This window comes from Aedes aegypti, chromosome 3, assembly GCF_002204515.2.
Source record: "Aedes aegypti strain LVP_AGWG chromosome 3, AaegL5.0 Primary Assembly, whole genome shotgun sequence".
Lineage (NCBI taxonomy): Eukaryota > Metazoa > Arthropoda > Insecta > Diptera > Culicidae > Aedes > Aedes aegypti.
In genome coordinates, this window is record NC_035109.1 from 375,261,851 (window position 1) to 375,333,939 (window position 72,089).

The following is a 72,089-nucleotide window of genomic DNA, read 5'->3' on the forward strand; positions in this document are numbered from 1 at the left end:
ATGTGATTCTTACTAAAAATGGCATCATCGAAAACGATTCCGTTGTCAAAACTTTTATAAGTTTGCTCAATTAGGCAACATTACCGAATTACTGTCAGAAATGTAAAATTCCCTTAGGCAATTGCCTACCTTTAGGCGTATTCCGTGGTTCGAGGTGTTTTTAATTTAAAATAACTCAAAAAGTAAATGACTTGTAAGCGTTTGGCCTCTATATTCGGCTTCAGGGGCCATGATTTAAGTAAGTAACGACATTTTCAGTATTACCGAACGTTGTTTACTTAGCTGATCAATGTTACCCCATATCAGCTGAATCAAAAAATCGCCTAAAACATTTTTTTAACATGCTTAAATCTTTCAATAAACAAAATATAGTATATAGTCTCGAACTATGGGTGGCAGTACTTGTTTTAAAAATATAAAATTTGCAACATTTGCATTTTCAAACGAAATATTAAAGAAATTTTCAGAAAAATGATCAATGTTACCCCGGATTACGGTACTGGGGAAACGATGTCCATTACAAAAAAAAAAAAAATCCGGTAAATTTCAGCAAAAAAATTGCAATTTCATGGAAATATTATTAATTTAAAAACCATTTTTTCTCATTTTCGAATACATTGGTAGTTGAAATTCGATTGGGAGAGCATTTTGAAAAGAAGTAATATTCATCTAATGAAACCAGGGAGCAATTTATAGTCGTACAGCACACTAGTAAAACCTAAATAAAATATGGGATTAAATTAATAAAATGACCAATTCTTAATAAAACTACAAATTTAAAGTCAGACGTTGTGTATTGAATGAAATCCGGCCATAGATATTGGAAAATAATTTAAATCTTTTTTTAATGTTTTAGACATTGAGAGATCATTCACTTTTAACGATTTTTTGTGATATGAAAATTTTAAAAGTGTGAATGAGCTAATCGAAATTTTCTGAACACATTCTAAGCACAGGGTCTGAAAACTACAAACCAAAACCATACAAATTATTATTGATTTTCAAACAACAAGTTGTGAAAATTTTTGCAAGAATTCTTAGAACTGAAAAAACTACTTGATTAAAAAAAAATCTGAAATTAACTAGCAACTGTAGAATAACACCACAAATGATCAAAAATTTTAGACCTTGCCGCCCAGTGTTAATGCTCGGTTTGGAGGATCGTTGTTTTTGCGGGCAAAAAAGAGCATGAGTTGGCAATCGCACCAGAATGATCTTATACCGAGAAGAGTTCAAAACATACATAATAATAAGCTGGTGGTGCTGCTGCTGCTGCGCACAAGAACAAGAAGACTCCAAGCCAGAGAGGTACCGAAAAGAAAAGCGACTTTTGCATTTAACGAAAACATCTCATCGAGAGTTTGACTTTTTCCCTGCGCGGTTTTTGTGCAGAAGGTATTGCCGAGCTGCAAGTGCCCTTGTGCTGGTGGCAACAGGAAGAAAAAGAAGCACATACGCCCGAAAAAAAAAACAACAAAGCGCAAAAAGGGCAAAAGGGAAGAAGTAGCACGTAAGTAACACGAGAAACGACTTTTTGAATCCAAGTTGGCGGCGGCGTGGTTGCTGTGTTGATTCAACTTTTGCGGCACTACTGACTTCTGGTGGATGATGATGATGAGAGATGAATTTGGGACTGTACTTCGAGGAAACGACCCGGTGCTTCGGCGCGTCCAGATCGAAGATTAGCACGGACTGTGAGCTGCGGTGCCAAATGCTGGTCGAGTGAAAGGGCAAAATTGAAGAAGGGGCTTCAAGTTTTATAACTCTCAGAGTTGAAAAACAAACATTCCTGAGCCATTAGTTATGAATTGGCATTCTTCGATGACGTTGAGATTATGGTCGAATATGGCTCGAGGTTTTACCGAATCTCAGCATTTTCTATTACGAGTGAACTACATTCGACTATTTTGCACATTTCAAATAGCATTGAGCAGTCGAGTAAGTTTGACTCAAAAATCGATGTTATCAAATGCAAACTGTTGAGAGGCATTCATTTTTTCGCTGAAGTTGGCCTTATTTATCGAGAAAACTAAGGGCGCAATGTACGTCATTATAATCACCCTATACCTTTGAAAAAGCAAATCTCAAGTATGTATTGCGCAACCCATTAAACTTTCATTTTTATTAGTTCACTAAAACTGAGATTTGCTTCTGCAAAGTTTTAAAATAAATTGTTATAGTTAGACAAAAGATAGGGAACATAACACGGTCTCTCGTGTTACATTTACAGTAATGGCCCGATTTGGTCAGCCCCTGATTTTGTCTACCCACGATTGTAGCATTTTTTTTGCCCGATTTTGTCAGCCTAAAATTAATATTTATTTTAATCAGAGTAAGCACATCTATAGTGGCAATATTGGATGCATAAAGCCAATTAGCTCTCCCGTTTTTGTTAACCCTAAATACAGCATGGGTATGACAAAATCGGGACATTACTGTATTTCCGAACAGATTGAAATTCCGAACACACGACTTTTTTGCGAAGATTAAGTTGAAATATTTCATTGAAACTTTTCAATATATTTCCAAGAAAAGCTGGTTATTTGAATATCAAGTTCAATGCTTTCAACGCTAATTTGAACTCTAAGAATTGTTACAGTTACCGTTATGTCTCAAATCCCGAACATGATAGTCGATTAATCGGAATGAAAACATCGATTCAATTTGCCCAAGACTATTTGAGGTATGGGACAGAATGAGTAAAATTTTCAGTGTTTGAAGCTAAATGCTGTTTCATACTTTTGGATAAAACTTGATAATAAAAAAACATTTAAACAGCACATTCAATACAAGACAGTTGGATTTTGCAGAGAGTTAAACATTTTTACAAATTTTGCTCGATTTCTGCATTGATCATATGCATTGAAAGTCCGTATAAGCATCAACTATTCGGAATATAATATACAGTCGCCTCTCCACATCTCGATATCGAAGGGACCATCGAGATAGGGAGAGATCGAGACGAAGAACAAAGTTTTGATTGAAAAACACTCCGTTACTAAGAAAATAATAAACAATCGGACGTCATTGCACGTTCCTAATATGTTTTGAACCACAAAAATTGGGTCTAGTAACCTTTAATATCGGTCATATCGACATGCAGAGAGAAAATTGGGAACGAAAAACAAAAAAGAACACATCGAGATACGGAGATATCGAGATAAGGAGGATATCAAGATGTGGATAGAGCAATTGTATGCAGAATGAAGGGACCTTAGGGGCGGTCCATTAATTACGTAAGGGATTATGGGGGGAGGGGGGGTTTGAGATTTCTTATGCGCTATTCAAAATATCTTTAATTGTCACACAAAAAATCTTACCATGGGGGGAGGGGGTCAATAAACCGTAAAAAATTGTCTTACGTAATTAATGGATAGCCCCTTAGAAACCATCGACATAGGAAGAGATATCGAGTTATAGAACATCGAGATGTGGAGAGTCGACTGTAAATATAATTATAAACAGTTCATTTCCATTGAAATAGCAGTAAAACATGATGAAATATGTTTATACCAATACACACTTAAGGCTAACAGTGACTTCAAATGCATCTGATATGCATGAATTAACTAATATTTGTGAAAATTTTAATCTTGTCGCTAACCTGAATAGACTGATAATAATGTGTTTTTAATTTATTTCAGTATTGTTTTTTAATTAATTCTTTTCATTTCATAGAGCGTACATGCAAACTCCAAACAGCAGGAATAAATCGTATTCAAATGAATTTACCAAGTAATTTTACCTGAGCTAATTTGATGGACCTCGAAATAGAGAAATAGGGAATTATACTAAAACAAGATATTCAACAACAACCTTAAATTGACAAAAGACCATAAGCCCTGAGTCTCCTACAACGTGGATTTCTTTGACGCCTCCAAGTCATGTGTTTTATAGAAGACCGGACTGTTTAAGGCCCAAGTAAATATGAAGCAAATGTACAGAATTAGTTGTCGACTTTAAAACTGAAAAATCGAAAGAAATAAAAACACACAGCTGTTTTATTTGCAAAATAAAATGGCTGTGTGTTTTTATTTCTTGGATTTGTTGACTTAAAATGCTTTATAATTTTTGACATTTGATCCATTTTTTCTGATTTGTTTCATTTTATCAGTGTTGCCAGCATAAAAAATCAGAGGGGGTTGTGTACAAGACATGATTGCATGACGTTAACTACGCCAAGTAATTTTCTGCACTTGAATTTTAGTCGATTGTCATAGTTGCAGCCTTCCTTTAGGTTGAAAATCTAAAATGTTAGACCGTCACGAAATTATGTTAGATTTTACATAATTTCGTGACGGTCGAACATTTTAGATTTTCAATTGACACCCAGTATATTGCCGTAAGACGTAGTTAACGTCAAAAGAAGAATGAGCGAAGAAGCAGAATTTGGCCTGCTTTTATAGTGTGCTTCCCAGCCCACGTGTTTGAACGTGTTTGGATGCGTAAGAAAGGAGTCGACATTTTCCCAATTTTCGACAGTCTATCATCAAATATCAAAAGTTTTCTCCATTTGAGTAAAATGTTGTATAAATTTCAGACCGATTGGTGGGAAAATATTGAAAATCTACCAATACATGGCTGAGCTATTAGTATTCAAAATCTTTCATAATTTCGTGACGGTCGCAACATTTTAGTCGCCATTATAGTGCCAAGATATAACCGTGCTTCTCTGCACCACTAATGCTGATATAAGACCACGTGAGAAACGTCAGTTGTTTTCGCTAGGATTTTAGGGCGAATATTTTGTGCTTTCGCGTACGCAGCCAGAGAGCTTTCGCGTATGCGGCCAAGCAACTGGAACACGAGGGAAATAAATGAATGAATGAAAACGGAAACCTCTAATAGTATGCAAAATATGTAATAAAATGATACAGATAGTACTTCTCCGTATTAGACATATTCGTTTTGGTAGTTTTCATCCTTTTGAGGACTTGCAATTGCCACATTTTGATCCTCGTTTTATGATGATGAAATTCCTCATTTTGCGTCTCGAACCTGCGACACCCGTATTGTTGAGTTGTTGTCCTGCTCCTTTGCTCCTACGGCCACATAAGATGGATAGTATTGGAAAGAAAAGTGACCAATTTAAACCATCACTTTTCCCCGTCATAAAACCTGCAATTGAAGTAGTGAGAAGATTTATGTTTGACTCCCTCTTACCACTATATGCAAACACAAAGCACGTGGTATATCTGTCAAAACACTGGATGGCATTTAAACATGCCCTGTATTCGAATATAAAGCCAATATAGTGCTTATTTAATGTTTGTATGCATCAGGCTTAGAAGCATTAATGATGCTGTAATAGGGTTTCTATGCAGCAGAAGTGCTGTTATAAGGTGTGTAAGCATTTGTGGTGCTATTATAATGCATGTAGGCATCTATGATGCTGGTTAAGGGCTTATTATTAGTGCTTATGGTTACTTGGGTATTGTCGTAAGACGTAGTTAACGTCAAAATGATTAAGTTTCGTTTTACTGAACACTATTGATAACACAAAATGCATACTTCGACTATGCTTAACATTCAGCTTTCTCGATTTTACCCTAGCAGAGTTGCCAGCTCTGATAATTTTGAAAAATTTACATTTACTTCAATTTTGATTGAATATTGGATCACTGTCTTCAATATTTAATGATAAACGCCTGCAAGGAATGTAACACCCCCATTCAATTAGATCTTCTGATAACAATAGAGCCACAATTGAAGCCCAGTTATAGAACATAAAATCAGTGCAAATGCGGTTCAAGGGACAACGAGGTAGCCATGAAAACCAACTTTTACTACACTATGGCGCATAAAGAAGAATGCGCAAATTGTTTAAACAAGAATTAAGCATACACAAGCGTTATTTTCATTGTTTTTGTGAGCTAATATTATTTATGATTACTGTAGTATATTCAAACCTAAATAATGTTCTAAAGCAAAAAAGTTCGGAAATCTCACTTATTTGTTGATAATATTAAATTGTCTGATTTCAAATGTTGGAGGAGGTCTTAGAAAACGTGGTTTTCATGTTCACAATAAAATATTTTTCTAGGGTCATGAATATGGGATCATTTGCATCTCTTGGATTTGATGTGCTTTTTTTTGTAAAAGTTTATTAACCCTCTAATACCCAACCCCGCCTTTAGACGGGGTACACTTTGGAATTTTGTGTATTTTTTCGCAGCTCGGAAATCAAAATGATTTTATTTTTGGCTTGAACCTTGACTCATAACACGCATATGAGAAAAGTTTTTTATGACTTTTGAAACTTTTTTGTATTTTTGAAAATTGTTTGAAAAATTGTATTCTTATATAACCTACAAATGCCTGGGATTTATTTAACGTGTAATATAAAAAATCGTACCTTTTATATTTTTCTACTAATAACCTATAACAGTGGTATTAAAATAATTCCAAACCTGTGTTTCCGTTAATTACACGGAAAATAAAAATATTTTCAGAAAAATATTTGAAATTTATTATTTTTAAAAGTACCTTGAAAACTTGAATTTTCATTGTTGCCAAAAATCAGTAACTAGAAGAGGCTTCAAGAAAAAATGAAAAAGGATAGGGATGTTCAAAAATAAAAATTATAAAAATCAAAAACCAAAACTCATAGATTGGCGAATAAAAATAAATCATTGCCCAAAACGTGTTTAGAACGATTTTAGATAACTAAAAATGATATTTAGATCGAAAATAAAAATTTGGGTATTAGAGGGTTAAAAAATAAATACTGTGGTCTATGTGTTTTTTTTTTAGCAAGAAGTTTGTTCCTTTAATTAGAAACGACTGAGATCAATACTAGCACATAGGTTTTAGCGAAACAGAGCTGCTTATCGCACTTATATGAAGGTTCAATATAGGCTCTCCAGAATGAACCGAATATTCTAAAGTATGTTCAAGTCTCCAGTACAGTATCCTATCCATTCTATCATTTGACATGGGCGAATGTTTGACAAGGCCTATAAAGATTTTCATCACATTGTTGAAGTTTTTAAAGCTTTCAACACATATATGTTGAACTCGATGACTGCCGGGGAAAAAATTTAAGGTATGCTTTCAACTCCTTTCTAGTACGGGGAAAGTAGCAGTTACAAATCATGTCGAAAACGAAAAGTACAAGCGGTAAACGCACAGCTGTTCAGCAAGATCAAGTTGAGGATCGTGAGTTCGAATCCGACAGGTCGAAGATATTTTCGGGTTGGAAATTTTCTAGACCTCCCACACACTTTGAAAAAGTCGTTGGAATTTACGTCATATATGCCCATATTTGGCATTTTTTTGATGAACATGGTTTAAAGTATGGCTATCATGAAAGTATCGATATTTTGTGTTTCGTTCAACGAACTTTTTTCCCACACTAGATTGAAACTCTTGCTACACCGCTGGGCAAAATTTTGTTACCGGTAGTATTAAAATTCAACATGTTGAGTATTAACCAGGTGAAAAACTCATTATACAGTGGGATTCCGTTTTTGGCAACAAAGTCGAAATTTTCAGTTGCCAAAAACGGAACCGTGCCAAAATCGGAACCCATTTTTTTATTTTCAAATATATCATTTTGACGTTGTTCCATCATAATTATGGAACCAAATGATGGCCAGACTTTCGAACGGTCCATTTCGAAGTAGATTTCCGTAGGATAGGACTATGTTATAAATCTGACGATCCGTCATATTTATTTTGATAGGCGTTCTACACACTTTTATAGCTAAAATATCTTCAATGATGTTTTGTAAACTTTATGTTTACCATTTGTATAGCTAGTTTATGTAAAAACACTAATCGCATAAGTGACCTTTGTTCAAGAACAGTACAATAGGGTCCTTAAGCCCTATCCCAATTTTAGTTGCAAACGCTTAAGACCAAAAACACATGTTTACTCAATTTTCTAATGTTTTCCGTTGGTTTAAGCTCAAAAAACATTTTTTTACATTTTGTCACATTCTTTGGCTAAAACTCAAATATTGGATGTATTTTGTTTTCCGTGTTCCTTACGAAATGTCAGATAGGAACAACCCCAGTGGTCGAACTAAAATCCCTGTGGTGTTTTTGTCGACTAAGCGAACGTCAAACATGATCAAAAGTGTCAAGGTTCATTAATGGACCAAATTTTAAAATTAAAGTTTAAACATGATATAGCCATTATTTGAGCGGGAAAAATTGCTAAAGTAGTTACAGTAACATGCTCTTTCGTGTTATTAAATAAAAACAAGATTTCATTTAAAATTTTAGGACCCAATTCCTCAAAGTAGTGTAAGAATACAGAAATTCCATTGGAAGCGTATTTACAAAAAAAGTTCTAGGTTTTACAAAACTGAATGATTCTAGTTAAATAAACTTAAAGAAAAAACGGTTTCTATTTTAATCCCAAGCGTAAAATATGACAATATTCGATAATTTGAATATGATTAAATTAAATTTCTTGCATAGCAAGGCATCTGATATCAAATGATAGACTACAGACAAAGAGCACATAAAAACAGCTGAAATCATTTGCTGTACCAATAAAAAACTATTATATTTTCTGGAACATAATATTGACTAAGCAAGGATTTCCCATAGAAATGTGGGCTTCGTAGCCGTGAGGTAGCGGCGTCAATCGTTTAGGCATATTGTGCTATGGAGTGTAGGTTCGATTCCGTGGAGGTTCGCCCCTGTCGGAGGAATCTTTTCGTCATACTAAAATTCTTCATGTTCAATGAATGGTTGTTCCGTATGTCCGTTGTATAATATAAGTGCAGCCTTTGGTTTTAGACGGTGTATATTGTCTTTTAAATATGGATGAAAAATTCCTCTGAAAGTTATTACAAAATGGTATAGAACCCGTTTGTATTCTAAACTAGCTTGCTAGGAATCCACATAATCTTGCTTAGAATTCCTTGGATCTTACCTAGGAAGCCAGATAGGAACTCACATCTACCCAAGAGCTTGCTAATAATTTTGAAGATAGCGCTTAAACTTTCAAGATTCCGCTGCGATATTACTGGAAATTCTCAAGTTTCCGATCTAAATTCTCAAAAGTTCATAGGACTTTCCAGAGTGTCACTAGCAATCCTCACATTCCGCTGGAAACCTATTCGAAATCCTCAAGATCTTACCAAAAATATTCAAAATACAATTAGGAATCCGCAGTATTCCTCTAAAAATTCACAGGCTGCCTTAGAAATCTAAGGAGTTTACAAGGAATCGACAGATTTTGCACTGCATCCACAATATACATTCTCAGGTTCCAGCAAGAAACGCCTAAGTAATATCCGATAGGCCTTTTATAGCCGAGTGGTTAGAGTCCGCGGCTACAAAGCAAAGCCATGCTGAAGGTGTCCGGGTTCGATTCCCGTTCGGTCCAGGATCTTTTCGTAATGGAAATTTCCTTGACTTCCCTGGGCATAGAGTATCATCGTACCTGCCACACGATATACGCGAAAATACGAAAATGGCAACTTTGGCAAAGAAAGCTCTTAGTTAATAACTGTAGAAGTGCTCATAAGAACACTAAGCTGAGAAGCAGGCTCTAACCCACTGAGGATATAATGCCAAGAAGAATAAGAAGAAGAAGAAATTCCCAAATTTTGCTCAGTATTTCTAAGACTTCGCTGAAAATTCTCAGAAGCTCATATTAAAAACATAGGAGTCAAAAAACGTAAAGATTCTCCAGAATACAGTTAGACAACCCCAGGGGTCACCAGGATCTCGTAAGGAACATTTTGATAATTTCATGCGGCAGGCATACTTGAATTAAATCTTGATATGGCACGTAGTATACTATAGCATGAGTAATACTGGAATACAATGTTGGATCGTTTCTTAAAAAAGTGATTTGCTTCTTTTGCTACGGTATGTTCTACATAAGCAATGCATGTAATTCTACAATAAAAAGAACAGTGAGCTGAAATGGCGAAACAAAATTGTAGATGAAAACTCTGTGTGTTTTTAGACTTTTTGTTCCTCTTATATCAATGTTGCTTTGTTAAGAAAAGCTGTTCCAAATCTGAAGAAAACTGACATTTACTAATTACAATTGTCACCCGGCATACTTAAGTGGACTGGTCATTAAGCGTGAATGCCTGAGAAAAGATGTTAGAACTCTAGTTGATACTCATAGAGATTAATGACTTCATGAAACGGTACGACTATACGGCCAGATAATTAAATTGGCTCATACGGTGCTCCAAGAAGTAGGTGACATTCTGAGATATATCGGCGAAAATTAAACTCTGGAATGCGGTAAGCGTGAAGCTGGATTGCTTTTTAAAATAACTAAAACAAACGACACAATAATATTTACAGAAAAATAAAAATTTTAATGATATTGAAAAATGTTGCCAAAAACGGATCCATTTTGTTGCCAAAATCGGGGGGTGCCAAAAACGGAGCATGACAAAAACGGAGCGTGTCAAAAACGGAATCCCACTGTACTACATAAAATCAAGATAGTGTCAAAATCCAAGATGGCCGCCAGATGTTTTCACTCAAAATAATACTCCTATTCTTTACTAGACTCGAAGAAAACAACAACGATTGAAAACTTGTTGTTTTTTGTACAAAGAATAATGTTTTCTTTTTTAACAATTAGTTTGTTTAGGGGTATGCAATTTCTCACATATTCTGAATCGACGTTAAAAATTGAACTTGAATCCAATATTTCAAAATTCTTCGTGACCTGAAACTATTTTTAAAATACGTTTGAAATTAGTAGAGAAATAACTTTTGAATCATCCCTCGGCAAATTTTATTCCGGGAAGAGCTGCCATTAAGTAAATTGAAATTTCATTGAGTCAGCGGATTTAAATCTTTTTAAATCATTTATGATATTAAAATAGAGACATTGAATCGCAATGAAAACGCTACCAAAACTGAGAATTTTTCATCACTAAACAACCCAATTACTGAACAAATAAAAGAGGGATCTCTAAAGGAACGCTTAAGAGTATCAAGAAGAACTCCCTGAGAAATCCCTGCAAAAAATTATATGCAAATTTATTGCAGCGATAAGAATAGAAGTATCTTGACGGACGAGCATGAGGTGACCAAAAGGTGGAAAGAGTACTTCGATGAACACCTGAATGGCGCTGATTGCGCAGGCAATGACGGTCATGACAACGGAGAAAAAATGTTCACGTCAGTACAACGGACGATGGAATCAAACCAGAATCCATTTTTAGGATGGTTAAGGATGTTATTCACCAGCTCAAGAACAATAAAGCTCCTGGTAAGGTAAGATAGCTCTTCAGAACAATCGTGAACTCCAACGCATCACCTTTCAATCGGTTTCAAGACCGTATATAAACCGTATCGCCCACGTAGAGCTATGGAAAATTATGAATGAGAACAGACCTGTATGAGATCGTGTACCTTAAATTTTTGCTGATGGCTGATTGTTGAATGAAATTGCATTCGGTTTTCTGTACATCATGTGGCTATTATTGTGCGATCTTGTGATAATAAAATATCCACCAAACTAATTGAATTTCACACGAATAAGGAACAACGTTTAGAAAGGTCGATTTTTGAAGGTTATCAAATTCATTGATATTAGAAATTGGCTAAAAAATTTCGGCAATCTTTTGTTTTTTTTTATAATCAAAAACGGCTTGTTCTTCAAAAGCATAATGAATAAAAAGCCTCTTAAAAAAAAAAAACAAATTATTTTGGAGCATTAATCTTACAGATAACATAAAAAACAATATACATCGATATTTTTAGAGATTTATTTTTAATATTTCAGAGGTACTGAAATAAATAGAATTTTTAGGTTTAAAGTATATAATTACGGTAGTACTTATATAGTTTTTACAGAACAAATTATTTGCACTATAAAGTTGCTTATTAAGTCAGCACAGCAGAGAAAAAATACTTTATTTTCCGAAGATATTTCAGAGCACAATTAACATCATCAAAATTGGCAACACTGATGTAATGAAATAAAACTTATTTCGCGAGTTTTATTTTCATAATTTGTTATTCTGAGACTACCGATCGAAAAATTAAGAAAAAAATATTCACAATTTGCCTTCGATCAGTAAAAATGCACACATGTTTTTAAAAGTAAGAGATTTTTCAATATTTACGACCATAAAGAGTTGAATTTACACTTTAGAATGCTGTTCAAACTCACGATTTAGCTCTTTGTTATACAAATATAGTTTCTTTAGTATACTAATCTAATTTTGACCTCGTTTTTCACTTTACTTTTTTCTGGGAGTTGAGTGATGTATTTTAAAATATTTGGCCATAAATGGATAAATCACTAGAGCGACCTAGTGTCAGAGATTGGGAATATTATTATTGGTTTCAAAGCTCTACTTTCAGCAGAATAGTAAAGGATATCAGTATACAGTTTGTTAATAAAAATGAGGTTTCTTTTTATCCGAAAATTAATGTTTAACTTTGAAGATCAGCTTTTCTTAGGAGTTATTGGAAATGATATTTGGTTCTTCAACCAAAAGCGTTTTGTAAGATCTTATATTTTCATAAAGTAGTAGAATAGTAGTTGAGCAATGCACAGAAAACAAATTAAAATTTCATTAATAAATAAAAAAACGATATAGCATTAACAAGTTGTCCACTTTATAAAATGAACAGTCCTTAATTCTATTGAAGAAGTAGAATGCATGTGAAATTGTTCTTGTAAATTTGCTGGCATCTCAGTAAAATTGACGTTTTATGTCAGCGGCACCGATGGCTATAAGCAAACCTGATTTTTTGCTGATATATTAGTTAAAATGCAGTTGCTGATCGCTCTGCTGTGCGAATCTCGGTAAAAGAATGACAGTTAGCCGAGATCAACTGAGTGTGTAACAAGACTGAAATAAAACCAAAACTCCTAATCATAGCTAATGCAATAAGTCTTCTACTTAATTGAGACTACTGAGATGATACAATTTTACCGTTTTTGCTAGTTGGTTGCACTCCAGGTTTGCTAGCTTGACCTATTTATTCGACTTTAAAAAAAAAGTTTCCATAAATTCAAACGTAGGCAGAATGGACACGTTATGATCAACAGCCACCACATCTTCAGTTCATCTTGATTGGAGATTCCGATTCCGTCTAATCATCTCCCAACATCGGAATAATTTCCTGTGTCACACAGCTCAATAGCGTCCATTCACGTCATCGCAGCCACAATCGAAACGCTTGTTCTCCACCAATGCTCTCGTCCATATCAATCAGTAACGATCTTAACTATGTAGCTGCTGCTGCTTCTCCTCATCCAACCGGGCATTCCTCATGGCCTCCGATTCCGATTCGATTCATCTCTTTCTCAGCCCATATCTAATCAGCGAGCTCGTGCAGCAAGAAATCAATTCAACAATTCAATTGCTCTTTCACTGAACTCGGTCTACGTGTGAAATCCCGCTCTTCCACCCGAGACCCAAGAAGCCCCCCCACCGCAATTATCACTCCCTCAATTAATAATATTCGATGTTTACGCGTATCTCGGCATCGTGAATGATGACCGTGGTGTAGCAGCCAAACCCTAACACCGACCATATGTCAGATGGCAGGCAGCCGGAACACGCATCAGCTACCAACTTTCATCAAACAAGCCAATATGAGGAGAGGCACACACTCCAATCGAAACGCAACGCGCAATTCAAGCGGGGAGAGCCGAGTTCGACAAACTGTACTCTTGATCGCGGTTTGAGCATACAGTGCAGTGAGTGAGCACACATTTACATTACACACGGTGTGGTGTGGTGTATTCCCCATATCTCTAGGTGGTTCCCTTCCCCTTCTGGTAGATTGGAGTCCACGCGCGCCTCTTGGCCAAACCGCCGCCGAATGGAATCATCCCGGGATGGAAACAAACGCTAGACTGGTTCAAAATTGTGTTTGGTGGATGATGATGACATTTTGAAAACGTGGGCGAAGTCTAAACTGCCCATACTCGCATAACAGTCCCATTTATATAGGAAATCCCATAGAATATGGGACTCTTATGTGAGTATGGGCAGTAAAGGAAATAGAAAAGATGGTATCGAAATTTGTGAAGGCTAATTTAAGACTAATTCAAGCCTATAAGGCACATTTATACAAAATTGGAATGAGTTGAGCATAAATCCTTCAACAAGGATTAAATGAAGGGCAAGTCTGGTACCAGCAGCTGCGGTAATTCCACCTTCACCAGCGTATATTATTTTTTTGCGGTTGAAACGTTCGAAATTTATTCTTGTCCAACAAGGGTGCTCAACACGACAAAACTTACCGGGTTCGAACTTATTGAGGTAAGACAGATTTAAAGCTCTTTCTCAAAATTAAGGGTAGTGGTGCATGGCCGTTCTTAGTTCGTGCTCTGATATGTCTGGTTAATTCCGATAACGAACGTGACTCAATCAAATTAAACAGAACGCTATCGGCAGTCAGATATTTGATACTGACGGTTCGGGCAATGATGCCTCTGCGGTGTTGTAGTGTGACTGATAATACGTCAACCCATCGTGGTTGACTTCTGCTCAATAGGACAATTTGTGTTCGGCAAAATGAGCTTCAGCGATAACAGGTCCGTGATGCCCTTAGATTTTCTGGACTGCAAGCACGCTACAATGTGCGCAGCAACGCGTATCCTTGCCCGAAAGGGTCGGAAAATCGCTCAAATGCGCTTGATCACCTCGGCGTAGACGCCCACGTCACGGGCCGCACATATGAGGTTGTGTTGGTTTCCAGCACTTCCTTGAAATTCAAGGCTTGAATTGACTCTTATGAGTTTTAAACAGCCTCCGTGTCGAAACAGGATGGGAGAGTCTTGAATGACACGTAAATGCGTTACTGACCTGACCTCAAATGTGCATTTTGTCGGGATTATGGATTGAAATGGTCCATATGAACCTGGAATTTCCAGTAAGAGCTGGTCATTAGCTAGCGTTGATTACGTTTCTGCCCTTTGGTCACACCGCCCTTCGCTACTACCGATGGATTGTTTAATGAGGTTTTTGAACGGAAACATTTGCTTGTCCCTCGGGATTACATTTAAATCGCTGAAGTTGACCGAACTTGATGATTTAGGAGAAAGTTAAAGTTGTAACAAGGTTTCCGTAGGTGAACCTGCGAAAGGATCATTACTGTATGAATCTCCCAAGTTTGATTGATAAAGGTATACAGGTCGAACGTGCGCCTGATGGCCTACCTGACAGATAGGACATGGTCTCCAAGGCACGTTACCCGTTTGTTTGTTATTCTGCTGAGGACACTGCTGCACCACATGCACCACTGGCTCTCGGTATACTCGGAGACATGGCGCTTGGATACTCGTACGTACCTCAACCCGTACGAACGTAACTGGCGCGTAACTGTCCTTGATGCTCGAAGCCGCCCGTGTGAGTTTGTGCCACGTGCACCGTAGGGCCTTGAACGGTGTCCATTATGCTATCGTTCCCAAATCAAACCCCCACCCTAACCAGTGTTTTGCTCAAGGGTCTATTCCCAAAGAATTACCCTACAATGTGGCCGGTCATACCATATGGAAATAAAGAGGTAGAAAATGCCGAAGCTCATTAGATCTCGGACGAGGAGCTTATAGCAGCTGTGAAAGCGTTGAAGCTGAACAAAGGCCCGGGTCCGAACGGAGTCCCCAAGCAGTGGTCCTTGCGTATCCAGGTATGGTAAGAAAGGTTATGCAGAAGTGCCTGGACAAGGGTCAATTTCTAAAAATAAGGAAAATTCAGAAACTGGTACTGTTGCCGAAGCCAGGAAAACCGTCCTACAGCGCTAGCTGGGAGAGCATTACCACAGCGCTGCACAAGTATGAAACTGACGCCGGCCCGAAGGAGTTAAGAATAACGGCTGGAGTCTAACAAGGTTCCATACTAGGCCCAACGCTGTGGAATGCAATGTACGACGGGGTCCTATTGCTGGAGCTACCCAAGGGGGTCGAGATCGTCAGTTCCTAACGGTAACAGGTGTGACGCAGGAGGAAGTAGAAATGCTGGCAACGGAGGCAATTGGTCTGGTCGAAGATTGAAGGAGTCAAGCTGAAGATAGCCCATTACAAAACGGAGTTGCTACTAGTTAGCAACTGCAAAGCAGTTATGCGAGGTGAGATCACTGTCGGGGGGCATGTCATAGCATCACAGCGAAAGCTGAAACACTTGTGCGTAATGCTAGACGATCGGCTGAGCTGCAAATGCCGCGTCGATTATGCATGCGAGAAGGTGGCGAAGGCGAACAATGCGCTCACAACAATTATGCCCAACATAGGTGGTCCTAAAAGCAGTAAGAGACGTCTTCTGACTGGCTTTTCAACATCGCTGTTAAGATACGGTGCGCCAGCCTGGGGCGCAGTGCTACAGACCAAGCGGGATCGGAATAAGTAAAACAGTGCGTTTCGATCGGAACTCATCACCATGCGAGTAGTGAGCACGTACAGGACGACTATATCATCGGAGGCGGCATGCGTAATCGCTGGGATGATCCCGATCTGCGGTTGGTAAATGGCTGGGCATGGCGTACCATTGGTGCCTTGCGTATCTGAAGGAATAAAATAGACCACTCTGTGCGGTCCTTAGCCTCAGGCCCAGCAACTCCTATCCCTACCTCCTCGTGGTACTGGCCGGGGTACGAGTAACCTTGGGGAAGATCGGGTAACCAACTCCCGGTGGGAACTTTGGTCGTATGCTGACAGGGAAGGGGGGGTTTGCTTTTGCTGTTGCTTCTGCAAACCTGGAGTGTCTGTACTCCATGTTAGGAGCGGCTCAGAACAGCGTCTGTTCCCCATGTCAGGGGCCAGAGAAGGACTCTAAGCTAAACTGCGCACTATGGCCCTCTGAACATTTAGGGGGAATGGTCCTCCGGAAATCTAGGGGGTTGGTGTCAGGCCCTGCAAGCCAGCCGTAAAAACATCAAGCAACGAATAATCAACGAGAGAATACGAACTGAGACAATCGGCGAAGACCACAGCGACGGAAAGGGACTAGCGATTGGAAGCTCGGTACGTTGCAGGAAGTGTGTTGGAAGGGATCAATGGTGCGAACGTTTAGAGGTAACCATACCATCTACCAGAGCTGCGGCAACACACACGAGCTGGGAACAGCTTTTATAGTGATGGGTGATATGCAGAGGCGAGTGATCGGGTGGTGGCCGATCAATGAAAGAATGTGCAAGTTGAGGCTCAAAGGCCGGTTCTTCAACTTCACAATAGTAAACGTGCACAGCCTACACTCCGGAAGCACTGATGATGATGATAAAGACGCTTTTTTACGCGCAGCCCGGTATGACCTAGAGCGGCTTAAGCAACTGGATGTCGCAGCTGCATACGCGCATCACCTCGAGGCTGCATTACCGGAAGAGGGTGAGCTCGATGGAGCCCCTGTTGAGGACTGCTGGAGAACAGTGAAAGCAGCCATCAACGATGTAGCTGAGAGCAACGTCTGGTACGTGGGCGGAGTCGACGGAACGATTGGTTCGACGAGGAATGTAGGCTGATTTTGGAGGAGAAGAATGCAGCGCGGGCGGTCATGCTGCAGCAAAGGACCCGGCAGAACGTGGAGCGTTATAGACGCAAACGGCAACAGCAGACCCACTTCTTTCGGGAGAAAAAACGCCACCTGGAGAAGACGGAGTGCGAGGAGATGAAACAGCTGTGCCGGTCTCAAGAAACACGCAAGTTCTATCAGAAGCTCAACACATCCCGCAACGGCTTCGTGCCGCGAGCCGAGATGTGCAGGGATAAGGATGGGAGCATTTTGACGGACGAGCGTGAGGTGATTGAAAGGTGGAAGCAGCACTTCGACGAACATCTGAATGGCGCTGAGAGCACAGTCAATGAAGATCGTGACAACGGAGGAAATGCCTTCGTCGGTACTGCGGAGGATGGAAACCAACCAGCCCCCACTTTGAGGGAGGTTAAGGATGCCATTCACCAGCTCAAGAACAATAAAGCTGCTGGTAAGGATGGTATCGGAGCTGAACTCATAAAGATGCGCCCGGAGAGGCTGGCCATTTGTCTGCACCGGCTGATAGGCACAATCTGGGAAACAGAACAACTATCGGAGGAGTGGAAGAAAGGGGTAATAAGTCCCATCTACAAGAAAGGCAACAAGTTAGATTGTGAGAACTTTCGAGCGATCACCATTCTAAATGCGGCCTACAAAGTATTATCCCAGATCATCTTGCGTCGTCTTTCATCTATAGTAAGTGAGTTCGTGAGAAGTTATCAAGCCGGCTTCGTTGACGGCCGATCGTGGCACAGGACGGCAGCGTGGTACAGGAAATGATAAGCGATCCCGATCTTTGGAATATGATGACCAACATGGTGGTGCAAATAATGTCTAGCTTACAGCGCAACTGGCGAGAAGAGCAGCGAAACGAGACGCAGAGAGCAGCGCTTGACGTCGGGTCGTCGGGGCGCTGATGATCCGGAAGCGAACCTCCCACTGGAATTGTCGGACCGATCTCGGCACTCGATAAGTCAGTCTGTTGATGAGAGTAGACCATCGGACGCGATCGGAGTAGGCTAGATCCTCCATTGTGGTCCAGCGATTCCGGTTGGAGGATGACTTCCGGTTCACTGGCGCCCAGACGACCCAAAACTGGTTTGTGACGATCGATGCTACTCGGCTTAGTCCCCGACGGTGGAGCTAGCCTACTCCGGCTACGCGCTTCTTCATGATTCGATACTGGCCGGTGGAGTGCCGAAGTCGGTCCAGAGATTCCGGTTGTAGGATGGCTTCCGGTGCACTGGCGCTCCGACGACTCAAGCCGGTGATACGCTACGTACTACTCAGAGTAGTCCCCGGCGGTGGATCTATCCTACTCCGACGAAGATTTCCCCGGCGGCGGAAGATCTCCCGAACCGATGCTATCCGGGCAGATGCCGAGGTCGGTCCTGCGATTCCGGTGGAGGGAAGCTTCCGGTTCACAGGCGCCCCGACGATCATTTGCCGGTGCAACAACGCGATCTACTCAACTAGTCCCCGGCGGTGGACTTAGCCTACTCCGAAGCTGGCCGGGCAGATGCCGAGGTCGGTCCTGCGATTCCGGTGGAAGGAAACTTCCGGTTCACAGGCGCCCCGACGACCATTTGCCGGTGCTATTTCGCGAATTACTCAGCTGGACCCCGGCGGTGGACTCAGCCTACTCCGACTCGACGTTGGTTGGCCAAGTGCCAGGGTCGGTTCTGCAATTCCGGTGAGTGTGCAGGATGTGACCCGAAAGATGGTGAACAATGCCTAATCAGGGTAAAGTCAGGGAAAACCCGGATGGAGGACCGAAGCAGTTGTGACGAGCAAATCGATTGACAGAATTGGGCATAGGGGCGAAAAGCCAATCAAACTATCTAGTAGTTGGTTCCCTCCGAAGTTTCCCTCGGGATAGCTGGAGTACGCAACGTTACGGAACCTATTCTTATCTGTTAAAGCGAATGGTTAGAGGACTTAGGTTCGAAATGATCATAACCTATTATCAAACTTTAAATAGGTAAGATTCGTGCATGATGCTGTTGCAACGTTGACACCGGGCTGCCCCTTGTCAGGGCGCGCCACGACAAGCGGCGTAGTAGATATCTGTGTGCTTAGGCGGCTCAGTTTTGGTAAGAAGAACTGGTGCTGTGGGATGGACCAAACGTAATGTTACGGCGCCTAAATTAAAGACACTTCATAGATGCCATGAAAGGTGTTGATTGCTACAGACATGAGGACGGTGGACATGGAAGTTGTCATCGGATAAGGAGTGTGTAACAACTCATCTCCCGAAGTAGTTAGCCCTTAAAATGGATGGCGCTTAAGCCGTTTGCCTATACATTACCGCTAGCGTACAAGCGGGGCAGCTTGCACACACGTCTGCCCTTTGAGACGCCTGCAAATATGAGAGTCTGTTGGTGTGTCCCTATCTACTATCTAGCACAGTGGTTCTCAACCTTTTTGCAGCTGCGACTCCCTTTGAATTTCTGCAAACATCTCGCGGACCCCGCGGTCTTGAAATAAAAGTTTAAGGCCTTCCAAAGATCTCATTATGAACCAGCAGATACCAGTCCGTGATTTGGTACTTACCCCTGACTCTCACACAAGATTAACATATCAACTGGCTACGTCCTTGCAAAAGCTGAGCAATTTTACTTAAGATATATGAAGAGAACGCTACAAATTTTTATATGTGTACAAACAGATAATGCAATTATTTAGCTAAAATTTTCTGGAGTCCATTAAACTTACTAAGAATCTTGCCAAGAGTTTACTAAACATCTTTCTTAGAGCCAGATAATAAGCTTCTGAGAAGGATCATGCCAAAATCTACAGAAAATCAGGTAGTTGAGATGATTCCAATCAAAGTTCTAGCTGGCTTTCACATTCACAATAATACAATGAATTTCTGTTCGATTCCAAAAGTTTTCATTAGATTTGAAAGATTTCTTCGTGTATTTTCAAGCTTTCCATCATTATCTTCGGAATTTTCGCCAAGAGATTTCTTAAGAATGTTACGTGCCCTCTTTGCAAGCTGCTTGGAATAATTTCATAAACTTCCGATAAACTTTCAAAAAACCAACTGAAGGTCGTTGCAGGAGTTCATTAAAACTATTCGAATACAAACGAGATGATTGGTCTGATTATAGATATATAAATAGACTAGCCATGATGAACTTTTTCGGGGATACGCTGTGATGATTATGTTGTAGGTTATGGCATTCAGTCTATTATGTTCAAAAACTGATTTAACCTTTTTTATCCGATGTTTCGGACACATTTATTGTGCCTTTTCCAAGGAATTAATTAACTGTGTTCCGTTTTCTCGTTAACATGCCCACAGCATAGGCAGCATACAGAATACGGGTCGCAGAACTTCGAAAGAAAACGGAACACAGTTAATTCCTTGAAAAAGGCACAATAAATGTGTCCGAAACGTCGGATGAAAACTTAAAACCGGTTTTTGAACATAATAGACTGAAGGCCATGATCGGGTGGCTTCGCGGCCACCCCAGTAGGGTCCCGCTCCACTTTCGTTCGCGTGTGGGTCACGGCTGCAGTTTTGCTCAACTTTCACACCGTATGCCGATGGAAGTAAGCCATCTGGATAGTCCAAGTCATGCCAGGTGCGGAGTTTGACTGAGGCGGTACATCTCCAAAACAATAGCGAAGGTGTCCAAAGGTCAGTTCAGAGTGTGGGCAGAAAGCACACGCTTTTTGATTCTTCGATGTCGGCTCTCCCTATCATTGTAAGACAAAATTCACAAAGCGTAGGATTGTTCACTGGACTGGCCCTTAAACAAAAAAGTTGTAAAACTCAACGGGGCACCCCCTAGATATGTGCCTTAGAGTAAGAAAAAAGCTCTCTCAAAATTTCAACTCAATTGGTTGCTCCACCGACTGGCGCATTCAGTTCGAAGTTTGTATGGAACATTCGTTTCAAATATATTGAAAATTGACCCTATGCCACTGTTTTGTTCCGTATACTAGTTGATCGCGTTCAATTGAGCCCAGAATGACAAATTCACTAGTTGATACCCTAATGAACATAGTTGCAGAGGATTGTATCTGGATTTGAGCTCATTTTAATTAACCTTTCAGTTGTTGAAAGTTAGTCTTATATCAGCACTCCCGTACAATCACATATATGCATATATGCACCTTATGCCGCAGCTCGCCCAGCGTCATAGGTGGCTATGATGCGCTTAGTAGCAACCACCAAGCTATGTTGAAGAAATATTGAGTAGTATTGCAAATCTACTTCAGATAGTTAAAACACCAACTTTCTCAATTTTAATCATGATACAACCTTCTACAATATTGTTCACTATGGTATCAAGTAGTGTTTTTGACATTCTGGGTTCAATTAAACGTTATCAACAATTTTCCTGAACCAAACAGGGGATGATGTGCTGTTTCCCATATGTTTGAGCTGAAAATCTCATATTAACTTCAATTCAATTGCGCCAGCTCATGAAACGACCAAATGAGCTGAAACTTTCACGAAGTCTTCCTTTAACCTTAAGGAATAATCCTGGGGGGTGCCCCGTGGAATCATACAACTTTATTTTTCTCTCATACTGAGCTGGGCCAGTCTAATTGTTCACCCTTTCAAGGGAACGTGAGCTGGGTTTGTCTTTGTTTAGACCAGACCTGCCCAACCTTTTTAGCTCTTTTTCGACATAAATGGTTGGTGCGTTCGCTAGAACAATCCGATATGAACAAAATTAGTCTCACATGAAAGCTTTGTAGTATATCTGTCTAATCCATGCAGAAATTTTAAATTTATGTCAAACTCTTTGTTAGCGATGCAATTAAAGGTAAAAATCAGTCCGGCCCGCGGGCCGGATCATTTTTTTGACTTGATTGCATCGGTAGCTAAAAGGTCGATATAAATTTTAAATTTCCAGCATGGATTAGACAAATATACTACCAAGCTTTCATATGAGACTTATTTTGTTCATATCGGTCTATTTTTATAAACGCACCAACCATTTATGTCGAAAAAGAACCAAGAAGGTTGGGCAGGCCTGGTTTAGACCGTCGTAAGGCAGCTTAGTTTAACCCTACTAGTGAGCGATCGAAACAGAACGCTATATTCACGGAAATGTTGTGCAGTACGAGAGCCAAACCGAGCTGATAGTGTCCCGTTATAAGTCGTCAGTGATCATGTGGTAAAAAAACCTAGAAGAACTAGAGACCTTTTTTAGTCTAGTGGTAATGTCCGCGGTTATCAAGCAAAGCATGGCTGGATTTGATTTCCAGTCGGTCCAGGATCGTTTCGTTATAGAAATTTCCTTGACATCCCTGAGTATAATCGTACCTACCACACAATACACTCGATATCAGAACAGAGGAGGCGAAGTATGCCGAGGTTCTGAGGGCGATGCGAAGCACGGAGAAGCTATTGCCATTGGGCGTAGATGTGCGGAGAATTTGTATGAAATCACCGATGCAGCGGAAGTCTCGACTCAAAGAGCAGTTTTATATCGACGTAGCCAGTAAGGCCATCCACCTTATCCGACTGCAAGCAAATCATTAAGTGCCTAATATGTGTCGACAGAGCAGACAACGGACACTTAATGGGCAGACCCAAATGTCCGGGCACAAGCAGAGTATCAAAGCAGCCAAAACGAAAGTAACACAGTCAAATTTGAACCACTGTGATGCAGCCCAGTAGCTGCTTTGGCAGTCAGTCTCGGAAACCAAGACTGGCGTGGCGTTACTATCGGACCCATACCTCATACCAGCCAACAACGGGAACTTGGCGGCGAATACATCTCAACAGCTAGCAGCTATAGGGACAACAGGACGATCTTCAATCCAAGAAGAAGTTGCAATCTCCAGGCTTGATAATTCTCCTCAACATCATCAGAGTTCGGTGACTTATTCTAGAGCAGCGTACTGCCTTTGCCTCTTTGCGAGGGAGCGAAAAAATGCTAAGCAGAGAGGCAACGAAAAATGAGCGAGGAAGATGCAGCACAAAAAAAAAAACCGAGTAAAATTCCATCAAAAAAGGGTGCTCTCACAACTCCCCGAGGACTGTCTGTTCGGGCGGCAGACTCGAGAGTTTGTTTGAAGTGTGAGTGATGGTGAGCATCGCAACGAGAGAGAGAGAGTGCCTGAAAAAATCCTCGCATTTTTCTGCACTCTCACTCGAATCGCTTGAGGATCTGTGTTGAAAATTTTGAGTTTATTTTTTTCTCCTCAGAAAAACGGCAAAATCGCCTCCTCTTAGCATCGCAGAGGAGTTTCTATCAAGCCTGGCTATCTCAAATGACGGTTTTGTAATAACAAATATTAACGACGTGTTCTACTGCAGTTGTTATGAGCCCTCTAGTTGGTCGATTGAGGAATTTTTCCTCATGGTCACCAGGATGATAGCCGAATTGGCTAATCGGCAGCCAGTAGTGATAGCTGGCGATCTTAATGTATAGCCGGGTGGCCGCTGCACCAACCAAAGAGGCCAGCTATTGTTGGAATCCCTGGCCGCATTAAATGTAGACCTGCAAATGTGGGTACAGTGAGTACTTTCCGCTGAAATGGTGCAGAATCGATTATCGACGCGACGTTTTGTAGTCTTAGGTACCATGAACTGGCGCGTTGATGACGGCTCATACTCATAGCGATCATCAATCGATTCGCTATAGTATAATACCAGGAGGGCGGAATGCATCGCGATGTAACTCGACCCAAGCCCGAGGATGGAAAACAGCGTGCTTCGACTGCGAAGTATTTCAGGGCTTCAGTGAACGGAACACTCTGGACTTAATCAGTGAAGAGCTAGTTGATGTGATATCACGAGCGTGTGATGCGTCCATGCCGAGAGAAGCAAATCTTCGAGCAATCTGCCTTCGGGCTAGACGAAGAATGCAATGAAGCACAAAGAGAAGAACGCGGTGCACCCTTCAGAGAGGCAAAAAAGAAATCAAGACTCGAAAACGGGCATGCTGTGATAGTCTATGCGAAAGTGCTAATTCTAGTCAATGGGGTGACGCCTTCAGAGTGGTAATAGCTAAGACCAAAGGTGCCATAGCGCCCCAAGAAAAGTCGCCCGAGTTGCTGCAATTGATAATCGATGATCTCTTCCCGCATCATCCCACACGTCCATGGCCGCTAGCGCCAACGTATAAACCTATCTGTCTACTTGATACGACGGGCAAGTTGTTGGAGCGGTTGATCCTCAAAAAGCAAGTACCGTAAATGGCAAATCGATGGAAGAAGTAGTGTTGACAGCAGCGCACTCTATCTTCATAGTTAAGGAATGGATAAAGTCTAAGAAACTAGGACCGGCCCGTCACAAGACTGAGGTGATGACGGCCAACAACCGCAAGTCCGGGCAACGGGCGCTTACATCGGTTAGTGATTACATCTAAGAGTCCATGATCGATGACGAATATGCCTGTAAAAGGGCATCTACGGCTATAGCGGCGCTTTCGAAGAGGCTAACATCTCAAAACTACACGAAGATACTCAATACCCTGAGAAGCCGAGTAAATGTCCATTACGAATAGATCTGCATGCTAAATCTAAATGCAAAACCTAAACAAAAATGAGGAAGATGATATCGATAACGGTTAACGGCTGACTGATTCTGTTTCCCAATTAAGTCCGATATCACAAAATTTTAATTTATCCATACCACCCGAACCGGTCTAATGCGCACACGACGATATCATTCCGGTGGTTCCAAGCTGTCTGGCTCGACTTTTCGCGCTGTGCGCCGGTCGGTCTCCGGCGGTTCTTCCATTCGAATCGTATCGAATCGAGGTCGAATCGCTTGTAATGATCGCAGCACATTTTCTTCCTCCTGCCCGTTGTTGCGGTTGTTGCTACGGCTCTTTGCGATAACCGCACTTTGTTTATTGATAGAATTTTGTTCAGAAATGTTTGAGGTTCTAAATGTTGAAACATTCATTGAAATACTCAAGATCAAAAATAATAAAACAAAAAACCGTTCGTGAATATGATAAGTAAAGATTTATTGCATTTGACCAGGTCTTATTGAGATGATCTTAAACTATTATTGAGCTGTCTAGATCAGTTCGAAAATGTTAAAAACTTGTTTCCCCGTGCATAACAATCAGCATTTAAATTTGTTTGTAATTTACACTTTCGGTCAGTACCGGTACAAAGTAATCCAATTACACCGAACTGGCAAGAATCGGGAAGAACCCAACTCTATGCAACGGTTTGCTAGTCGATGACGAGTGTCCCAACAAAGTAGCCTTCTAAGAAACGACCAACGGCTTGACGACGATACACAGCCTACTGCATCGATGCATCGATATGTTTTTTTTTTTTTTTTTTTTTTTTTTTTTTTTTTTTTTTTTTTTTTTTTTTTTTTTTTTTTTTTTTTAATTTCTTTATTAGTATCATTCCAAACATTACATTCATTATTTCTTATATCTAGGTGTTCTGTGTTATTAGACAACACTATCATCCTAATTTGGTAAAACAAATCTAAGATTTTATTAACATTTTTTGTTAACAACATATTACATTTCATTTGCCGTAGCAGTTCAGATTTTTACAGGTGAGTTGATTTCACCTGCTTATAAGAGAAAAAAAAAGTTTTTAATATACTTAACCTAACTTAACCTAAACATATAACGCATTAATCGTGGCAATAGAAGATTGTAACGATTTTTGCCTGAAATTATTGATTATTTTATTTGACATTTGTTCCAATGTTTCAACATTGGATATCCTATGTAACTCATTGGTACTATACCAGGGAGGAAGCCTCAGAATCATTTTCAAAATTTTATTTTGAATTCTCTGCAGAGCTTTCTTCCTGGTATTACAACAGCTAGTCCATATTGGTACAGCATACAACATGGCTGGCCTGAAAATTTGTTTGAATATCAAAAGCTTGTTCTTAAGACAAAGTTTTGATTTTCTATTAATAAGGGGATAGAGACATTTTACATATTTGTTACATTTGGCTTGAATGCCCTCAATGTGATTTTTGAAAGTTAAATTCTTATCTAGCATGAGTCCTAGATACTTAACTTCATCTGACCAATTTATTGGAACCCCTCTCATCGTGACAACATGTCTACTTGAAGGTTTCAAATAAAGAGCTTTTGGTTTATGTGGGAATATTATTAGTTGAGTTTTGGAAGCATTAGGAGAAATCTTCCATTTTTGCAAGTATGAAGAAAAAATATCCAAACTTTTTTGCAATCGACTACAGATGACACGCAGGCTTCGTCCTTTGGCGGAGAGGCCTGTGTCATCCGCAAACAAAGATTTTTGACATCCCTGAGGTAACTCAGGTAAGTCAGATGTGAAAATATTGTATAATATTGGTCCCAAAATGCTGCCTTGGGGAACACCAGCTCTTACAGGAAGTCTTTCAGATCTGGAGTTCTGATAATTAACCTGAAGTGTACGATTTGACAGATAACTTTGAATTATTCTAACAATGTATGTTGGAAAATTAAAATTTTTCAATTTTACAATCAAACCTTCATGCCAAACACTGTCGAATGCTTTTTCTATGTCTAGAAGAGCAAGACCAGTAGAGTAGCCTTCAGATTTGTTGGAACGGATCAAATTTGTTACACGTAAAAGTTGATGAGTGGTCGAAGATGCATCGATATGCGTTCTTACGAAGTGTCGGTGGCGCACAGGTAGGTAGGTAGCCGCTAATGAGTAATGTGGAAAAACTATTCACGTGACGGCTCGACACGGTCGCATTCAATTCCGACGAATTTACTCTTTCCCAGGAAAGTATTGCCTTTCACCTTCTGTCTGTGCATAAAAACAGTTACGTTATCTGTCCCTTGGGGGCGTGTTAACCTCTCTTTCAAATCGTGCGGCGTTCGTGAAATTCAAATAGATTTTCTTTAAACTTTGGTCGCTCATTTCTCAGAAACAGTTTTGTTGAATGTTTGCTTTCAACATTCTAAAACTATGAGCAATTGTCAACCAACGAACAGCAACAAATGCATTATCCTTTTCTATTCTTGTTGCAAATATCTAATTCCACAAAAACAGTTTATCACAACTTGAACAGAATATCACAATCATCGCTCAACACGTGTCTTGTGTCCCGCAATTAACACCATTTAAAATTATGTCAACTATTGAAAAGTTGTCAGAGAGGCTACAAATTGTGAATTCATCAATTTTAATCATAACAGGGAAAAAATCTACAAAAACAACATCAGATCAAGAAATATTAAGGTTCTAATATCAAAAATCACAATATATTAGGAAACTTTTGGCATATAGTGTTGACCGCTGTCAGCGAGTGGCTCGTTTGTTATACATCAGTTATCCAGAAATCTTACGTTATTTTGTAACAGATGTGAAACTATACTGGAACAGCTTTAAACATACACTGCAGTCAATGTAAAACATGGTTACCAAATAAAAACATCATGCTGTCACACACATGTAAATAAGCAATATATATGTAACTTAGTTCGTTGTTCGTTTCTGTGCAACAAAATATTCAACTTCAATGTAGCTCATCCATTTTTACAGCTTTAGGCAAAGTAACTACGACGTAAAATGCAACACCTATGTTATTTCATCAAAGCTTTAGTATCAGTGCAACAGCTTAGCAACCAGAATTGACAATCGTTTATAAAATATGTTGATCTGAAGTATCTGAAGTATCTGAAATGCTGCAAATCTTTGCTGATCAATATATGATTTCATTCATCATTGTTGCTGAGATATAAGTCTGCTCTGGGTCATATTGACCCCCGAACCTAATCAAAGGGTTAACCTCGGCGTGGAACGGTGAAGGGAAGATGATATAATTTCCCTTATCTGCTGCATATAGGCGTATCGTCGTTCGAAAATAGATGGAGACAAAGTGTCTACCTTGGCCACTTCGTCGAAAAAAATCGGTGGGAAAACACACGGTGCCTAATCGGGTCGATGCATCTGTGGGCCCTCCAAATTGACACAATCAATGAAATATTGCTTCGCGTCCCATTCGGCAGGCTTAGCCACAAATCGACTCGCCACTCAATCGCACCGGCAATGGTCTCGAATCATCCCTATGAATAAAACATATAATGCCTCCTTCTCCTCCTGGAGAGCCACTGATTGGCTTCCAAAGTTGCTCCAAGCCTATTAAGGGTATGCGATATCGTAATGATAGAGTCTACAACAACAAGATATGAGGATATTTGATTTTAGGGGGAAAATTTATGAAAGTCATGGAAGGGAAATAAATGCAATTGTTCAAAAATTCATGAACATCGTTAAATTATTTCAACCGATAGAGTGAAGTGAAGCGAAAGATTCTTTTTATGATTTCTAGCTCAATTCTAAACAAATGTTATAAATGTCAAGAAGGTTTGGATGCTATTCAAGTAAATGACTTTCATGCTACATATTATAGGAATCGATTGAGATTTGGAAAATTTACGGCAATTAGATGTTTTTAGTCTTTAAAATTGTAATTTTTGGTAGCATTTTTTAAAACCCTAATTTTCTTCACCAAACTCTTTAATTCAGCTTGCTGTGATTGATCTAATATCAATCATACTTATTGAATTTCTTATGACTTTTCCTACGGTTTTTTGGTTGTTCAAACCAAAATCATCTCTTTATATGCTTTCCAAAGAGTTATTTCGAATATATGTGAAGTTATAGACGTTTTTGCTCAAAAACATATTATTTTCTAAATTTCTCTTGAAGCAAAAAATGTTGTCTCTGTTTTCTTACCATGAACAAAAAAATATAATTTTTCTAATGACGTCAAAAGATTTAAGATCCGTGTGCCTTTTGGCGATGTCTACATTTGAAAACAACATTTTTTTTAAGAATACCTCTGATAACTTTGCAACAGTAAGAGATAGAATAGTTGTTTCTTCGGCAAAAGGTTAAGCAATGTAAAGATCTTACAGTGTTCGGAACATAGCAAAAAATATTGCTTCAAAAGTTATCAAGAAACTACTGATTTTTAGGACCACCTTGAAAAAATAAAAATATATAACTCGTGAACCATAAGAGCTATTAATTTGGGTTCTTTAGCAAAGTTGATCCAAATCGATTGTTATAAAACATTGTAGAACATAGTATTGGTTTGAATGTTTCAGCAATAAAGTTTAAATTCTGATCTATTAAACCATGTGGCCACCCTAATTTTACATCACTGAAAAAATGTCTGATTAGTATGGAGAAACTTTCCCGAAAACACCATATGTCTAAAACTAACGGTTAAGGCTCAAACATGTATCAGATATTTTTTTCAGTGCTGAGCAATTCCAACGAACATGACGATTTTTTTTTAATTTAATTTTTGTATATTTTGAATCGCCTGAAAATTTGCATACAGATTCTTTATGACCAAAAATGCCATTTTGCACCTTCAGACCGCCATTTTGAACCTCGCCTTATTTTTGAGAAGGGCGTATCGGAAAATGCATAGCAAATCTTTAAAAAACTGTAACTCGAAAACGGTTTGACGGATCGATTTGAGATCTTCTACAAAGTTGTAGGTATTGCTTAGGACTATATGGCGAAAAATATGCACGATAAAAAAAAGTTACAGATTATTTTTTATTCCAAAAACAAAATTTTAAAATCGATTTTCTCCAGAAACGCAGTTTTGATTTTTTTTATTTTTGGATATGTTTTAGGGGATAACTTATGTGATTTATTGCACAATGTTTCAAAATGGAAGAATTATGGACAAAAAAGTTATGATTTTTTTTTAAATTACAGATTTTGAAAAAAAATCGAAATAGAGGAAAACAATAATTTTTTATGTGATTTTTTGAAAGTACAGAAGAATTGCAATCGAAAAGTACTTAAGTAATTTTTTTCTAGATTGCATCAATTTCGAGATATACTCATATTTATATAAAATTTTCAAATAAAAAAGTAAAATAGGCCCTTTTCAAACATATTTCGTGTTTCTCCATTCCAGAAATATATTATTTTGATTGAGTGAATCGTAGCTGAATTGTTTATTGTTTGATCAAAACCTATAAGCCATTTTACGAGACGTTCGAATGACGCTTTCTGGCGGGCCGCTCATTGTTCTTGTTCAAAAAACTAGCATGATATCTGAATGGCGCTGGTCACATTTTTGTTGCCGATGACTTCTCCGTCTCTTTCAGCGCATGTTTCTGCCCGGTTTACATGTATTACAGATAACGTAGATGAAAAAATATCTTCCCTGCCTACTGATTTAAATTTTACATGCGAACATTAAAAACTGTGTTGCATTGCCACCAGCGCCATTATTGAATATGCTCCTTCCAAATGTAGCGCTAGAAGAAACGTAAATAAATCGGCCCGCCAGAAACTTTCAAAGCTGGTAAACAAACGGAAACCATATGATTTGAAACGTCTCATAAAATGGCTTATATACTAAAGTATTTTAAAAAGTATGCACGGTAAAAAAATATATAAACGAAATTTTCAAATGAAAATTTGAAGTTCATTGTTGTTAAAAACCGCAAAATTGATGTTTTTAATTTTTGGATATGTTTTGCAGCATATTGTTTGCAATTTCTTGCACAATGCCTCAAAACGGAACATTTTTGGATAAAAAATAAATTATTAAAAAAAAAAAAATAAATAAAACGAATTTATGTAAAACGTAAGGTGCAATCCACTGTTTTTGTTTCACATAATAAACTATCAGTAAAAAAAATTAAATCATGCAGTAAATTATACTTCTTTAAACTATGGATTATCAAATTAACATTTTCGAGAATAATACATACGCACACATTATGTGTTCCAGAGCTAGTTAACAATTTACAATTCTTCGGTCTCAATTTTGCAAAAGATGAAAATCATATTTGAACACCACTTTGTAATTCAGTAAATCGATTAAACGACTCTCTAAATGTAGTCATCATTAAACTTTTTTGAATTGCCAGCCGCTTTCCGTCTCTCATTACAGAAACATAATCACATTGGCCAGGCATCACTTCGTAAAAGTTTACTACAATTTCCTTTGCTACATTACTTGGCCCGAAAGATGTACGAGATTTACTTGTTCCTTCTAATGACTGTTTAGCTTGTGTTGCCAAATACCTGGATGTATTAAATGCATCCATTATTTTCTGAACCGTCCATGACCTCGGCAATATTGAAAGTAGTTGGAGTTTTTCGTTCCTGGTGATACCGTCTTTAGAAAATTTATCTTTAATTTGTGCAATCATTTCATCAAACTCGTTAACCTTATCTCTGTCAATTTCATCAATTGTATTTAACTTGAATATTTATCTTCTTAATTTTTCATTAACTTCTTCATATTTTCGCTTTCCATAATTTATTGAATACATTTTTTACGATTAATTGGAGATGTTAAAATACTGGAAATTGATTCATTAAAAGTTTCAATATTTACACTTTGTGAACATTCACCTATTTCAGAATCAGTCGTATTGACCGAGGTCATTGACGGTACAGTTACCAAAGACTCCTGACTTGGAACATTCATTTCAGTATCAGAAGTTACATGTTCATCACTGCTCGATGAGTCATCGCTACTAGATAGTTGAGTACAATTAGACAGTTTTAAACGAAAAGAATCACAAATTTTAAGCTTACTATTTAATTTATTCTGTTCAGCAAATCCCAACAAAACCAATTTCTGAATATTATCTTCCGTAAGATTTCGACAATGTTTAGAACAACTTTGTTTGAGCACTTTAATACATCTTGAACTGATAAAACTCATTGCGAAAAAATGATATTTGTACAGCTTCACGCACAACAAAAATAAATACCTCTGTAAAATGCCTCCTTAATTCACAATATAATGCTGTATCTTCTTTCGTAGCACGTCAATTTCACAGGCAAATAAACGTCACCTACAAACACTGAACAATCACTGTTGATACAACACTAATGCTCTCACGGTTTTAGACTTACCTTATATACTACATAGGTACTTCACACCACGAAGTTTTTGTACCGCATTTTTTTCAATGATGATTGCTACAGTGATAAAACTTGACAACAAAGCGCATTATTTTTGTACCCATGAAGTACGTTTAAAAAAACATCGTTTTTTTTATTCATTTACCATGTCCAAATGTATGGGTATGGGAAAAACGTGTTTGTTCGTCATATCTACTAACACAGGCAAAAGTGATGAAAACCCATGTGGAGTCTGTTTAGAAGAATGCCTGTAACTATACAAAAAGATGAGTAGTAGTGTTCCTTTTAATTCTACTATTGTATCCTTCGACAGATACGCGTATTTCAACCTCAACTATAAAGCCGTCTTCAGTTTTGTGTACTTGACTTGACTTGGTTTGTGTTGTTGAAATCAAAATAAAATTTTCCGGAATGGAGAAACACGAAATATGTTTGAAAAGGGCCTATTTTTCTTTTTTTATTTGAAAATTTTATATAAGTATGAGTATATATCGAAATTATTGCAACCTAGAAAAATTTTACTTCAGTACTCTTCCAATGCATTTTCTGTACTATCAAATAAACACATAAAAAATATTGTTTTCCTTTATTTCGATTTTTTTCAAAATTTGTAATACATATTTCATAAAATTATAAATTTTTTGTCCATAATTCTTCCATTTTGAAACATTGTGCAATAAATCACATAAGTTGTCCCCTAAAACATGTCCAAATAATAATAATAAAAATCACAGATGAGTTTTCATAGAAAATCGATTTTAATTTTTTTTAATGAAAAAATCTGTCATTATTTTTTACCGTGCATATTATTTTTCCAAATAGTCCAAAACAATACCTACAACAACCGCAAAATATATCCAAAAATTAAAAACATCAATGTTGTGGTTTTAAAGAACAACTAGCTTCAAATTTTCGTTTGAAAATATCGTTTATATTTTTTACCGTGCACTCTTTTTTCAATACTTAAGCATAAATGTTTTGATCAAACAATAAACGATTTAGCTACGATTCGCTCAATCAAAATATTTTTTCTGGAATGGAGAAACACGAAATATGCTTGAAAAGGGCCTATTTTTCTTTTTTTATTTGAAAGTTTTATATAAATATGAGTATATCTCGAAATTGATGCAACCTAGTACTTTTCGATTGCAACTACTTAAGTACTTTTCGATTGCAATTCTTCTGTACTTTCAAATAATCACATAAAAAATTATTGTTTTCCTCTATTTCGATTTTTTTTTCAAAATCTGTATTTTTTTAAAAATATCTTAACTTTTTTGTCCATAATTCTTCCATTTTGAAACATTGTGCAATAAATCACATAAGTTGTCCCCTAAAACATATCAAAAAATCAAAACTGCGATTCTGGAGAAAATCGATTTTAAAATTTTGTGTTTGAAATAAAAAATAATCTGTAACTTTTTTTTACCGTGCATATTTTTCTCCATATAGTCCTAAGCAATACCTACAATTTGTAGAAGATCTCAAATCGATCGGACAAACCGTTTTCGAGTTACAGTTTTTAAAAGATTTTCCACGCATTTTCCGATACGCCCTTCTCAAAAATAAGGCGAGGTTCAAAATGGCGGTCTGAAAGTGCATAATGGCATTTTTGGTCATAAAGAATCTGTATGCAATTTTTCAGGCGATTCAAAAAATACAAAAATATTCGGGTTTGCGAAACGGCGTGGAACCGCTCTGTTATGAAATTAGGGTGGCCCGCATGATTAACTTTTTTGCTGGCATATTTAGGCCTATTTAATATTCAACAATGCTTTAGAACAACCGATTTGAAGCAACTTTAACGAAGAGCCCAAATTTCTATCTCCTATGGTTCGCGATTAATGATTTTTTTTTTAAACAAATTAGTTAGAGTGGTACTGAAAAATCAGTTTTTTTTATAGCCTTTTGTACGATAATTTCTCACAAGAACTTTGTTCCGAGCACTTTTAGAACTTTTGATTGCGCAATTTTTTTGCCGAAAAACCACTGTTCTATCTCTTATGGTTACAGAGTTATCAGAGATTTTCTTTGAAAAATGGTAGTTTTCCAATGCCGAGCTCTGAAAGCCGCAAACGGATTCTCAATCTTTTGTCGCCATTAGAAAGATTATATTTTACATGGTGAAAAAACTGCGAGGACGGTTTTTTTTGAAGATATTGAAAACATTTTGAAAATAATCGTACGAAAATCGTCCATAACTTGAAAAATAATCGAGATAGCTCTTTGATTCATTCAGCAAAAATATATAAAATTGAGGGGCCCAGATAGCCGTAGCGGTAAACGCGCAGCTATTCAGCAAGACCAAGCTGAGGGTCGTGGGTTCGAATCCCACCGGTCGAGGATCTTTTCGGGTTGGAAATTTTCTCGACTTCCCAGGGCATAAAGTATCATCGTACCTGCCACACGATATACGCATGCAAAAATGGTCATTGGCATAGTAAGCTCTCAGTTAATAACTGTGGAAGTGCTCATAAAGAACACTAAGCTGAGAAGCAGGCTCTGTCCCAGTGGGGACGTAACGCCAGAAAGAAGAAGAAGAAGATATAAAATTGAAAGTTCTGAAAGTGTTTCTTACCAAGTTTCCATAAAAATCAACGCTTTAAGATATATTCTCCATAAACCGAATTCTATACGGTAAAGAAAGCGAAAAAAGATATATTTTCTGGAATAACCGAAAGAACTCAAACAGTTCATTTAAAAGTTAATACTACCCGCCATAAGTATGGAATCGCATCATCTAGTATTGCAACACCTCAATTGAATATTGCAGCACCCCAAAAAGTTTAGCATCACCCGTAAGCTATTACACTAATGACGCAATATCTTGGAAACCTTACTTTCTAGAAAGCTGCGGTCTTCAGCAAAGTTGTTCAGAAGCCTTACGGCGTTCATCAGCTGACATTTTTAATGTGCCATTTTGCCGCTACGTGGCGCTAGTGTGCATGTAATTTGGTCATATTTTAGACGGCTCTGGCTCATGAACCTGACCACTTAGAATGTTCGTGTCTTCAGCAAAGTTGTTCAGAAGCTTAAAAGCAACGTGAAACAGCACTGATTGGTTAGCAATTTTGCCGCTACGTGGCGCTAGTTTGCATGTAAATTGATCATATTTTAGACGGCTCTAGAAATTTTGCCCTACGTGGCGCTAGTGTGCATGTAAATTGGTCATATTTTAGACGGCTCTAGCTCATGAACCTGACCACTTAGAATGTTCGTGTCTTCAGCAGAATATTATTATTAGAGTAATCGGACTCCTCGTATTTCCCACAGGAATTCCACTCGAGATATCATTCATACCCAAGCAACCAATAGTTCGGATTGTACTTAAGCAGTGAACTCCAGAGTTCACTTTTGGTACAAATCTAGTTTCAGTGAAACTTTTTCGCTGATTAAGAGAACACCATGGATATTAAATGAACTTCATTCTCAGAGATGTAATTTATGAACTCATCAACAACTTGAAAGTTCAGAACAAGTTTGAACTGAACTTCTTTTGTACTTGAAGGTAACAATCAAACTTAAACGAACTTTATGTAAACTGTAAAGTTCGGTTAACTACTTAAAAAGGGAGCTTATTAAGCCAAAACATGCCCTTTTATCCGAACTATTGGTTGCTTGGGTAATCCTCCAGATATTTCTCCAACGTGTTTCTCCAATTATTCCTGAAATTATTCTATAAATCGGTCCTGGCTGTACCTCGAATTTCTCCAGAGATTCCTCAACAAAATTTAAAGGTGTTTTCTAGAGGTGATTCTAAAAATTCTTCCATAAAAACTCAATTTCATATGCCAAATATTAAACGAGTTATGTACAGCGATCTCAAGCATCATTAAACTGTGTTTCGTTACTTAGCAACTTGGCAACTCGCTAGTTAAATCATTCTTAAAATTAAAAAAAAACGGGATTCATACAGCCGAGTTTATGACAAAAAAACATGTGTGTAGGTTCATTCATGAATTCTTCAGAGAATTTCTCTCAATACTATTTCAAAAATTAATCTATGGTCTCCTGTTGAAACTTTTCATTCAAAAATTTCCAAACAATAATTTCATAAATTATTCCAGAAACATACTGGGTACACCGAAAGGGTTTTGCGTCTAAATTAAAATTGATTTTTGCTTGAACTTGAACTCGAGCACAAACTTCACTCAAAATTCTAATAGAATATTTTTATTTTTCAAGTAATTACTTCAATAATTATCTTCTTTTAGTCCTTGTTGAATTCATTCCATTTTTATCTTCAGTATGTCTCGAGATAAACTTCAAAATTTGCTCACGAGATTTTCAGGAACTTGACTAGGAATTTCACCAAAATCATTTTGAAGCATTAAATCATCCCTTAGGTATAGGAATAATTCATGAGATTTATTCACAACTTCATGTGATGTAATTTATGAATACTTCTGCGCTAAAAACCCAGCAAAAAAAATCCATGAAAACTAAAGAAAATTTCTTGGTTTTCATACAGTAAGAAATATTTTTACACACATTCCATTTCCAAACATTGAATTTTAAAACAATATTAAGGAAAAATATGTGAAAACACTGTATGAAACATTCTTTAAATTATACTAAAATAAATTCCAAGAAGAGCTTCGAGGCAATTATTTATGCTATTTCGAAGGAGTTCCTAAATCAAGAGGAATTTTAATATGAACCTCTTTAGGAATTTCTGTGTTCTGTGAGAAATTTTTAGATAATTCATCGATCATGTATAACTAGGAACTCAGGTTGATTCCATTTGTTTTACTGGACAAAGCAAAATTGGCGATCAAAGGGACCACAACAAATCGAATCTTTGGATTTTTTCCAATAGGTAAATCTGCAAGACATTAAATAGACGCGTCACTCAACATTGAAATAAGACGCGTTTAGGACTTTACTTAGCTTACTATGAAAAAAAAAAATACGGTGGGTATCTTGTATAGTTTTATGTTTCATGCAAAAAGAGTGTAATGTATAATGATCGTTTTGTCGTGAAAATCGTGATGAAATGTTAAGAATCGATCTTCTTAAGCCCCCCCCCCCTGATGAAAAAACCTGGCTACGCCAATGGTCATCGACCCCTTAGGGACCGTTCAAATATTACGTAACACAACAGGGGAGGGAGGGGATCTTACATAGTGTTACGGTTCAAAGAAAAATTTAAAATTTTCTATACAAAAGTTGTTACGTGGAGGTGAAAGGGGGTCTAAAATTGACAAATTTTGCGTTACGTAATTTTTTAATGAACTCTTAAAAGTCCATGCAAGTTCTTGACGCGGTTCACAAGCAATCTTGAACACGTTGAAATTTGAAAAACAGGAACATAATAAAATGACCCGATTTTGTCAGGTTCCCCATTTTGTCAGCCTAAAATTCATCGAGGGGCTGACAAAATCGGGTCCTCACTGTATTATATCCCACAATGTTTTGAATTTTGTCTAAGTAAACAGGTTCTTAGAAAATGCCTTCCTCAAAATATTTGCTGAAGATACGAACATTCTAGGTGGTCAAGATCATGTGCTAGAGCCCGCGAAAATATAATCAAATCTACCTGCACATCTGAGAGAGAGGAGACAGATGGCTTAGATTGCGAGTTCCCAAAAGACAAGGGAACCTGTCATAAACTGACACTGGAAAACCACACATTTGTAGAGCAAAGCGTAAAATACCGTCAGAATTTAGGTAAAGGTAATTAAACTTTTTAGGTGTTTTTCGATGACTGCACATTTTAAAAAGTTGAATACTTAAATATAGTCCTGTGTTGGCAAACTGCTATTGATTTTTTTTTTCATACCTTTTTCACAGTGAACAACAATGAGTGAATGATTTTGACCAAAATAAGATCATTAGACCGTTGTGCACAACCCAAGAACTAAAGAAAGAAGTCTAAGAAGGCAAGAAAACATGCCAACTGTCAGTGAGCTGTCTCCTCTCTCAGCTGTACGCTAGCACCACATAGCGGCAAAGTTGCTAACCAATCAGTGCTGCCTTACATTGCTTTTAAGCTTCTGAACAACTTTGCTGTAGACACGAGCATTCTAAGTGGTCAGGTTCATGAGCTAGATCCTGCTAGAATATGATCAAATGACATATACACTAGCGCCACGTAGCGGCAAAATTGCTAACCAATCAGTGCTGCCTCAGATTGCTTTTAAGCTTCTGAACAACTTTGCTAAAGACACGAACATTCTAAGTGGTCAGGTTCATGAGCCAGAGCCGTCTAAAATATGACCAAATTACATGCACACTAGCGCCACGTAGCGGCAAAATGGCACATTAAAAATGTCAGCTGATGAACGCCGTAAGGCTTCTGAACAACTTTGCTGAAGACCGCAGCTTTCTAGAAAGTAAGGTTTCCAAGATATTGCGCCATTAGTGTAATAGCTTACGGGTGATGCTAAACTTTTTGGGGGGTGCTGCAATATTCAATTGAGGTGTTGCAATACTTGATGATGCGATTCCATACTTATGGCGGGTAGTGTACATGTATTTCACATCACTGAAAAAAATGTCTGATGAGGAAATTGACGGTTTAGGCGCATTCATTTTTGTCTTCCTAGGTATGGCTTTGGTACAAATGTGCAATGTGCATTGACAACTTGCCAACCAAATGAAACGTATCAGCTTCTGGCGTAACCCCTGCAATTAGTGTGGAATCTATAAATATGTTTCTGAAGCAATAACTCAGAAAACAGAAGCTTGATGTAAAAGAAAGTAAAACGAATTTCTAAAGAAATATTTGAAACAAAAATTTCAAAGAACTATGAGCTATGACTTATGACTAATTTTAAATATAAAGGTATAAAAAATATATCCAGCTAAATTTCCGTCTAAGTGAAATGCTGCAAGAAATCCACACAGTAATTGTAATGCAAATTTTGTTTTGATTTTATTTTTCCAATGATTTGAAACAAACCTCAAAGATCTAGAAAACACCCTTTAATGAATATTTTGGCTGATTGTTTGCAAATTTACACCCTAAAAATTTTCAATCTTAGTGAAATTATGAAAGAAATCCATGAATATTTTTTTGTGAAAGTAGTTGAACCGTTATTCTTGATTGAATTTTTATAAATAATCTTGAAGAAACTCTTATAGAAAATACTGTTGTAAGTTATATAGGCTTTAAATATCTCAACAAAGTTCTCAACAATAAATTCCTCTACAGGTTTCTCAGAGATCCTCCTGAGATTCCTGTAAAAGTTCTTCATCAGGTCTCTCTCAGAAATTTCTCGAATAGTATTGAAGAAGTTCTTATGCAGTTGCTTTCAATAATGTTGAAGAAATCGCACAAAAACTTGCTTTGAAGATTGTCCCAGGAATCTTTGCGGACTCCCTTCACATATTTACACAGGAAATCTCCATTTCCAACTATGAGGCTTTAGGAGACTTCTACTGGAATTCTTATTTAAAATCCCACAAAAAAGTTCACTAGAGTTTCAAAATGAGTTTGTACAAGCATCCCTCTTAATGTGCCTTCAGAAAAACCTTATCAAATTACCAGATTATCCCCCAGATATTACTCTACAGGTTTTTGCAGGCATCATTTCAAAAACCGTCCCGCAAAAACTCCGGCAATCCCTTGCTGTATTTTCTTCAAAGTTTGAAGCATTTCCTTCAGAACCTACTGTTGCACGTCAGTACATCAAATATTTTGCCGACATGAAGTTAAAGTATAATTTATTATTAATGATACAAGTAGAGCGAATGCAACTTATAATTTTTAGTGAGCTTTCTGGACTTCTATTACAAATTCTCTGGAAACTACGGGTATCTCTACGCTACTCCGAATCACTTTCAAAATTAGCTAACCATCATCAATTCAGCTACTAACGAGATAATTTGAAAATTACTTGTATCCAAATCTTATATAGGTAATCCAAATAGTTGATCAGTTCCTATTTAAGATAAAATTCTCCTATTACAGTTGTGTTTGATCCTTCGATTTTGACGCTTGCTCCTGTGGGTGGGGCAGGGCAATGAGGACAGGATCAAACAAGTTATTCTATTAGCATTTGGGTCAGTAGCGAGGGGGTGCAGTGGGTGTGGCCGCACTGGGCCCCGAGCTCCAAGGGGCCCCAGAATCGCATTTCTCATAGCATTAAAAGTTCGACATAGCTTGTAGGAAGCAGGCAATTTGCAAGATCCCGAAAAGAAAATGAGCTTGGCAAGCATAAGTTTTAGATGTTCAGGGGCCCCTTGATAATTATTCTTAATACTTCGGGACTAGGTTTAGAGTGGACCGAGGGGCCCATGAGAATTTAAACCTTTGAGATATTTTCAAAATACTGAATTTTGTAAAATGAGTAAGTCAAAGATTTCGAATTTTTTTTTATCGTTTAGGCTGATGGCAATATTAATTTTCTTTTATGTCAGAGACCACTTGAAAGGCCCAAGGCGGGGAAAACTATTTAGAACACAATCTTCGATGCAAACATTTTTTTTCTTCTTTTGAACAGTTGAAATTCCTTCAGGTACTATTCTTTTTAACTCATCCAAGAATACCTACCAAAACTAATTCAAATTTATTGTTGGGTCATTTTACATAATTTATTAGGATATTTCATTAAAAATTTCTCCTGGGTAAATTATGAAATTATGCCACGGATTTTACTACCATATATTATTAAATATATCCTTCAAGATTTCATTGGAAAAATAAATGAAAAACAACTTTCAAGAATTCAATTAGCAATTCTTTCAGGAATTTTATCAAAAATTCTAATAGGATTTCTTCAGATCCAACTTTTGCAACAATCCAGCGTTTTCATGTAGAAGCTCTACAGAACGTTGTGAGTAATGCCACTAGTTATTTCTGGAAGAATTGTAATGTAGCCAGTAATGATCTATCTGGCGTTTTTATATGAATTTCTTAACCCTTTGGGGCCTGATTTTTTCCAAGAACTATTATACAGTTTTTTGAACGCCTTTCAATAGTTTTGCTGCTCAAAATGCTAAACATAACAAGAAATGATGAAATTTTTTTTTGGGAGGTGCTAGGTCTCCCAAACTGCTCTTGAGTTCATAACTTGAAGTCTATGCTGGTAATAACAACCTTGTTCATCATACATGGTGATGAACTGTAATCTACCGTATATTCTGAACCTTCTGAGTGTTCAGCAAATATTATTAGATCATTTCGAATGTTCTAGATTATCTAACTTGTCGGGATGTTCAGTACATAAGATCTACAACGCGATGAGAGTCAGGATTTAGTGGTAATAAATTAATAACCACGAAACGAAGCACTTCCGAAACATGGTGTATTCGACAAAGTTTCCAGTCATAATTAGCGACATCTATTGGGAAGCATCCATAAATTATGTCACGTAAAAATATACTATTTTCAACCCCCCTGCTTTTTACCTTTTGTTTGAGAATAATTTGTGAAAACGTCAGTAGAGTCTAAATGCGTAAACGAGTAGAAACACGTTTTGAATATATGTGTTTGTCGACGAATCTTCTTCTTTTTTCTTGGCATATCGTTCCCACTGGGAGGAAGCTGGCTTCTCAGCTTAGTGTTAAATTAGCACTTCCACATTTATTATCTGAGATCTTTCTCAGCTAATGACCTTTTTGCATGGATATATCGTGTGGCAGACATGCGCCCATACTCTGTACCCAAGGAAGTCAAGACTCTTTCCTTTACGAAAAGATCCGGTAATCGTCATACAAATCTCGAGCTCTACTTCTTTTTTGCAATCGTGCAACACGACTATCCGTGTAGAGGCGTCACTACTGTACTGTCACAGACAAGCAGACATAACACTCTTGAGAAGCTCATGGTACATCCGACCGGGAATCGAACCCGGAACCCTCAGCATCTTCTTCTTCTTTCTGGCGTTACGTCCCAACTGGGATAGAGCCTGCTTCTCAGCTTAGTGTTCTTATGAGCACTTCCACAGTTATTAACTGAGAGCTTACTGTGCCAATGACCATTTTTATCGTGTGGCAGGTACGAAGATACTCTATGCCCTGGGAAGTCGAGAAAATTTCCTTTACGAAAAGCTCCTCGACCAGCGGGATTCGAACCCACGACCCTCAGCATGGTCATGATGAATACCCGCGTCTTTACAGCGTCGGCAATGGGGGCCCTATATAACCTGGTAGATTATATAACTTAACTCTATTTAGCGAAAAAAAAAACACTGCCACAAGGGCAGATTTGAAGTTCTGAGCTCCAGGATAGTTTGGAAAAGCTTTTGAGATTGTCAGAGGTCAATAGATTCCGTTTTAGTTGAAAATATTATTATTTGCAGCGTTGCCAGATCTACGGAAATTTCCGTAGATCTACGGAATTGAGCACTTTCTACGGATCCGTAAGATAATTCTACGGAAAATGTATATTTTCTACAGAAAGCTACGGAAATTCTCATTATTCTACGGTAATTTACGGACTTTTCCAACGGAAATCTACGGAATTGCAATGCCGGGGATCTCTCCCCCCGCTTATCACTTTTCGTCTACGGAATGATTTCCAAAGAAATCTGACATCGCTGATTATTTCTAGCGCAAGCAACTACTGCTGTATATTTCGAGAATTGAGCTTCGGGATAGTCTGAACGTCGTAGAATATCCCAGGACATGAAAAGGCATGTGAAGCAGCGTTTTTCTTGACATAACAGGTATGTATTACCGAGTACGAACATCAATGGTATTTACAAAAGGCATTTTAAACTACTTTTATACTAATTATTCTATTTGTCAGACTTCTGCATGTTCAGGATGTTCAAGGTTGCCAAGTAGGACATTAAGGCATACACCTAAAATTTTTCCCTGACAGGGAAGTATATTTGCAAGAACTTTTCCGAAGACAGTAAATTTTATTCATTGGTTCTTTTTATACAGCCATTTTCTGACTGCGGTCATAAATGACCGTGCCAGCCCCAAAGGGAAAACTTTGATCATTTTAGCGAGAAAAGTTACTGGAACAAGGGTAGACCTGAAGTTCTGAACTCCAGGGTAAATTGGAGGGCCTGGAATATCACCAACGTTCCTTGAAATATCCAATTGGTCTGTGAGAAGGTTCAGTGAACATGGTAGATTATATAACTTCACTCAGTTTAGAAGGAAATATTACTGGAAAAATAGTAGATCTGGAGTTCTGAAGTCCTGGGGAAATTTTGAAGGATCTGCAATACCTCAATCATTCATTGAAACAGCATATTGATCCATGAGAAGGTAACATAGTAGATTATATAACTTCACTCAGTTTAGAAAGAAAAATTACTGGAACAAGGGAAGAGCTTATTGATCCATGAGATGGTTTAGTGAGCATGTTAGATTATATAACTTCACTCAGTTTAGTGAGATAAATTACTGAAACAAATGTAAACCTGAAGTTACGAACACTAGGGTAATTTGGAGGGCCTAGAATACCCCAAACGTTCCTTGAATTAGCCTATTGATCCGTGACAAGGTTCAGTAAACTTGGTAAGTTATATATCTTTACTCAGTTTAGCAAGAAAAAATACTGGAATAAGTGTAGACCTGAAGTTCTGAACTCCAGGTTATTTTGGAGCACCTATAATATCCCAAACGTTCCTTGAAGCAGCCTATTGATGCAAGAGAAGGTTTAGTGAACAGGAAAGATTTTATAAATTCACTCAGTTTAGCGAGATATATTTCTGGAATAAGTGTAGCCCTGAAGTTCTGAACTCCAGGGTAATTTGGAGGGCCCGGAATACTCCAAACGTTCTTTAAAACATCCTATTGATACGTGCGAAAGTTCAGTGAACATGGTAGATTATATAACTTCACCCAGTTTAGCAAGAAATACTACTGGAATAAATGTAGACATGAAATTCAGATTTCCAGGGTAATTTGGAGGGAATGGAATACCTCAAACGTTTCTTAAAGTAGCCTTTTGATCCGTGACAAGGTTCAGTAAACATTGTAGATTATATAATTTCACTCAGTTTAGCGAGAATAACTACTGGAACAAGTGTAGACCTGAAGTTCTGAACTCCAGGGTAATTTGGAGGGCCTGGAATATCCCAAACGTTCCTTGAATTAGCTCTTGAGATTCTCAGAGGTTGGTAGATTCTATTTGAATTTGTAATGTTATTGTTTTTAACCCAAACAATTACTGTTACGGTTGTAGATTTCAAAGAGTGTGCTTCAGGACAGTTTGGACGTCCTAGAACATCCCAGGACATAGCAAAGCAAGTGAAATAGTGTTTTCGTTAAAAGAGTAATTCTGTATTATCTAGCCTGAACATCATTTATGTTCACAAACAGTATTTCTCGCTTCGTATGTACTTATAGGTCAATTTTCCAAACCTCAGGATGTTCAGGATGTTCTAGGTTGTCAATTAGGTCATAAAGGCATATACTTCATATTTTTCTCTGATAAAAGAGTATATTTGGGACAACTTTGCCGAAGACAGTATATACATTTGTTCATTGGTTCTTGTTTTACAGCCTTTTTTGTATTGCGGTCATATATGACCGCGCTGGCCCCAAAGGGTTAAAGGATTTTTGAAGAAATTGCCACAAAGATTCAAAACATTTCTACCCGGATTTGTTCAAGGATTCTCCAAGAATTCCAACATGAATCGTTCTAGGAATTAATCAAGGTGGAGGAAGAAATAACGACACTGAAACTGAAATATGATCGTTTCATTACCACTCTTTGGCGCTCCTCAACTCAGACTGACAATCGTACTATTTTTGTTACCATGAGTTGATAATTTTCGCTTGTTCTTCTTTCGAGGATATTCCCATGAATTTTGCTGGGAATTCCTCACAAAATAACATATAAAAACATTTTATGTTGATTCCCTCTTATATCTTCATTATTATCACAAAGAAGAATTTTTCAGTGATTTGCTCAATACCAGCATTTCAGGAGTACGTCCAGAAATTTTACCAGAAATTTTCCTACGAATACCTATAAAGATCCTTTTAAACAGAAACATATAGGAACTTTTGAAGCAATTGCTCTATATACAGGCTGCCGACAATAGTTATACTGACAAGGAATGTTCGGAGCGTTGTAAAAATGTTTCTGATGTTGTAAAACGTTGTAAAAATATCTGCTGACGTTAAAAAAAAACTCAAAAGAAGCGCGGTATTGGCTTAGACTGTCGAAAATACGTAAATTTCCTACTTAAAAACTACTTCCCGGGTGAATTTTTACCAACAGAATATTTTTTGACCTTCATTAATGAAATTTTCTTCCGAATGTTAAATGTTTTCGAAAAAATTTCAAGGAACGTATGAGTTCCATATTAAAAGGCATATTTTGCAAACCTCTTTTTAAGGGGCCCTCAAACCTACCTTCGCTAAATCTACCGGGCCCACAAAACTTTAGCTACGCTACTGATTAGGGTAATGTATATATTATTGGAGCTTTAAATTTACCTCAATGGGACGTGAGATATGGAACACCGCTAGCGCATGACGGCTCACCATAGTAGCATGTCCGAAAGAACTTGAAATTATTGAGAACCGGAGCTATAAGTCCAAAGCCCTGATAAAGGTGGATGGTTGTGATGGCTATGACCGTGGTCATCATGTAAAAAATAAACGGATAATGCTGTATCGTGTCAGCGCCGAGGAAACAACCCCTCTGTGCTGTAGTAACGCAACCCTGGTTAGGTGGCCTAGGGAAGGGAAGACTCTTCAGCGGATTGATTTTACGGCAACAGACCTGGCAACGAATAAAGGACAACGATTGCCAAGTCGGATTTCGGAATGTGAGAACTTCGAACGAACTCACGCGTGTCGGGCTCCTGGCTCATGAACTGCGGACTGTTGGCGTGAACACAGCAGCTATCCAAGAAATACGCTGGTCCAAAATTGGAGAGCATGAATCGGAAGCATTGGATCCAATCGCCAACATTTTATTCATGTTCGACATCTATTACAGCGGTGGCGACAGAGCAGAACGTGGAGTAGGCTTCATAGTGATTGGGAAGCAAATAAATGGAGTTATTCGTTGGAAACCGGTAGGCTATCTGATCTGTGTGTTTAGAATGAAGGGCATGTTCTTCAACTACATGCCTGCTCCCAATTGGATCACGTGCTTAATGATGGCGACATTTATCTGATGTCATGGATGTCAGGACATTCCGAGGCCCTAATGTCGACTCGGAATTATCTCGTTGTAGATAAAATTCGGGTGCGGTTATCCAGCGTCACGAGTTCCAGAACTAACAGAACGTTGAACAGTACCGCCAGCAGCTAGACGAGCATTTGGGTAGAATCTACGTTTCTGGAGGTATCAAAAGCCTGTGGGACCCTATCCATGAAGCTGTGACTACAAAGGCGCGGCGTGGGATGTGATTGGCAAACGACTGGTTCGATGACGAGTGCCAGAGAGTGACGGACATGAAGAATATCGCCAGAAGCCGTATGCTTGCGGCCGGTACCGGCAGAAAAGAGACCGGTACAGGGCAGCAAGTGCCGACGAAATGCAAATCGATCGCAGAAAGAAAATGACGCACTAAGAAATTGTGGTAGCTGAAGCTCAAGATAGCATGAACCGGAATGATTTTAGACAACGGTAAATTACGCGCGGTATAATACCGTACCAGTGTCCGCCAAGTGTTTGATGGGGATGTGTTTGAAGTTATTGAAGAATTTGTTTATCTTGGAACACTTGTTACATGTAACAACGACGTTTCCCGCGAATACTTCCGATCGGTGCAGGATATTTTCATAATGACAATTTCCTTGAATTCGCTAAGCATAGAGTATAATCGTACCTGCCTCACGATAAACGATGGCGAAAATGGCAATGATAGCTCTCAGTTGATAACTGTGGAAGTGCTCATTTAACTCTAAAAGCTGAGATGCGAGCTCTGTCTTAGTGAGGACGTAATGCCATGAAGAAGATATAAGCTGGTGATGATGGTGATGCGATCCATGATATATTTCTGATAGATCTAAAACGAGTGTGCTTCCAGTCCCATCGCTCGCTCTCGCTGGAGCAAAATTGTTGTTGAGAAATTGTTTTGGAATTTTTCGTCTGAACTGGTTTACATTAAAATAACAAGAAGTATAAACCATGAAAAAAACCATTCTTTCTCGAAAAATTCCGCACTTCAATACATTTTGAATCGTGTGTTACGTAACATTCCAGAATTCCATTTCATTTCGTCATTACCAGTACTGAAATTCCATGTTTCGTTTCGTTTTCTATCGACATCAAAAAATTGCATATCGCATACCCTTACCTTACATAGCCAACGTCTCGTTCGCGCCGATGGAACCGAAGAAGAAAGTCTCTTATCTGATTTGATTTTTCGAAACACACTCACAATATGATAATGCAGATGATGGCCGTAAAATCGCCTTTTTTTCGATTCGAAAAGCCATTTGAATGACCACAGATCTCAAAGGTTAGATGATGGGAGAATATCGAAAATATCAGTTCAACGGTTTGATGGGTTTCGAAGCACCGATTGGGGAGGATCAGCTTCTCCGATTGTTCCATTGCCGAGTGTCCAATTTGGTTGGGATCCCACGGATTCGGCGCTTTGAGGAGCCAGCTGTGAAACTCGATAAGAGTTGAAAGTGGGGGACCGATCCGATGGCCGATAAAGGGTATCTATCTTGCGTGGAATGATGATATCATATGCGTTGTTGAGTCACATGACGGGAATAGAACTTGGATTGCGTCTGCAGGCTATCGTGTGTGTGTGAATCATATATGTTTTTAATCTGTGCCATTTGACAAGAAAGTTGAGCTATAAAATACCTTCACTATATAGATAACATTATTGATAAGTATTGACAAATGTTTTGAAATTCAAGAATATCATTTCACAACAAGCTAGGTGATTCGAAGGGCTGGCGACAAGCTGAATTGGGAAATCACTATTACAAAGTAGCTAATGATCAGCTTCTATCAATATTTGGTTGAGTTCTTTATAAGGTTATACGATTGCGTTTAGCTTGAGTTTCATTCCTTTCGTTGAGAAGTGTTTCGATGACCTCAAATGATAAATTTTCAGAATGATCGTCCATATCAACGAAAATTCAATTTTTGTCAACGAACTCCAAACTGTTCGTAACATGTAACGAATTTTATTCGCTCCTACAAACCTGAAGGCTATTCTACTGGTGTTGCTCTTCTAGACATTCATAAACTATTCGACAGTGTTTTGCATGAAGACTTAATAGTAAAAAAGAAAAAAAATCCAACATACATTGTTAGAATACTCCAAAGTCATTTGTGAATTCGTACACTTCTGGTTATTTATCAGAACTCCAAGTCTGAAAAACTCTAAGCAGAATTTTGGGACCAATGTTATATAATATTTTTACTTCTGACTTACCAGAGTTACTTCAAGGTTGTCAAAAATCTTTGATTGTGGATGAAAATGTAACAAAAATTGTCTACATCCCCTTATTAACAGAAAATTCTCGATTTCATGCGCTTTTGAACAGCGCCCAAACCGTTGATTTAGGCGATATAGTTTGTTCGGAGATGTTTCTTGGTACCGTAAAATCGGGTGTAATTGATCAGAAGGGTGAAATTGATCATCGTATCACACGATTTTATTTATTCGTAATGGAGCGTACGTAAAATTTCAAAATCATGCACGGTGCAGTATTGACAAACACCTATGAACTTCTATTTATAAGCAAGGATTTGAACATGGTATAAACCTGAAAGTTTGTGAGGATGCATGAGAAATATCCCCAAACCAGATTTCATCACCAAAACTCGTACCAATTTGCTTATATGGTTGAAATAATTGAATTTCTGTTATATATCATAGAATTCCTTAGGAAATTGCAAACATTTAGGCGTTTTCCGCCTAATTCTTGAAATTTAACTATTCGTTATTTATATAAAAATTGCATTGTTAAGAATTTTACAAGCATATTCGGATTCAGGGAGCTCAATTTTATCATATAGAGTTATTTTGAAAACTAACAATAATGGCATTGACAAGTGATCAATTTCACCCCGAAATGAGATCCTCTGATTTTTTATTTTAGAGGTATTTGTTAACACTAAAATGACATTTGTTCGAAAATTTCGGTACATAAGTCGATGAGGCTCACCTTGGTACTTGTTTTCCTGCATTTAGTTGTTTGGCATTGTGAACATTATAGAAAAGAGACTAGAAGAACCGCGAAAAATGATCAATTTCACCCGAAATTACGGTATATCAAAGCGCAACTTTTGACGAAAAAAGTTTTTTTTTATCAATCCACCTAGCAGTGAGAGAGAAAAACTATTTTTTCAAAGCATTTAGATAGACATATGGTGTCTTCGGCAAAGTTGTAGAATTGACTATTTGAAACAAGTTTGTCGAAGGCACGATTTTTCTATCTCTTATACTTTTTGAGATATATGCCGTTGTATGTCAATGGCCCCTAAAAATCATGCTTTTTATCATAACAGTTTTCCAAGATTTTTAACATTTTTTGTGTTTTCTACAAAGTTGTTTGTCATGAAAAAACCCATGTTTTTGCTGAATATATCATCACTCCATCTTTTAAAGTAACAAAGTAATTCATGACTTACTCTTTTTTCAAGGGATAGTTTAGGCCTCTATAACTGGCTTCGGCGCAAAACGGCGCAGACAACTCTTACAATTCATGAAAATACCATATCTCCCCTTTAGACATTTAATAAAAACTTTTGTCTATAAGCGTCTTTGCATGGGTTTTTACTATCAACAAAAAAGCTTTATTAAAACGAATTCGACTGATAATTCTTTTACTTTAAGAGATAGAGAGGTGCGATGTTCAGCAAAAACACTTTTAGCAGTCGACAAATTCTCACGCTCACAAGTTCAAGAACAAAACAACAATTTCAACAAATTCCTGAGATAACAAAGCGGCGCAAAAAAGGCCCCATTCACAGATAGGTAAATCACGTTAGCTTGAATTCAGCAGTAAAAAAAACGAATCTTTCCTCCACATAAGTGCTCACATTTTCAGGTGGCTCGACACCTGAAGAGTTTGTAGCCAGAAAGTCAAGTGGCCTCGCAAACCATCCTAGGCTGATCGTAGGCAACAAACGTCCAGCACTGCGATCGCTTGGTCACGACCGTTTATCTACAAATACCAGTCTTAGGCATCGTTCCCTACACAGCACAGGTTACGCTTCGAGCATAGCTGGTAAGGTGTGTAGGATGATAGATACTCATTCATTCAACAGGAGCTTACCGTGAAGAGCTGGTGGAATTTCAAGCATCGAAACACTTCACGTTCATTCATCATCAGCGAGATTTTTTTTCGACTTCGCGTCAGATATGATAATTTGCTAAAAAGCAGAAAAAAATATCGGGCCAAAGCCGATGTCACTGAGCATCGATTTGCACGGTGGGAAAGTCAAAGATGCGACAAAGTCTAACGCCAGTTGGGAGTCGTTGGCAATGGTACTCTTTAATATCACAGTATGCTCACTTGGCGGTGCACTAATGGATATTTGGCGAATCTAGCTGTCCAAACATTTTTTTTAATAGACCGGATTTTAGAATAATGTTCCGCGTATGACGCATAAATAGTTTTAAAATAATGCTATATACTCATGCATTGTAGTATCCTTTCTCATTTCAAAGCACAATCGAAGCAAGCGAAAGAAAACATCACATCTGTATCGGTCCATGATCGACAATGTTTCTCAAGTTCTAATAAACTTGATTTAAACAGCAGCAAACGAGGGTCCCAAGGAAAGCGCGATGAAAAACTTATTTTTCTTGTTTATTTACTATTGATGGTAAGTGTTTCATCTTACTGGCATGATTCCAAACATCTGATAGCAACAGTGTCCATCAGGTTTGGAGTTTGTTTAGATGAGTTTCATAATGCACCGACATTCCTTCGATGTAATCAGAGATGTAGCAGAATATGATAAACAAGTTTTCATTATGTGCTTCGGATCATGATTGTTTCAGAGAGCGATAAGTGATAGATTCTGTGTTTGTGTAGTTGTATGTAATGCGTATACCAAAAGCAAAAACCTCAGCGGCTTTTGAACGTCCAAAATCATCAAGCTACGAATGTCATAATTTCATGTTTTGTTGGATTCGCTACTAGATTTCAGCTTCGCGAAAGAGCGTAAACATAAGTTATCAATGTTGATTATATCGAAACTATTCAAGAAATTGACCAGAACTTCGAAATCTTTAAGTTGAATACTTCATCGACAATTGATTAGATGTTGATCTATGATCATTTTCAAAATTCTCTTACGTTTCTCATGTACTTATCCTCAAGTCGAGTCTAGTACACACAGTTCGAACGAAACGTGTAAATTTCTGAAACAGATAATGCATATAATTGGACCGTGGTGTATAATGGATATCCAGTGAACACAAACTCGTATACGATAGCGTATAAGAGTACAAAAGTGGAGGCGATATACGTACATGCGCCATAAGGCTGCATGTAATCTAGCAGGATCGTGTGTGATTACGTGACATATAACACATATTTACATGATTTCAAACTTAAATTTACATGACGTCATGTTTACATCGCATAAATAGACTTTACATGACGTGTAATCTTCAATATTTTAAACTGTGCATGACACTTACAGTTGAGATCGAAATACGCGTTTCTGTCAAAAGATGCAAAGTCTAGTGGAATCAAATGGTATAGTTCTAAATTCATTTTTTTTATCTACTTATCCTCAAGTTTTGCACGGTTGTAAGAAACTTCCTAGGGGTGTTCAAATTACTTCTACAGCAAAAGAACCATTACAAATGTTGTGTGTTTACTGAAGCTGCATTAGAGCTGTGTCTTGCATCAGTTGACAGCCTATCGCCATCGTTTGCAGTCGCATTTCGCAGTTGTTTCCGTACTGCTAATTTCAATCAGCAACGCATCAGTGGAATCGATTGTGTGCAGACAGGGTGCTCCACTGCGGGGCAACCGTCTATTGTTTTCGTTTCGGACTCTTTTGGATTGTGCGATATTTGCCAGAAAACCATTCGCCAGAAAGTACCATTCCCCAGAATAATTTTTTTGACAATTTTGATCAATTAATGAAGGGTGAAATATCTCGGAATCCAAAGATGGTAGTCACAATATTCGACTTGTGCCCAAGGATGGAAATCTAGTGATCATGATAAAACAAATGATGCATCGTGGTTGTTCTTTATCATGCGATCATAGCAACAACGACAAACTCTTAGTCGTTAGGCCATCACAACAAACTCCGCTCCGCGAAAAATGAATCGCTCGGCCTGTGAGCTGACGATCAATTGTTCACGAATCAAAGTCATAATTTTGGAGGATTTTTCTAATTGTACTCCACGATTTGTCTCCTAGCTTGGCGTTTATCATATGAAAGTCAATCGTGCGTGGTATGTGAGAGAGTTTATCCGTGAATTTTGAATTGATTTGCATTAATCGCAACATGTTACAATATCCGACAAACCCTTTGTCCTACGACAAACAGTTCATCGGATGCTCGATATATCTATGATCATCGCGCGTGGTGAGGTGTTGAAATCATGTTGCTGCAAGAGCGATGGCCCTCTTGGACCATTCAGATACCGTGTTGTTTGTCGTTAGAGCTGATTTTTTCCATCCTTGCTTGTGCCACTTCTCACATCTCCAAGACTACTAAATTTAACTAATAGTGTGGTTACAATATCGTTCTTCTCATTTTATGCTTTCTGTTAGTGCACAGAGTGGAGACATTATTACACTGTTATTCTACATCTCTTGTGAGATTTTTGCCTATGAGATTTTGAGACAATATTCTAAGCTGTTTTTCCTAGTTTCAATTCTCGAAGTTATGCATTGCCTTTTCTTTTACCACGAGCTGTTCTTTATCAGAATATTGTATTGTACCGAATTTCTCGTACAACTGCCAGATAATTTTTGCTATTTAATGAGTAGTTTATTGGGGTTGTGCTACTTTCACCCGAATATCGATACCCCGAATGTCGGTTCCCCGAACACCAGTACCGCAAATGCCAGTTCCCCGAATACCCCGTATTCTCAAGTGGCATATTTCCTCGAAAATGTTTTGGCACTTATCATATGATATGCACCCTTCTTTTTTGATCAGCGGTCTTTAAAGTTTCTCCGAATTCAACATTTTTCTTGTTTTCTTTATCGTTTTTTTCTAGTTCACCACTCTCTGTCTCTGAAGAATGTTTCTTGTCTATTTTGAACTGCATCTATTTTGAGGCCGTTCTTCAACCACCAGGTCGTTCAAAGGAGGTGGGGAGGGGGTAGAAGGTGGTTGGTCCTATCCTAATACAGTAATGTCCCGATTTTGTCAGCCCTATGCTGCATTTGGGGTTGACAAAATCGGGAAAGCGCTAAAATCGGTATAAAATTTTTCGACTGGTTTTAAGTTTGATTTTTACTTAAGGACTTAGTTCTATGATTTCGTTAATATAAACATTGTTTTTTTACTTCCATTTTTCTATGTCCCGTAATCCAAGGTAACATTGATAAGTTTCTTAGATAATTATTAAGAATTTAAAATTAAAAAAAAAATTACCTTTAGATAATTGTATAGACGTGGCCCAGGTCATAGTAGACTTCATGCATCGAATATTGCTAGTATTGATGTGTTTAGTCTTATTAAAATAAATATAAATTTTAGGCTGACAAAATCGAGTCAAAAAGGGTGCTAAAATCGGGGCTGACAAAATCGGGAACAACATTCGGGTAAAAATAGAACAAAAGTTTTTTAGTGATAATGGTCGCCTAAATTTCAGTACATGAAAAAGTATTCAAAAAATAATCATTGTCTATCGCTACTTGATATGGTTTGGGGCAAATAAGAATTCTCCATTCTTCATATATAGGATGTTCTTATTAATTCTACAACTGTCTTACTTGTCTGAAAGCTCCTCAACGTTGTTATAGTAAATGTAACTTTGATTTTCGAGTGGAGGCATTAATTACAATCAATCTTGTAAATATCCAACGAACTAGCCCTTGAAAAACAACAAAACTTTAAAGAACAGCATATGATGAAAAGAAGGGAGAACCACTTGTGATATATTTCAAACCATAATTCCATGTAAAACTTAACAATATGAAAAATAAAACATTTAATTGAAACTGAAAAATTCAGGAAGGAAATCGTATGGAATTCACTAATTATAAAAGTTTAATCTCATGCTATAAAATCTGTATAACAATAGCTGCAAATCTCGTAAATATTCAATGAATTAGTCTGTAAGAAGCAAACAAAATTTTGAAGAACAGCTTATGCTGAAAAGAAGGGCGAATCTTTTGTTAAGTCTTCCAAACCATAATACCACTTTGCAGGGAAAACATATATTTAAAAAACAACCTTACTTTATTGCCAGTATCTTTCATACATAGTGGAGCAGCTTTAAATGAATGCAATTGTTGTTCTATGGTACGCTTTCTTCTTTCTAGTTCCACGGTTTTTCAGGATTAAGTGCTGCCTCTTCAATTCATATTTATAAAGACTCAAATGTCGATGTTGATCGTTGAACGCTCGAGAAATCTTGAACCGTAAGGAAGTCATGTGTACCTAGTCCATCAATTAGAAGGTGGTAGGTCATTTGGCATAAAGTCGTTTGGCATAAAGCCGTTTAGCATAAAGTCGTTTGGTATAATGGTCATTTGGCATAAAGTCGTTTGGCATAATGGCCGGTTGGCATAATGGTCGTTTGGCATAATAGTCGTTTGGCATAATGAGTCTGAAACCAATAATTTCTCAATTTTTCGTTTTTACGTTTCTATTGAATCTTCCTGATGACATCAGGCTTGTTTTGGAGTCAATTGATACAAAATGGCACTATATTCTGTTCTTTGAAGTTATATTTTTTAGTATTTTTGTTTCCAACTGACAAAAGGGCAGCAATCGATAACATTGATCTGCTCAAATTATCAGCGAAAAGAGAAATCGATTACTGCAGTTACTTTGATGGGTTGTTCTACTTTACCCCGAATGTAGGCCCCCGAATGTCGTTTACCCGAACGCCAGTTCCCCGAATATCCCGTTTCCTTGACTAGCCCACTTCCCCGAAAAGTTTTTAGCATCCATAATTGTCGTAACTTTATACATTTCAGGGTGGTGAACGAACTGATCATCTAATATGCATCCTTCTTTATTTAATTGGCGATTCTTTCGAGTTTTACCGTCCTCAACATTTTTTACAACATGTGTATAGCCGAGAACGACAGAATACTTCCTTCTTTTGACTGTTTATCGTTCTTTCTCGTCACTACTTTTCGGGGGAACCAGTCATTGCCGCAATAATTTTTGGCGACCATTCTTCTATTGGTTTAATTGTCAATTTTGCCTTCTTTTAAAAATAGGCTGTTCTTTATATTCATACTGTTTTAAATTTTATTATTCAGTGATGCTAATTGTTCACTATTTGAATATTTTGCTGTTTTATCAATTCATGCCAGATGTGTTGTTAGAATGATAATTATTTTGGAACCTGCCAATATTCAACATATACTTTTTTTGGGGCAAACGCGTGATCTCTTTTTTGATGTGCACTTCCAAAATATTTATATTGAACCGTTGAAAAGTTTGCCACAAATATTTTCTTTTAAAGATGTGTTGTTCATTTGAGCTATGCTGTGAAAAGATTTTTTTGCGTTAGAGTCTGAAATATTTTGAACGAAAAATAATCTGCTCTCGTATAAAGGCTATTTTTGCATAAGTCGCATTGATAGATCTTTGGATTAGAGCTTTTGATATTTTGCAAACAAAAAATCATTCTTTTATAAAGTAATTTTCATCGAATGTTACGTCAAAACTGGGACAGAGCTTGATCTGCAGCGAAATATTCTATGAGTGTTCCCTTGATGATTAACAGCGAACTTTATTTGCCAATTTATTTCAAATATGTATATCGCAACAAGCCCAAGGATATTGTATGTTCTGAGATGTAGAAGACCCGTCACGAGTTTTATTTAGTAATGCTCTATAATGTCACAACAATTTTTGAATTTCTTAGCTTGGATAATCTCTCAACGAACGCCACGCTTGTTTAGAACCTACCAAAATGTTTTGCTATGGGCTCGGTGGTGGTGATCTCGGTAAAAGCTTAAAAAATGTCGATATTTATTTTAAGTCAATCATTATGCCAAACAGCCATTATGCCAAGTGACCATTATGCCAAACGGCCATTATGCCAAACGACCATTATGCCAAACGACTTTATGCCAAACGACCTTATGCCAAACGACTTTATGCCAAACGGGGTACAATCCAATTAGAATACTAGAATCAATGGATATTCGAAGCTGGCTCACTGAGTCAACTGGAGATCGTATCCAAGAGATCCTGTACGTTTTTGAGTATACAAACAAAAATAATCTTCACATTTTTTTAACGCTGTGGCTTGATTAGTTCTCCTACAATTGCAAACTTGATTTACCTGAAAAAAAAATAAGTCTTGGGGATGGTCCATTCTGGGGAATGGTACATTCTGGCAAATGGTTTTCTGGCATATGGTACTTTGTGGCGGATGTCATTCTGGCGAATAGTTTTCTGGCGAATGGTTTTCTGGCAAATATCGCACAATCCTCTTTTGGATTTTTTGCTCGGTCTCTTTTGTGGGGCGTATTGGAGATCCGCAAAACCACGTGCGCTGAAAGTGTGAATTAAAACTCGATAGTGGTGTTTGCATATGAGTGAAAAATCTAGTTCGTGAGTCGGTTTTCGGACAGTAATGTTCGTGTTGCTAGTTTGTGAGTGGTGTTATTGAAATCATCTTCAAAACCCAAAGCGATACATTGGTTTTCAACTGACTACTTATTGAAGGTACGTAGTCAAGAGCAGTTCAATCGGCTCCTTCGTATGAGTCAACTCCAAGACATAACGCCAATCCGGATCATTGAGCACCCACGGCTCGATCAATGGCAATGCGTAGTAACCAACCATGACACATTGGGTCTATCTGATGACTACCTGCTACAACAACTCTCTTCCCAAGGAATCAAGGGATTGCATAGGATCACGCAACGCGGGCCGGATGGAAAGGTTTTGAACACTGCCACTATCGTACTCACCATCAAGAGTACCGTCATTCCGGAGCACATCGTTTTTGGTTGGTCGCGGTGCAAAAGGCGCCTTTTCTACCCATCTCCTATGTTATGTTTTCGCTGCTGGGAGTATGGGCATACCGGAAAGCGTGGCACAAACCCCCAGCGTATATGCGGACGCTGCTGCAAGTATGGGCATACCGGAAAGCGTGGCACAAACCCCCAGCGTATATGCGGACGCTGCTGCAAGAAGAAAAGGATCCTGCAAACGCACTAGACTCGACTCAGGAAGGAGCCAGTGCACACGTTACATCAAAAAAAAAAAAAAAAACGCGGTACCAATGCACTGAAGAGCCGTTCTGCAAACAAAGCAAATCCGGAGACCACTCTGTCTCCAGTCGCAATTGTCCACTGTACAATACTGTGAATACAAAGCCCAGCAAGCCGGAAGTCGAAGTTGACTCTAGCCTTACTTTTGAGAAGGGCCTAAGAAAAAAAAAATCCTTAATAATTTTCAAAAAATTATAACTTAGAAACTATTTGTCCGATCAGTTTGGTGTCTTCCGCAATGTTTTAGTTTATTGTTGGGACTATCTGGAAAAAATATACACTGTAAAAAACAAAAGTTGTATTTTTTTATAAATCGTAAATAAAGCTTAAAAATCAATTTTCTCAAAAATCGTATTTCTGATTTTTTTTATTTTTTTATATGTTAAAGTAGACAAAAAATGAAGTCTTTTGCACAGTGGGTCAAGATGGAGAAATCATGAACAAAAAAAAATATGATTTTTTGAAAAAAGGTGAATTTTTGAAAATGGTCGTAATAAACTATTTAAATATTTTTAAACTCGATTTTATGAAAGTACGCAAAATTTACAACAAAAAAGGTATACGGAAAAATCAGGCTAACTTTTACCGTTTTAAAGATACAGCGATTTTAATACAAAATTATGATATAATTTTCAATTTTCGGTCATTATAATATAACTTAGAAACGGTTTGTCCGATCAGTTTGGAGTCTTCCGCAAAGTTTTAGGTTATTGTTGGGACTATCTGGAAAAAAAATATACACTGTAAAAATAATGTTGTAATTTTTTATATATCGAAAATAAAGCTTAAAAATCATTTTTCTCAAAAATCGTATTTATGATTTTTTGTTTTATATGTTAAAGTAGACAAAAAATGAAGTCTTTTGCACAGTGGGTCAAGATGGAGAAATCATGGATAAAAAAGTTATGATTTTTTAAAAAAAAGGTTGATTTTTCAATATGGTCTAAATAAACTTTTTGAATGCTTTTCGACCCGATTTCATGAAAGTACGCAAAATTTTCAACAAAAAAGGTATAAGAGAAAATTTTGCTTATTGCTACCGAAACATTTGAAAAGTTTATTATGACCATTTTCAACAAATTCACCTTTTCTTTTTAAAATCATAACTTTTTTGTCCATGATTTCTCCATCTTGACCCACTGTGCAAAAGACTTCATTTTTTGTCTACTTTAACATATAAAAAAATAAAAAAAAATCAGAAATACGATTTTTGAGAAAATTGATTTTTAAGCTTTATTTTCGATATATAAAAAATTACAACATTTTTTTTACAGTGTATATTTTTTTCCAGATAGTCCCAAAAATAACCTAAAACATTGCGGAAGACACCAAACTGATCGGACAAATAGTTTCTGAGTTTTAATGTTTTGAAAATTGTTAAGGCTTTTTTCTTAGGCCCTTCTCAAAAGTAAAGCTAGGGTAAAAATGGCGAACCGATGATGCAAATAGGCATTTTTGGGTATAAAGAAAGCATATGCCAAATTTCAGCCAAATCAAAAAAATACAAAAGTAAACCGACATTCGAATTCAAATGGAACCGCTCTACTATAAACTCGTTAGGCAAGAAATGTCAAACTCAAATCACCCCCCGATGTTTTATAGCTAGCATAAAAAGCTGGATGAAAAAATCGCAGCCTATTTGATGCACCAATAAAATATATTAAGCGGAACAATAATAATCCAATAATGCACTATAAGAAAAAGGTAATGTATCAGGATTTTTTTTCTGAGGAAAATATACAATACGCTCTATAAAAAAGCACAAATATTCCTTGAATATCCTAATTTTTATTAGTAGAACAAGAAATTTAATAATAAAAATGGACGTAATGTTCGAAATTATACTAATTATCATAACATATTATAAAAGACAAAAAATAATAAAATAGTTGCGAACTGCTTTTGGCCAGTTAGATTGTCCAAGTTTCACATAGTGTGGCGCTTCGCTTGTGCGAAGATCATCAGGTGATCGCCCGGCTCTTCGCACGAGGTGTGTTATTCAAATTGGAAATCATCGCTTTTTTATTCAATCAACATTTGTGCAACAGCAATCTGTCCGGTTCCATCTCCCGTTCAACAATCCAACATCGATCGCATGCTTAATACAGAGCAAGATGGGGCAAAAGTTTTACCTCTGTGGAATGATCAGAAAAAGTTTAGTAGTTGAAAAGAAATAAATTGCGCACAGTGGGCCTTGAACATATTAGCAACAATTTTGTTAAAAAAAATACCGCATTTTAGTTATGACAATTTTAAAAATGATTGGACAAGCATTTGCTCCATCGGTAGGGTAAGTGTTCGAAACTAGTGTGGGCTAGAAGTTCACAGACTGAAACACAAACTGTCGATACTTTTATGACAGGAATACATTACACTCGCCATAAACTAACGTTGACAGAAAAATGCACACTAAATATTGATCGGAAATTTGCAAGTTTTTCCGCAAGATGTTATATGGGTCGTATCTTTGCCACGTAGATTCGAACTCTTGTTCCACTATGGGCCAAATATAGTTTCCGACCATTCATGCAAAAACTTTAATTGAGCATAGGTCTAGCTGTCGCGGCATATAATATTTGAATTTCAGGCATATAACACTTCAATTTCTTTTTTTTTCCATTGCAATGTAAATACGATCGCAAGTTATAATGTTCACGTCTAAAAACAACATATAACAATATTTGAATTAAGTCAGAAATTAGAAAAAAAAACTTATGCCCCGCCTTACTCTATGGTTTGACTTTTGGTGTTTCTCCTGTCCAAACACATCATAGAGATAGATGGCTCACAGGGACGACGCATCTGCTGATCGCTCGAAGCGAGAAAACGCGATTGTGAGAGCACCCTCCGAAAAACGAGAAAAAAAAACAGGTTGTGGCCAAACTTTTCCCACGGCGATGGAATTAATCATCCGCGTTTTGGCCCGGAGGTGGACGTGTGGACATGGGCCAGCAGCATCCCCTATTGGTCAGAAAGGGAGAGGGGAGGAGGGTTGTCGATCGATTCGCGGTTCACTTTCGGGTGGTCCCCCAATGTGTGTTTTCAAGGTGCGTCTTCGTGGTTGCGCCGCCGCTCACTGGCCCGGGGCAGTTATCATGCCAGCCATGAGTGACGAGGAGAAAATCAAGTGTGATGTCATTGTTTATGGTAGCATCTCGAATGAAGTAGGATTGACATGATAAATTGAACATATTAGAGCTGAAAGCTATGTCAATTCGAGTGGGCGCAAAGTTAATAACATGGTTTAAAAATAAAAATCGAGTTTTGTAATATGCCATTTAATTCCACTAGAGCTCATATCCTTTGACAGATACGCGTTTTTCGACCTCAACTGTAAGGCCGCCTTCAGTATCGTGTTCTAGATTGAACTTGCTTGACTTAAGTCGTTGTAAATTGGTTGTAATTTACTTACAAGCATTCCTCTAAACAGCTCAAATATTTATTAATGAAAATATTGTTGCTGCTTTGGATAAATATGCCCCGTAACGCAGGTTGCATTACCTGGTAAAATAGCCGAACCTAACCCAAGAATCATCTTTGTTATCACAGGATCATCGTTCTGGTAGTTTAAGCTTTGTGAGCATTTACTCCTAACCACCGGTAACAGTCTCAGAATACTTCGACATGCTTAATATATCTTGTTGATAGTTAAAAGACTTAAAGGTCAGCCGAGGCTAAACTTGATACAACCAATAAAAATGGGCTTGTGATCTCTGAATGAACTAACTCTTCAAAGACTGATCAATGCCGGTATTCAAGGAACATGCGCGAATACTTATCACTGAACAAGCCTTGATAGGAAAAATCTTGTTTTTCAAGTTGTCCCGGGTTTACTACGGATAGTTTATCTGCAAGGCAAAGATGAGCCTAGGTTTCCGATGCATGGTCATATCAGTAGGGTCGGCGTTCCCTTAGTGGCCAGTCCCCTATAGTCGCACTAGTGGCTTTACACGGCCGTTTTGCTATAAATTTTTTCAAAACATTTTTTGACATGAAGGTCAGGAGCTGTTAATCTAAGTACCATTGATACACAGCTTGATTTTGTTCAAAAAATGATCGAAATAATTAGTTTGGCTTAAAATTTGAGCTCCCTTGCGCCTATATTGTTCCTATAGTAGCACTACTGAGAGAAACTATTTTATATCATACGAAATAATTGATGAATTAAGAATTTTTTTACATCAAACGAATGCTTTCGATCCACACTTTGTAGGAAAAATATAAAAGTTTTGTAAAAATACGGTTTTGATAAGTATTTTGCCAACGCCGTGATGCTAGTGCTACTATCACAGATAAAAATATTTGAATTCCAATGTAGTGTAAACTGAGGCATAGAGTAAAAATAAACCAAATTCATCTATTTTTACGACATTTCGTTTAGTTTTCAACCAAAGATGCTTGAATGTTACATGATCGTGTAAATTTAAAGTACATTTGATTGAAAAATAAGCGATTTATCGTTGACATTTCAGTTTATTTTGATGCTCCAAATATGTGCATGAAAATAAACTTAAATTTACAACATATTTTTAGCTGTGTAGGAACAGAAATTAGAAATAGTGCTACTATAAGCACATGTATTCCTATAGTGGCACACGCGATAATAAATACAAACATTTGAATTTTCGTAGTTTTCATATTTTTCCCACAAAACCAAGATAAAAAGCTTTCAGATGATGTAAAAATAATGACGCTAGCGTTATTTTTCGATTTTATACGAATTTTTATTCTTAGCTATGCGGCTATTGGTACATTGACCCTACTGGTGTTTCATTTCTCTCAGAAAATGAATCAATTAGAGATGCCTGGGATAATAGGCACACTGAAATAAATCCGTTCACGCATTCGTGAACAGCTGTCATGAAAACGAGAACAGTCAAAAATATACCGTGAACTAGATCATGTTTAGATGAATGTTTTGTCGAGAACGTTCATGTTGACGCGTCGGTAGTTCACGGTGTACTTTTGACAGTTCACGTTTTCCGGAGGTTTTGTCGAGGTCAAACGCAACAAATATACAATTTTCAGTTGAGCTTCTGATTGGGGCAACATGCACTCCGTTAGTGAGGGCAGAACGAACCATCTCAAAATAAACTAAAATTACAGAAATTTTGACATTTTATGTCTTTGACAACCAAATTATGCACAATTGAAAGCAAAAATCTTTTAAAATTCTTGTTACTTCGAATTTTTAAGAACACAAATTTAGAGAACCAGGCAACTGTTTGTCCTGGAAATTTAACTCACTTATCACTCGTTAATGGTGACCAATCGATCAGCGCGAACGGTTGTCTGGTTATCTAGATTTGTGCTCTTTAAAATTCGAGGTTTGGCTTCGATGCACCTTCTCCTCAACTTAAAATATTATGGGGCATCTTTCCTCATTATTGTGGCGCTTCATGTCACTCCTCTTCTTTGGTGCGCTCTACCTCGTTTGGCATAATGTCCCCTTGGCATAATTTGAAAAAAGAAAAAAATGTTTATTCTTTATCATTTCAAAACGTTGTGCTATTGAAATTGAGAAGTAAAGTTTACTGAAAGAAGGAGCAAATATTGACCATGATTTTTTAATAACAGAAAAATTGATGTGAAGTACATACAGAGAAAAATTTTAGGAGACAAACGTTGCTTTTTTCAAGTATATCACGGGTGAGATTGAGAATATAACTGAAGACTGGAGACTGGAGTTTTTCAAAGATTTACAATATTGTTAATACAGCCACAGATAACATACGTTGAAGTCCGATTGTAAAACTGTGTAAGACAATGTATGGGCATTTTGAATGGCAACACAAGTAGAAACATCGTGGTGGCACTGTCATCGCTAAGTTCCCATGACGATATCAGTGGTGAATATCCAGCATAAACTTCTGTTATCTGTGATACAGCTGTACCACAGATAACAGATGTTTTTGTTGGATCAAAAATTGTCTGAAAACCTGTGTAAATATTCAAATTGAAACTCCTTGCAATAACTAGCGCCGCCACACAGCAAATTGCGTCAATCAGTGGTGAATATCAGTATCTTGAAATATTTCATATTCACCACTGACATCGTCATGGGAACTTAGCCATGACAGTGCCACCACGATGTTTCTACTTGTGTTGCCATTCAAAATGCCCATACATTGTCTTACACAGTTTTACAATCGGACTTCAACGTCTGTTATCTGTGGCTATACTTTCATGTGGGAAGTTAGAACTAGATGAAGATCTTCAGTATATGATCCCTACTGATTTCAATACAGCATCATAAGCATTTCATTTTAAGTGTATTAAAACGCACTCATTGGACTAAATCGATGCGCACAATTTATCTAAATGCAAGAATAAACTCAAATCCCATGTGCACCATTCAAGTTGGTACTTTGTTGAAATTTGAGACTTATATAACTTTTACGTTATATAATCATAGAAGAATACAAAGTAGCATAAATTAGTCTCCTGCCTTTGCACATCAATCTCGAATATTTCACAACCCAAAGGTTCCAATTTTCGAGGAACAAAAATTAGTCTTAAAATGCGTAATATGGGTGTACAGTAGTTAATTCAGATTGGTTTATTTCACTTTACTTTCCACATGAGCTATTTTATGAGTCTGCAGCTTAGAAAATCAACTTTTATACGAAAACAATCCGGTATAAATGAACATCGAGCTTAACGAACCAAATTTCTTCCTCTGAACATTGGCTGTTTTTCATACGCAAATTTTGCTCCCTCCAGGATAAGGTAAAACAAAATATAAAATTAAAAGTGAATATTAAAGCTAGGCTAGACGATTTCATATAACGGTGTTTGCAGCTACATAGCGAAAGCGATAAAACCGTGGTTTTCATAGCGAAAAATGGTGGCAAGGAAATCAACATAAAATTGATTTGAGCAAGATGGCTTCTAATTTCATATTTTAAATTTTTCTCTCTTTAATGAAACGATTCGAGTACTGCAAAGGATACGAGTAGCAGCTGCAAGCGTGGCCAGAGTGGATTTAAGGCTCAAGAATCCATCATTCAATCATCAGCAATCATCGAAAATGAAAAACCAGTTTTTTCGTACAAATTGTAAGAAATCCTCATAAAAATCTATCATTGCAATCCAGATAGCAAGTGTAATGCAATGATAGATTTTCTTGAACATTGCTTAAATTTTAAGCAAAAAAAAAATTTGAAAATTTGAAAAACGATGATGGTTATTTTCCTCTTAACTAAGAGTGGCGTCAATGTCAAATTTGGAATAGCGATGAATTGTCAGTTCCATACAAATCCGCATTCTAATTGAGCAGGAGACTTGTCAAAATTGGAACATGATGTCACTCTTGTTTACAGGCACTCTAATCGTGACTTGAAAAGCGGCGGTACTTTGAAGTGATTCAATTCTACTGTACACTCAGAAATAAATATAGTCACAGAATTAAGTTTATGCATTATTGGCTACTTTCTATATGCCTATCTTTCATTCTGCTGTGATTTTTTACACCAACTATCATTTCGACTGGGTTAAAGCTTAGCGATGCTTCAACCCAGGTGAATTGACAAATAGGAATAAAATTCCCTGCAGGATGAAAGAGAGGCAGATAGAAAATAGTCATAAATTACTAAAATTTAGTCATTCTGTGACTACCCGTGTTTCTGAGTGTACAGAGTCGAAGATGACATTTGATTTAAGCACACGATCGTTCAATTCTACTCAAAAGTGAGTAGAATTCGACTCAACACCATTGTTATTCACTTTGAAATAACTGTAATTGTGAAGAATTGATGATAAGTTCAGTAGATAAAAGCACGGCAATAAAACTCAGTGCGCATCGTACCTTCGTGCTGTGCGTACACAAATTTTCTCTGCGCTTGGAAGTTTTCTTAAAAACTACCTAAAGCAATAAAACAGTACTTTTCAGTGCTACATAAACAGTACTTTTCAGTGCTAAAATTAAAAAACGGTACTTTTCAGTGCTACTAAAACAGTACTTTTCAGTACTATTTTTTCTACTATTGATCCCTTTACGATCCTTGTTTGGACCCGTGCCTTCGATCTTTCGTTGGACCCGTTGGCGAAAGCCAGCGGTGGTAATCCTTCTTGGACACCATCACGTTTTCTTTCGTTTATTAGCTAAACATGGTATCAATAACTAACAAAAGGAAAGGTGAATCTCTGAATTCACAACTTCCTTCTAAAAAAGTGGGATTTAAAACTCACTAAACGTGGTAAGAATGGAAGAAAGGACGCTTCTCCGGAATGCGAACTTTCTTCCAAGGGTGAAATGAATAATTGTATCGAAATAAGCAATCAGTTCGATGCTGTAGACAAATTTTCCGAACACCAAATCGAAGCAGCTTCTAGCCCAGGCTCTTTGATTCAAGTGAGGAAGCAAAGAGTGCCGCCTATCGTGGTCAGCTGAATTTGGGGGATTTAGGCAGGAGATCTTGAACTCCATTAGGGGAATCAAGGTTTCCTTCCAATTCGCAAAGAAAGGAGACTGTCGCGTTTTGCCGGAAACTCTTAAAGATCGCGAACTTCTTCTCAAACATCTTGAAGAGAAGAAGCACATTTTTTTTCTTATGACGACAAAACTGAACGTTTGTTCAAAGTTGTCTTGAAAGGTCTCTCAAGTGACTATTAGTCACCTGAAGAGATCAAAAATGGAATAAATGATTTACTTGGATTTTCCCCAGTCCAAGTAATCATTATGGAAAAGAGAACCCAATCTGGCATTGTTCGGAAAGGGCTTTCTCAAGAATATTATTTAGTCCAATTTAACAAAAAAGAACTAAATAATATTAAAGCTTTACAAAAAGCCATAAGTCTTGCTTTTTCTAAAGCTTTAATATTATTTAGATGTCCGTGTGACATGGGAACATTTCCAGAAACCTGGAGGAAATTACCAGAACCCCACTCAGTGCCGTCGGTGCCAAAAGTAGGGTCATGGTACAAAAAATTGTCGCATGGATGCTAAATGCATGATTTGTGGAGGTTCTTCTCACTCCAAGGACGTCTGTCCAGTGAAGGAAGATACCACCAAGTTCATATACTCTAATTGTTGGGCTAATCATAAGTCAATTTTTTGGAATTGCCCTTCACGCAAGGGAGTCGTTGAGGCTCGTGCCAGGCAGATGAAAGATAATATCCGTTACGATAACGGTCGTTTCCGGAATTTGCCTGGTAGAGTATCTAACAATGCTCATTTTTCAGTTAACGATCGCTTAATTAGGAATCATACCCATCAGGAAGATCATAATCATGCTCATTCACAAACTAATTTTAATCCGTCGGGTAGCCGTTCGAATCTTTCAATTTCGAATGTATCTACCCACGGTAAATCCTTTGCCGATATCGTAGCAGGTAATTTGAACTCTTCCCCTGTTCGTTCCATGAGTACCCATTCTACTTGTTTCAAATCAAATGGAAAAAACCCTACCGCCACAGGTAACTCCGCTTCTTCGTCTACCGGAAATTCTACTGGGAAATCAAATTAAATGTCTGCCTCTGATTTTAATTTTCTAACTGAACAATTGAATCTAATGATTGACGCAATGTTCAAAGCCACCACTATGACTGAAGCAGTCCAAGTAGGTGTAAAATTTACAAATCAAATTGTTATTGGATTACGTTTTTCTAATGGATCCAAATAATAATTTAAATATTTTAAATTGGAATGCTCGTTCTCTGAATGGTAAAGAGGACCAGCTGTTTAATTTTCTTACAGGTAATAACGTGCATATAGCAGTTATTTCCGAAACTTATTTAAAACCTGGATCTAAACTAAAAAGAGATCCTAACTTTTTTGTTTATCGTAACGATCGACTTGATGGGGCATGTGGGGGAGTTGCAATCATCATTCATAGGCGTATAAAACATCAACTGTTTTCATCATTTGAAACTAAAGTTTTTGAAACTTTAGGTGTTTCTGTTGAAACACAGTTTGGTAAATATACTTTCATAGCTGCCTATTTGCCTTTTCAATGCTCTGGGCAGCAAGTTAATTTGCTCCAAACTGACTTGCGTAAATTGACTCGCAATAAGTCAAAAATTTTTGTCATTGGTGACTTTAATGCCAAACATCGGTCATGGAATAATTCTCAAAGTAATTCCAACGGCAGAATTTTATTTGATGAGTGCTCTTCAGGATATTTCTCAATTAAATACCCTGATAGCCCCACATGTTTTCCTCTTCTAGAAATCTATCTACGATTGATTTGGTCTTAACCGACTCTAGTCATCTTTGTAGCCAACTGATTACTCATGCTGATTTTGATTCTGATCATGTGCCTGTTACATTTCAAATATCCCATGAAGCGATTCTCAATCCTATCAGCTCCACTTTTAATTATTTACGAGCCGACTGGAATATATATGAAACGTATGTTGACTCTAATCTTGATGTTAACATTCCTTTAGAAACTAAACTTGATATTGAAGTTAAGACCTGAGGGGCCTGTTCGGGTTTTTAAAAAAGAACGCGGACTCGTTGACGGTCGAAACAGAAGTGAGCAATAATTTTATTTCAATTAAAATGAAAACATAAAATGCAACCTAAGCAGCAGATCGGCGTTGACAACGGCCTAGATTCCACACGGGTTGATTGCAGCGCGTGGTGCAGCGTCAGCGCATCGCAGGCGATGGGTATCCGGTGTTATTTTGATGATTCGAATGAATGGGTGTTAACTACTCCCCCTTTGAAGTGTTGAGCCTCCTGGATCAACGACTGGTAGAACTGTATGTGTCAGCAAGTGTCGGTGGTTGATAAATGTAATGTAGCGGAGTGGCTTGTGGTTTTTCTTGAGGTGTGATGATGTTAACTGAAGCTGTTTGTTGACGTGCCTTAACGAAGATGTAGAATCCTAGTAGAATGATCAATGTTGTGGTGAATGAAAATCCTCCCCACAATGACCACGATGTTACATCTGTCTTTGTGTGCAGATATTCCAATTTTTTGATGTTTTTCAGATGAAGTTGGTGTATTCTGTTAATGCCAACAGTTTGATAAGTTTGGGTCCTGGATATGTTTAGGTCGGTTGATGGTGCAAAGAACGGTTGTTCTACGATTCTGGTTACAGCGTTTGTAAATGTAAAGTTCTGAAAGGTGATAGAACAGTTTTCGTATACGATGAGATATGAGCCTCGTAACTGTCTGTTCGTCGCTCCACAGGTATTTTGTAGAGTGTCGTGTACATCATTTAGAAGTACTGTTGTGGTTCCCATTTCGATGACTGGAATATGATTGTAGATGACTTCGTATGAACAGTTGCTTGGAGAACCTGTTATGACGTTGCTAATGCAACTATCGGTGGACACGTCTTTAAGTTCAGATGTTTTGCAAATGGTCCAATTAGCCAATTCCGTACATGGTGTTATCAACAGATAAAGGTTTGACACGCTTTTAAAGAAGATTTTGCCGGGTATCACAATACGCTCTGCTTGATTGATCACAGCTTCGACTCGAAGTTGTTGAAATGTAGTGTTGCTGAAGTTGGGGATGCCTACAATGTACAAGATGACTTCTCCGTTGGTGACGACTGATGTGGTAGCGAACTGCAAGGCTTCATCTATCAGGTTCTGGTGAATTCCTTGTGTCTCTAATCTGGATGTAATCTCTTCGGTTTCTGTTGGACTTAACAATTTGTTATTTAAAATATTCAATTTTGAAAATATTATTGCATTTCTAATAGCTTCGATTTCGTCATTTATTAGATCTAGATGAAACATAATTTTCAGTGAATCTAACTCCTTTGATATTTCGTTAAAATTTTGAGAATCTAAGAGGCTTATGTCATTCAAATAGATAGTCAAATTTGTAAGTGTTTTCTCTAATTTTTCGTTGATTTCTACTTGATCGTTATTATTGTCAACAAGGTGATTTATCGAACTATTTATATTTTTGAGGTCGTCTGAATCAGGAGATCCAGCCATCCATTTCCATGCTTTACCTAAAGCGTCCCATCTTCTGACTCTTTTGCTATTTAAGGGTTTTACTTGTGCTAGGTTATTTTTTAATGTCTCGATTCTATGAGTAAGTATTGGATTAGAACAATTTTTTTCATTTACAATATCTTCAAGGTAGGTTACAGTAGTTTGAATAGACGTCACATTGACAGTGTGTATGAATTTTGTGTAGCCTTCTAATATTCTTCCGTTTCTTAATTTTACTATAGCAATGGGATTTTTATCCAGGTTGTGGATTTGCAGGGATGCAAGGATAGGGGGTATGCTGGAATGAAAAGAATGGTGCGGTGTTAGAGGAAGGATTATTGGTTCGCTGGAATCTTACAAGTTTTGATTTCGTATGTTGATATTCTTTATGTTTGACTTATGTAAATTTTGATTTTTCTCGTTTCTTACCGTTACTCTTTGATTGGTTTGGACAAAATGTTTTTTGAAGAGAGGTTTATGTTTGCTTTTGAAAATTTTGTCTTTTACAAGAATCTCTTGCCCTGTTTCTAAATCTGGGGGCTCTTGTCTTTTCCTGTTATGTGTTTCCAAAAGTTTTTCTTGTTTCGCTTTTAATTGTACAATAACTTCGTCGTAGCGTCTATTTCTTACATGGTCAATTTCTTCAATAGGGACAGGATTACTGGATTTACCGAAAAGAATTTCTTTTGGAGTTTTCCCGGTGGTTGAATGAATTGTGTCGTTATATTTGTTCACGGATATTGCCATCAATCTTCGACAAGGATAAGATGGGTTTAGGGATTTTTGAATTCTGTATAACTCAGTGATAGTTGAATGAAATCGTTCAACCTGTCCATTAACTTCAGATTTATTGCTGGGGGTAACGTATGCTTGAATATTCAGATCTAACATAATGCCTTTTATTTCCGGCGACAGAAATGCTTTCTCGTTATCCGTTGTCACGGCTGAAGGAATGATATTAGACGTTATGGTTTCTTCAAATGCTCGACGAATATGAACAACATGGCGTGATTTAATAGGTATCATTCTTCCAAATTTTGAAAACTTGTCTAGGCTGGACAAAAAGTAATTGTTGTCAATCTGGTAAATATCTATATGAATGATATCGTAAGGATGGTTAGGGATAGGAGTTTCTTGGATATGGATTTTTAAAGGGTGTCTGTCGTATTTCGTTGTATTGCAAGTGTCACAGGTTCGTATGAAATCTTTCACTTTAGCAGAGAGTTTTGGAAAATAATGTGTGCGTAAAATTTGTTGCTTGTTCTCGTTGATGCCTCGATGTGCTCTTTCGTGAGTATTTTCAATTAATTTATCTTGTTCATTGGGGTCGGTTACATCAATAAGGAGATTTTGTGTGAATCGGATTTTTAATAAATTTGCTCTGCTAAAATATTTTCTGTATACTTCTTGAAGTTGTCCGAGGATGGTTTCAGATGTATGTAGGCCAATGAGTTTACTAGGTACAAAAAAGTTTTTTAAAATGGTAGTAAGTACTTGTTCCGTAAATTGAGTCCGTTTTATCAAAATTCTTTTATAACCTGGGAAGGGAGTCGTAACTATCGTTTCGGGATTAATTTTGGTATGCTCAATTATAATTTGAAGTCTAAATGCGTTAAGTGGGGCTTCAGTCGATATAATATAGTTACTGTCATCGTCTTCGGCCGAATGTTGTGTTGGAGTGAGAGAATTAATTTGAATTCGACTCAATGCATCCGCTACAACATTTGTCCGTCCAGGTTTATATATGATTTGGTAATCGTGTTCCTCCAAATACGATTTCCAACGTTTTAATTTAGCGTTAGTGTTCTTTGAAGATAAAGAGAAAGTTAGGGGTTGGTGATCTGTTATTACTACAAATTTTTGACCGTAAATGTAGTTCCTGAAAACTTTCAAAGCCCAGTAGATGGCAAGCATTTCTTTTTCTGTAGCTGAGAAGTTTTCCTCGGTTCTGTTCAGCGTCCGAGAAGCGAAGTGAATTGGTTTGTCTTTCCCTATTTCACCTTGGCTAAGAACTGCTCCTATAGCGTAATTAGAAGCATCTGTCGTAATAAGAAATTTTTTATCAAAGCTTGGGTACGTTAATATATCGCTGGAAGTAAGTATGGTTTTGAGTTGTTCAAAAGCTTCCTTCTCTGTATCTCCAAAGGTAATTTTTTTGTTAGATGAAGGGTCTCTCTCCCCTCTGAAGAGATTTGTAAGAGGTTTTGCTATTTTAGCGAAATCTTTTACAAATCTTCGGTAGTATCCAATTAATCCCAAAAAACTTCTTAATTCTTTAACTGTTTTAGGTTCAGGCCATTTTTCTATTGATTCTATTTTCTTTGGGTTCGGTTTTATTCCGTCTTTTGTAATTACGTATCCGAGAAATTCAACAGATTTTTTCAAAAATTCAGATTTATCAGGTTGCACTTTCAAATTTGCATCCTGTAATGTTTTTAAAATTATTTTCAAATTCTTTGTAGCTTCTTCCAATGTTTTTCCAAATACAACGACATCGTCCATGTACACATAACAAATTTTGCCAATGTGTTCACGTAAAACGTCATCCATTGCCCTTTGGAAAATCGCTGGAGCATTTTTTAAACCAAATGGCATACGAACAAATTCGTATTTGCCTTGGTTAACGGAAAATGCTGTTTTTTCAACATCTCTAGGATTCATCTTTATTTGATGAAACCCAGAGGC